General features: G+C 42.2%; 1 protein-coding gene and 1 long non-coding RNA gene across 2 annotated transcripts; one reads left to right on the top strand and one right to left on the bottom strand.

Annotated features, from left to right (window-relative positions):
- Positions 1–17774: 17774 nt before the first annotated feature.
- LOC112257884 (zinc finger protein 664-like) lies at positions 17775–24600 on the bottom strand. The gene is made up of 2 exons (XM_024431807.2): positions 24034–24600; positions 17775–20135 (listed from the first exon to the last, which is right to left on the bottom strand). The coding sequence occupies exons 1-2, from the start codon at positions 24368–24370 to the stop codon at positions 19261–19263; spliced, it is 1212 nt and encodes a 403-aa protein (XP_024287575.2). The 5' UTR covers positions 24371–24600; the 3' UTR covers positions 17775–19260.
- Positions 24601–31980: 7380 nt separating this feature from the next.
- Positions 31981–40071, top strand: LOC112257890. Its single transcript, XR_002954657.2, has 2 exons — positions 31981–32292; positions 38874–40071. It is a non-coding gene; the product is annotated as an uncharacterized LOC112257890 (long non-coding RNA).
- Positions 40072–72089: the final 32018 nt, after the last annotated feature.

The following is a 72089-nucleotide window of genomic DNA, read 5'->3' on the forward strand; positions in this document are numbered from 1 at the left end:
AAGAAATTCGGCTTGTCACCAAAAGCACTCACAAACTTCTACAGATGCACAATCGAGAGCATCCTGGCGGGCTGTATCACCGCCTGGTATGGCAACTGCACCGCCCTCAACCGTAAGGCTCTCCAGAGGGTAGTGAGGTCTGCACAACGCATCACCGGGGCAAACTACCTGCCCTCCAGGACACCTACACCACCCGATGCTACAGGAAGGCCATAAAGATCATCAAGGACATCAACCACCCGAGCCACTGCCTGTTCACCCCGCTGTCATCCAGAAGGCGAGGTCAGTACAGGTGCATCAAAGCTGGGACCGAGAGACTGAAAAACAGCTTCTATCTCAAGGCCATCAGACTGTTAAACAGCCACCACTAACATTGAGTGGCTACTGCCAACACACTGTCAATGACACTGACTCTACTCCAGCCACTTTAATCATGGGAATTGATGGGAAATGATGTAAATATATCACTAGCCACTTTAAACAATGCTACCTTATATAATGTTACTTACCCTACATTGTTCATCTCATATGCATACGTTGATACTGTACTCTATATCATCGACTGCATCCTAATGTAATACATGTATCACTAGCCACTTTAACTATGCCACTTGGTTTACATACTTATCTCATATGTATATACTGTACTCGATATCATCTACTGTATCTTGCCTATGCTGCTCTGTACCATCACTCATTCATATATCCTTATGTACATATTCTTTATCCCCTTAAACTGTGTATAAGACAGTAGTTTTTTTGGAATTGTTAGTTAGATTACTTGCTCGTTATTACTGCATTGTCGGAACTAGAAGCACAAGCATTTCGCTACACTCGCATTAACATCTGCTAACCATGTGTATGTGACAAATAAAATTTGATTTGATTTGATTTGACATTTAGGTGCCAGGTGTAACTGAGACTGTAGATGCTCCATATCCATTACTTTGAGTGTTTCATATAATATGACTAAATGTGTTTCTGTGTTGCAGGGAGAGTCTAGAAATGGAACAGCAAGGCCACAGAACATGACATAAGAAGAGCTGTGGGAGACCACCTCAAGCCCCTGGTAGAGCCGGGGGTGGTGTTTACCACTCCACCACGCCTTCAGCAGGTGGAAAAGTGGGATTGATAATGTTTTTCATACCACGATGGACCAAGAGTCTGTTGATTGGTCAGTCATTGGGTTAATTTGTTTTGCAATATGTTCAAATCAAATCAAGCTTTAATTTATACAGCACATTTCAGACATGGATGCAACACAATGGCAATAAACAGAAATATTTAGTACACAAACATAAGAGGATAAAAAAACAATAACAACTTGAAGACTAATGAGCATCCTAAGGAAATGCCATTGATTAAAATGTTAAAATATTAGCTTATTTTTTAGGAGGGGTTCTGAAAGACACTATTGTGGTGTCCAATGAAAGTTGACTAGTAACAACAACTTGGACCTAAAGGACACCCACCATGAAACCCACTAAATCTGCCCAATAAGAGGCAAACAAGAAAAACCCACACCAAAATTAAAGACAGGAAGCAAACCAAAAAGGTGGTTAAAATAATTTATTACAATCAATACCATTCATACTATTACAAAATCATAATTCTCATTCATTCTTAATTAATTCTATTTACAAAAACATCAAACAAAAACAAACCTCAGGGGAGCATCGTCCCTCCCCGTCATACCTAACCAATACCTAACCCTTTCCCTATCTCCCCTTCCCTAATCTATCCCCTTACCAAACTCACTCTAACACTCCCAGCCCTAAACCCCCTTTCCACCTCTCCCGAGCAGCATGCTGCCCCCACTTCCTCTCCTCCCTCGTCATCCTCCCCCTCAAATCTCCTTCCACCCTCCTCACTATCCCTTCCACCCCCCAATCTCTCCCTGTCTTCACCATGTTCTGCCTGGCTTCCCACAGCCCCCGTTTAAAGAGACTCATGAGAAGCCAGAGCAGAAACCTGCCCCTATCCGTCCCTCTCGCTCTCCCTACACCTCTCTTTAACCTGGCCCACGTCAATACAAAATCCCCCCTTACCAAACCTAACAACACCCGTGCCCTAGCCCATACTACTCCGGCAAAGGCACAGTCCCAAAAGACATGGCGCACAGTCTCCTCCCTGCCACAAGAGGATCTTGGACAGGTGGGGATTGCACCAAACTATACCGGTACATGATGGAACGTACCGGCAAGCACTTATGGAGGCTCAACCAATTCAGGTCCTTGAGCCTGTTGTCCAGACCCCGCGCCTGCACTCCCTCCCAGACCACTTCCGAGATGCCCACTACAGGCGCCAGACTCCCTGCCTGTCTGACCTCCTCGTACAGGTGCCTGTGATCTAAACCTACTCGGGCAACTTCAACCTCAGGGTGCACACGCAGCCACTTGGCCGCATGACCAAAGTGCCACGGCAGCTGTTCCGCCCGAGGACCCGTGTTAGACCACACCATTACGCTTCTCGCCTTATACGAGAAGAACACCCGTAGGAGGTAACCGGACGGGTGTATCACTGGATGAGCAAGCTCCGTTAACAAGAAAGAAACAAAAATTGCGTCCAGCTTGAGGGGGAGATGTGGTACCCCCCTACCTCCCTCCCCGATGGGACAGAGCATGCGTGCCCTGGCGACCCACTCGTACCTGCCACTCCACATGAACTGAAACACAAGCCTCACTAGAGGCCTCCTCAGACAAGCCGGCAATGGGTAGATGTACGCCAAATACAAAAGAGACGGCAACACATCCACCTTTAGGACCAGGACTTTGCCCATAAAAGACAAATACCTAGCCTTCCACATTGCTAGCTTCCTCTGTACCACTGCGATACGCATGTTCCAGTTTAGCGTCGCTGAGCCGGAGGTCTCAAAATGGTCCCCGAGAATCCTCAGGGCCCCCTCACAGAGAGATAACCCCCCGGGCACATCCGTTCTACCGCGCCATCTGCCGAAAAACTTGACGGAAGACTTTGCATGGTTCAGAACCGCTCCCGACGCTTGGGTGAAATCCCCAAAGATGGCAAGGGACCTTGTCAGGCACGAGTCCTTGCACAGCAGCAAGGAAGTGTCGTCGGCGTACTGCGTCATCTTAACACGTAACCCATGTCGTAGATAATTGTTTCAGAAATATAATACTGTCTATAGAAATATAATACTCTCAGAAGAACTTGTGAATTCAATGTAGACTTTAATACAAGTTATTAAAAGCCGTGCTGGTCCGCGGAATAGCCGCCGCTTCTTAACACTGGCTCTGCTTTTATACATACATAGTATTTGTGTACATCACATATGTAGATAAAGTTACTCCCCCTTAGTATCTGCTTTTGGTTACAACGATGGCAGAACTCTTTCCATGTCCTAAAAATAATGTATGTACTGCATGCTTATGTTTTACGTGTTAGTCATCAGTTATCTTGCCTACATCTTTCTTCCTGTATCCTGCTGACCACAGCACGTTCAGCTGTCATGAATGCACGTATGGTCTTGGTTAATGTATTCTTTCAAAAATAGAGTATGGTCTGGGTGTCATATGGCCTGGATATCATCTTCTCTTAATGTGCATGTCCTTGCTACTTCAGCCTAGCAGCCAAACCTATCTACATGCAATGCTGAGCTTTCCTCAATGGTTCGCTCCAACATAATTCCCCCTCTGAGACTGAACAGTCTCACATAAAAACACTTTAAAGAACACCAAGAAGGATGAAGGCAAAATTAACATCAACTATATACATACAAATAGAAGATGAAATGAATATGAATATGTCACACAACCCAACTGGACCAAACATCTCCAATCAATAACACAATAGGAGTAAAAGATACAGTTGGAAACAAAAATAAAACACTTTCAATAAATGAATATACTGTGAAAAAGCAATGAACATGTAGTACATAGCCTTGCCTGAGGTTATCTCAGTTATGTAGAATTGAGAGAAAATAATACAATGAATATGGTTCTGTTAAAATAAACTTCATGCAGTTTGTAAAAATAAAAGCAATATGATATCATTCTAAAATAAAACATCTTAACATGATCCTCCCTTGCAGACACCTCTCTAACAAACTATTATCAAAGATAACCAGACCTGTTAGAAGATTAAGGACATGGTCCGTAGACACTTGTAACCGGAATCCCCTCTATTACCAAACATGTTAACAATGATCCTTATTGTAGAAGGCAAAACTAACTTTTATTAAACGAAAGGATATATATATTAAAAATAAACACAAAACAACACAAAACATTTGGCTTCCTAACAGACAATAGACTCCCCTTTCTGCTACATAGCACAACAAAGGAACAGCGTGATGACTACATGCTCTTTTATTTTTATTTTTCACAACCCATGGCAAGCATAACCACCCCCTGGAGTAACCCCATATAGACAATTAGGATTACCAAAGGAACAGTCTAGAGGTCCTCCGACAGCATTGCAAGGCATTCCATACTTATGGGTATAATGGCCAGGGCTTCCAGGTACAGGATTAATTACCACAGGTGGATTAACTTTTTGTGCCAACATTTGTTTGATTGTTGTCTGAACCACTAAAGATTTTACCAATGGCAAAACACAACAAAACACAATACCCAGGGCCAGTAAGCCCCCTCCCAGCATGATAGCCATCCAAACATAGCACCCCACTTTCCCAAAGTCAGGTCCAACATATCCCAAACATGGGCATCAACCCCAGCATTAGCCTTTACTTCTGCTCTTAATCCTTTAAATTTTGCCATAGCAATAAAGAAAGATCCATTAGGTGCAGTGTTATTGGGAATAAAGGTGCAACATTCATCTCCAAACATGACACAAACACCTCCTTTTTCTGCTAAGAGCCAATTGAGAGCTTGTCTATTCTGCCATGTCATTCTACTGGTTGCCTCTACCTGTTCTCCCAAAGCTGTCAATGCAGAGTCAGTATAATTAATGAATCTTTGTTGGTTATAGTAAATATAATTAATCCACTCTAAGTTCTTATTAGGTGTTATCCACAGGAATATTGATTCAAATCCTGACTTAATCTCATCTCTTGTGATTCAAATCCTGACTTAATCTCATCTCTTGCTTTGTACTCGTTAGGAACTCCTCTAGGTTGTCCTATTGCATCTAAATAGACCTTGGGGTCAGATTTATATTCCCTCCTTACTCTATTTTTTGTATTTTGCTTAGACTCACCAGGATCCCATTCAGTGACACTTATCTGTTGAATCAACCTAACTCTTGCACAAAGGCCTGTCCATCCATTTGGTAATGTTGCCCTTAACCTTTGCCTTCCACATACCCAGAAGAAATCTGCCACTACCAAAGTCTGTTCTTCATACGGTGCAATTAATGGTAGCGCTAGAGTTTGATTTTGACAATTGTCATGAACAAATACTTTTCCCTCCCAACTACCAGCTGCTTGATAAGTAGCCCTTTCTGGAGTGTCTGCATTCCAATTGGTGTCCTTAGTTAAGTGCCATGTGATCCCACATTTACCTTTAAACTTTCCCATCTCATTCTGTCCTTTCGTGCTGTTAAAACATTCATACGGTTGTTGATAATCTATTTGATATTTATATGGGGCCTCTAACTTTGTGGTTCCACCCGTATATCCAATTCTTGACACCATTTTCCCCTGCCAGCTTGCTTGTAATATCTTTGATAGGATGGATTACCCAAATATGACAAACATTCAGCTGGACAATAAGGCCTTTCTGATCTACTCAAATGACAAAAGTTCTTATTAAAGTCAGCACAGTCCCTATAATCATAAGGATTAGGTACCACCACTAATTCTGTCAGCGGAAAGGGTGCACATAATAAGCAATTTGTCAGTTTTAATTTTAATGCTGTATATTGAGCCCATTTATACCATTCATTTTTTACTAATATCTTCAATGATTTGTCCTTGCACAGTTCTAGGGTTAAAGTATCAGTTGGAATCGCAATGTCCTTTTCTCGAGGTAGATTGTTAGAGTTTGCTAGAAAGTTCCAAATGTCAGTAAAAAACCCTCCTGACCCTGATGCTTCAGGTTTCTTTGTGGGTACAGTGGACTGCTTGGTAAGAGCAGTAGACATTAGCCTAGTGGTGACTACCGTAGTCTTTGTAACAGCTGCCACTGTTGTTGTCGTTGTTCTGGTTGTCACATGCTCCTCCTGTTCAGGTATTGGCGTAGGACCAATTCTAATAACAGTTACACTACTTCCTTCAGTTACCATTGTTCTTGATATTTCAACTATAAATTCTTCACCTTTAACATGTTCGGTCTTATTCAAGGTAAGCAACCACTCATCTTCTTTTTTGGTTACCGTCAGGTCACATCCTTTCGGGTCCCAGATGACTTCTCCCTTTGTCTGATGATGTGTCCATCCACAGAATGCAGTCTCAGGCAGAGGTTTGATCCTCTTGATTGAGATTGACTTCTGTTCTCCTGTTTCTGTTATGATTTGAGGTGGAACAGAAATGCTAACCTTGTCAGTCTTCTTAGATTGTTCAGCGGGTTCCTCTCTTCTCTTCCTGTTTACACCATACTGCTTAATTGTGCGTGAGTCTGTTGTTCCTGTACCAGTGTTTACTGTTGCTCTTGTCATGGCAATATCATTATTCTTTCGTTGTTCTAACTTCAATTGTCTGTTACGGGGACCATTCCATAGCTGAAACGTCAATTGTGGGGAAATCCTCCTCTTCTTCAGCCTGCGAGACTTTTCCTTCTCCTCCTTCTTGTGGGGTCTCCCTTTGTCTTCCTTCCCCTGGAGTTCCCTCCTCTGACCGGACTGGGCTTCCATTTGGAAAGGCATTGATTTCAGGGAAGAGTTGTTCCCATTCTGTAGGTGGTATTTTGGGGTCCCACTGTGGAGGGCTTCTGTCAGGGAGGTCTGCCTCAACAGGTATGTCATTAGGAGTAGCATGTTATTTTCCCCCAACCCTGGACTCTCTGGCCCCACAGGAGAGAATATCGATTGTTTGCAGTCTTTTTCTCCAGTGTTGTCTCTCCTTCGTCCTTTTCTGGGTGCATCAGGCAGTGCATTTGTCGTATCCTGGCTTCCACTTGGTCTGCTGGTTTCTTGGCTCCTCCCTGGCGTCTCAATCTCCTCTGCTGCTCCTGCTCCTTCCGGGCTCCCGCCTGGACAGCAGTCAACGTTGTTCTGGCCACCTCGTAGGGTCCTTCTCTCCTCGGTTGATCCCACTTCCTCCGGAACACTCGAACGTAGACTAGATCTCCTGGTATCACTGGGAGAGGTCCTTCTGGTCCCCTTGGATCATCAGACGTGGAACCTCTCGTCCTGGTTCAGGTTCCTAAACATACGACTTGGAAAGCAAAGTACAAAACATAACAGTATTGACAATGTTATGTGTTATTATTAAATATATTCACGAATACCGAAATCTGAGACCATGACAATTCCCACTCTCTCTTCACCTGACTCTATGCCTCCAGGATACTTTTCTGCTGGACTCCACAAAAATAAAAGCTCTAATAAGCTTCCTCATGCTTCTACCCAGTCTTCCTCTTTCGGCCCCAGGTTCTGAGAGGTGTTCCCAAATCATGTCATTTTTTATTTTGTTTCCATCTGCTCCATTTCAACTGATATGCATATGCATATGCATATCCTTAATCAACACTTTCTCTTCTTGAAGTAATTTAACACTGTATATGCTTTCACAACAATGCCTTCAACATGTTGTTTAGAGTACAACTACCATAACATCTATCCTTTTTCACATCATGATGCATTAACAAATAAAACAAGTAGCTCCCAAACCAAACCCAGTATGTCTACAGTGGAATCTAGTCTTTCTCTCTAACTTGGTTCCTCTGTCATGGTGTTTTCAAGCTCACCCATTATTCAGCTGGACCTTACTTTTTGTGAGAATTATTCACCCACCGAAGAGAGCCATAGCGATCTTTACCATTGCAGGTGCTGTATGGTATACCTCCAGCCTGGTGTATCTTTATGTACACTCAGTCTCCAGAATTCAGCCCATGCCCTTCCATCTGGCCTCTTATGTGCTGTTTTTTCCTGAGGACACACACACTAACACATGGGTTATTTCCTGACAACAGACTTTCTTCTTATAGCAAGATCACGGATTTGTAATATTTAAATAACAGTCCTATGTAAACATTCTGTCTCAAATACCTTGCCTCCTGCCATTGATATAGTTATACATAATGATAGCCGAATGATGGTCCCTACAGCAACTGCTGTAAGAATAACATGTAATCAGTCAAGTGTCTTCCAGTTGGAAGAATATCCAATCCTAACAAAACTCAGTCATACGTTTCTTAAACTTTTGCTATAGTGTTCAGAATTCCACCACTTATCACTTTTACCATAATCTGTATAATGTTAAATTTTATTTTTAGAATTGTCTCTATATTTTATATTTCTACATTTTTCACAGCCAGCTGTCCTTCCTTTTCTGTGAGGTATCTTCTCTAATAATATACATAGTTTCTAGAAATAACACCCCTCCACTATCATAACCTTCATTTATGATCCCCCTCAGATCCCCAATGCAGTTCTCATATCATATAAGTCACTAATCCTAATTTCCCAAAACATTCTCAAATCAATTTTAGTCAATTTATATCTATCCCTCCTCAGGAACAATATACACTTATGTTCCTCAAAACAAAAATAAATTGACCAACCAAGAAAAATAAAAAATAGAAAAATAATAAAAAATAAATGATAACTGCATATTTGCAAAAAATTACCACTACTCCTAATGTAAGTAAACCTGGTCTCTTCTCCATCCTTGGGTGTTATCGCAAAACAGACTATAAACCTTTTATTCAATTAATTATATCAATACAATTTAACATTTACAATTCTAATGACATAATAAACAAAACCCTTAATCTAATATTCTGTCAATTCTGTCAACCTCCCTGTCTCAGGATTAGTTTCCAGAGCTTTCCTAGGCCTATTAAATTTAAACAGTTCTATATCCAAATCATAACTAAAAAGTTGTATAAATTGTCCAACCCAAATTCAGAATAACAGTCCCTAGTGCTTACTTTAACTCAAATTCCACCTTCTTAATTCAACACACATCATTCCAGCATGTCTATTTCAGATATGGTTCACAGGCCATCAGACACAGTTATCCCTCACTCTTCAGCCAGTAGGGTGCGTTTGAGCTTCTCACACACTTGTTGTGATAAAAATATCTCTCCCATGCATTAAAGCATTCTGACGTCACCTTCCATGATAACTCCCTTATTCTACTGGCAATCTCTCAGACGAGTTTCAGATTATGTAATTATCAACATAACCCTCGCAGACACCCACACTCCAATATTCCAATGTTGCAAATTTTGTGTTGAAACCCAAAATGAAATTATCCCAGTACTTATATCATAAACCATTTGGAGTAACTGTCATCCCCTGTTAACATATACTTCCCTTCTATATGCAGAATGAACAAAGCACATGTGTGTATTTACCCAAAGACCATAACCCCAGGGAACTGATAATTTTTCCTATGACCACATGTTAAATAAAAATAAACCTATTTGAGTAACTAGTCAATTTAAGATTACATGCCTTCATAATTTTCCTAAGGAAATAATAGAATTTCAAAGTAATTGTACACTTTGAGTAGAGACTGGTGTTTCTTAGTCATTTTATAATGACATCCCACCTGTTCCAACAATTTCCAGTGAAGTTGATCAGTCTTCACGGGAAATTCTTAGGGTTCAGGGTCCATTAAAATGTTTCCACTCCCTTTTCTTAAGAAACATTTAAAAACATTTCCAAAAACATTTAAATCCTTCTGCTTACCCAATTTGAAACTGAATTGAAAAAGACCCCTTTCAAATTAAATATCACTAACACATATTCTTCACGGTATAAGGTGTGCACCTACTAGAGTGAACCATAGGTTAAGAACACACAGGAACTAGCCTTACTTATCCGGAACTCCATTTATAGCCGTATCCAGATACGTTTTCTTTTAAAGCGGCTGACTATTACTAACTGCTTTTCCCAATATTGCAGTCTCCAAGGACATTTTGACCAGAGAAAATGAAACCCCTTTTTCTGGAAAAGAAAGTGTACATTTCGTTAGCATTCACAATGTTACCTTTTAATCAGCAAGCCAACAGTGTTACTTATACATTGATTTAATTCTATAAGCGTATTAGCAGTTTCAGAGAATGACGGTATAGAATGTCTATCAAAACTGAAAACCCCTTACGTTTTTCTGAACATGCGAGATTAGTTTAGCCATGCACAGGACGCATAGTTTCTTCCTGATCCCAGGTTTTTTCCCTTAGAAATTGAAAAACACCAAATATGTTACATTTTTCTTTTCCTCCAACTAATTTGACCAAGGTGGTGATTTTTCATATACGTTTATTTTCCCGTCTTTTGACGCTAATAACAAATCCACCACGTATTTTATCACCACTGAAACTATTGTTTTAATGCAAAATGATTCCAAGTGAGACCATTAGTAAATCCCATCGGTATATTACTTAAAGTTAGGTAAAACGCGATCTAGTACGTATTTCATCACATATAAACTGTAATTTCCATGAACCACTTATTGATCGATCAGAGACTATACACCGCTTGATGAAAATGTAATTCTTACTAACCTCAAAACGATTAGTTGTTGCTTTTTTTTGAAAAAATGCAAACTCCTGTGTAGCTGTATTCTCTGCTACCGCACTAAGTTCCAGGGTCACCTCACACTCATTCTTCCCATACCCATTAGCTCCTCATCTTAAACAGGGAGCTATTTCTTATGCTGAGATATTCTCTATAGCTCTGCTGACCACTCGCACGTCTGCGAGGGCAAGCAGATTCATATCTGTCCCCCATCGTAATGTATTTTCTGATGGTAGAATGTTAACATCAAAACGCTGGTAAATTGAGCTTGTTATTATGGTTTTATGTGATCATTCCAATTCATAATTGCCTCCCTTAATTGTTTATTTTATTTATCCTGTTTACCGGGTAATGTTGCCCCACATTATCCAGTTTGCTCTTTCAAATTCAAGCCGAATTGGTAGAATTAACGTGCGCTTCTTTCAGGGACTCCATGGCTTTATTAAATTTGGCTCTCTATATTCCAGGGAGAAACAGTCCGTTTGTTTTCATGCCACTATTTATTTATTTTTTTGCTCAGGAGGTGCCTGTAACCTGACACCTCTGCCTTTCCTTCAGGCTATTATTATCCCGCAGGCTCTCCTGCTGCAGAGCACTGATTCCTCCTACCGTCCTTCACGGTGCTGTAATGTCTCTAGTATACACCTAGGCTATACCCCGTTACTTTATGTGTTTTTTTCACTATGTCTTCGAGACAGTCTAGGTGAATTTTTACCATATAGTATAATTTGTGCTTACCTGTGTGTTCTTTCTCTCTACTTCACAAACCGTTATACTATATGTGCCTTGTTCAATACTTTTTAACAAGTTCTACGCATTCCAGAATTGTTATTAACACATTTATTATGTCAATGTATATATATATATATATATATATATATATATATATATATATATATATATATATATATATATATATATATATATATATATCTTTACGTAGTTTCTATCTTATTCTTATTTTTTCAATATCCATTGATTCTATCCCCCTCCTCTCAGTCAGAGTTAAATGCACTCTCCTTCTCAAATTACACTCAGTCAACTGTCACAGAGGGGCTTGCACATTCCTTTCCCTGATCAGTTGACACACACACACACACTATTTCACACACCTCCTCCTTACTTCCACAATTCTAGCTTGCTCTGATACTCTTTCTTAACACAGAGAACCATCCATTCAGGCGTTTACTCACATTTGTTCATTCACACACCTCGTTTTACCTAAAACGACCTATGGCCTCTCAAACCGGTTTATATCCTATAGGTTTTTCCAGGGTATGGACAATACTACTGCCAAATCGGGTCAGCTTGTCTTCATACCCTTTTCACCCATCCAACGCAGACCTCTGTTGTTTTTATTTATTTATTTATTTTATTTATATATATATATAGATCATTTTTATTTTAAAATATTTTTTCTTTCTCAGAGCTGTATTATGGCGTGACCTGCTCATTTAGAGACCTCCGTTCAGACAGACGGAGCGTTCTATTCGCAGGATTTGTTTTGCAGAGCTGTATTATGGCGTGACCTGCTCATTTAGAGACCTCCATTCAGACAGACGGAGCGTTCTATTCGCAGGATTTGTTTTGCAGTTTAACCTTGCCAAATCGGGCCGACGTTTTTCTGCACTCTTATCTATTCATCCGAGCAGACCCCCTTTCTATTCTATTGGGGCGGTAACCATGAATGCCACCTAAGCAGACCCCTTTTTTCACCTTAAAGGGCGGTATTCGTGGACTTTTCTACCTACTTATTGATCTATTTTGACCATATGGGTAGACAGCAGCAGCCCCTCACCAGGCCAGGCAGTTCAGTCAGAGACAGCGAACAGCCGCCCCAGTCAGGCCACACAAAGTCCCCACATGAATGGCCCAGCGAGAGGGGCAGTCCCGAATCACACACCCAACCTAAGTCGCCCGCCCAGGTTGACTGGGCTGTGTTTTCGCACATCCCAAATCAGGTCCTGAGACAATCAAACCCGGCCAAGTAGTATCAGACGGAACAACCCACCCCACCAATCCAGACACGCGGGTCCGTCCGACCAGAGCAGGTGCAAGCCCCTCCGCTAAACACCCGACACCGGCAAGGCTCACAGCCCCTACTCACTTAGTTTCTACACATGCACACATTTAACAACCCCCAAAATCACACATGCATGCAGTTCATTGAATTCAACAAGCTCTTGGCATTTACTGGGTTTTTTAGGAAATTTAAATAGAGACCTACGTGACGCCCCTCTTGCTGGGACAGTATTTCTAAAGCAATTTATACAAACGTTCAACTATGTAAGAACAAGCTTACCTTTTTATAGTTGTGTGGCCACCCGTTTGCAAGATTGTCCAAAGAAACTGTCATCAGCCTGGAAGGTCATTTTGCTCGGCCCCTCTGATCTCCTGGCTAGCTCGCCAAATATGTCGTAGATAATTGTTTCAGAAATATAATACTGTCTATAGAAATATAATACTCTCAGAAGAACTTGTGAATTCAATGTAGACTTTAATACAAGTTATTAAAAGCCGTGCTGGTCCGCGGAATAGCCGCCGCTTCTTAACACTGGCTCTGCTTTTATACATACATAGTATTTGTGTACATCACATATGTAAATAAAGTTACTCCCCCTTAGTATCTGCTTTTGGTTACAACGATGGCAGAACTCTTTCCATGTCCTAAAAATAATGTATGTACTGCATGCTTATGTTTTACGTGTTAGTCATCAGTTATCTTGCCTACATCTTTCTTCCTGTATCCTGCTGACCACAGCACGTTCAGCTGTCATGAATGCACGTATGGTCTTGGTTAATGTATTCTTTCAAAAATAGAGTATGGTCTGGGTGTCATATGGCCTGGATATCATCTTCTCTTGGTGTGGTCAACGGCCGCCAGTTGCCAAGGTCTGTTACTTCCCCCTTCTTATATAAAAGTGACAGCACACCAACAGCCATTGATCCCCCCGGGACCCCTGTCTCAAGGATGGCCTTCAAGACTTCGAGGACCACTGGTCCAAGTATACCCCAAAACTTGAGATAAAACTCAGCCGGCAGCCCATCCATCCCAGGCACCTTCCCTTTTCCCATCCTCCTAAGAGCGCTCTCAACCTCTTCTAGTGAGATCTGGTCCTCCATCACTTCTCTAATTTCCTCCGGCAACCGCCTGGACAAGTGTTCTAAAAACACATTTCCCTGCTCTACATCTATTTCCCTTTCCTTAAATAAACCTTGGAAATGATCAGTTGTCACCCTGACCATATCCTCTGGTTCTCCAACTATACTACCATTTTCTTCCCTAACGCCATGCATTACCTTCCTACTCTGTCTGGCCCTAACCGACTTAAAGAACATAGCAGAACAAGTCTCATTGTGTTCTAGAAAGCCACTATGCGCACGCTCCAGGAAAGCTTGAGCCTTCCGCTCCTGCAACTCCCTGAGCTGCGCCTTTAGGGTTGCGGATCTCTCCCAGTCAAATGACCCGCCGAGGTTGCCTGCCTCGTACTCGAGTTCAATTAACCTTTGGATACGATCCACCTCCCTCCTCTCCTCCCTTTTTTTTCCTCTTGCAATACCCTATTATAAAAGCCCTAATCCTCACCTTAACTAATTCCCACCACTCTAACATCCCCTCGCACATGGACCGGAGGCCTTCAAGCCTCCAAAAGAAACCAAAAAACCCGTCAACAAAAGCCTGCTCCTCCAGCACATCCCGATCTAACTTCCAGTACCCCCTACCAAAGAGGCAGACTGGCGACCCCACCTGCAGGAGCACCCCGTCGTGATCCGAAAAGAAACAGGTAACAGCCGCCCAGACAACTTACCCAAAGACCTGGGTACAAAAATATAGTCGAGCCTCCGCGCAACCCCCCTGGAGTTGCGCCATGTAGGACCGGCCATTTTCGGAGTAGTGTGCAGGCCACCATCAACCAGATCATGGCAAGCCATTAGCCCGGTGATGGCGCCTGCACTGCTATCCCCCCCATTCCTAAATCTGTATTAAAATCCCCCCTATCACTAATTTCCTATTTGTGACACACAGGGGCGCCAGACAGTCCACCATCTCCCTCCTGTCTGCCACCACCTGTGGCCCATACACCACCACTAATCTAAATTTACAATCCCTTATCGTGACATCCACCCCTATAACCCTCCCCTGCATCACCACAAAAGAACCCTCCACTTTTACCTCCCTGTGCCCACACAAAATCCCTACCCCCGATGAGTGCATCCCCCCAATACCCCAAACCGACTCCCCCTTGTCCCACTCCCTCTTAAACCTACTAACATCACCTCCATCCCTCAGGTGAACCTCCTGTAAAAAACAAAAATCAAACTCCACACCCTCCAAATACCTAAAAACCACCCTCCTCTTAACAAAATCCCTGAAACCCCTTACATTTAAACTGACAAAAGTTAAATTAGACCCCATGAAAGAATAAAATAAAAACATGTAATACACTCAAATACTAAACCCAGACAGAAAAAAACAAAAACAGGAGACTCCCCTGCTCCATATCTACCTGTGAAAACACCATCCGTACTCCCGACGTCCCCCCCTCTTCCTCCATCTCACCAACCCAGGATGCAGGAATAGTGTTTGGCTCCGGAGTGCCCTGCACCCTGGGTCTACCCCCACACTCCTCCCCCTCCCCAGTGCTGCAGCTGGTTTGGAAAAAGATTGGGGAGGCTGAGTCCCCAAACAAAAAACTCCCCACCTCCTCCAGTACCCAGTCCTGAGTCTTGTTAGGTGTGACCCCACCCAACAGAAGTTGAGGGCCTGGGGAAACCAGCAGCAACCCAGAGGTTTCTCCCACCCCCATCAATCTCTTGACCATCCCCTCCCTCTCACTGTCGGCCAATCGCACCCTCCTCTTCATTCTCTTCTTTGGTGATGGCGGCAGTGGAGAGATACCACCCTCCCCCCCGCCAGCTCCTCCACCATACCCCTCATCTCTTCCACCAGGGCACTTTCCCCCCCACTCCACTTGCTCTTCCACCATCTCCTTCTCCACCACCCCTCCCTCGCTTTCTTCTCTCTCATGCTCCTCCACTTTCTTGCCTTCTTCCGCCGCTTTTCCTGGTTCTCCTACTCCCGTGCCTTCTGTTTCCTTCTCTCTTCCATCCGCCGCTTCTTGCTCCTCCTCCTTCCTTGCGACCCTCCCCTCTGGACCTGTACTCTGGTCATGAGGCATGCTTCCTTCCCCTCCTCTTCTTCCCCCATCCCCCGCTCCCCCCCAGCCACAGACGCGTATGACCTCTGACGAGCCGGGCACCCCCGCCACAGGCATGCTAACGAGCCACACCCGTGGCACGCCTTAGGCTCATCACAATCCTTCGCCTCGTGCTCCCCAGATCCACAAAATCTGCATTTTCTTGCGCTGCACGAGGTGAAGATGTGGCCATAGGCCATACAGCGCCTGCAAAAAGGAGGCTGACGTGCATAAAACAACATCCCCCTGTCAGCCCCCAGGGAGAACATAGCAGGAGGATGGAGGTAGCCACCATGTCCCTTTGGGTCCTCCCTGAGGAGGGCCTGGAAGCCTCTCCTCCCATTCCAAAACCCAAGGGAGTCTTTGAGGTGCCTTGCTGAGGAGACGTTATCCATGTATCTCCCCAGAAAGGCCCTCACCTCTTCGTCCTTAACGTATGGGTTGTAAATGTTGACAGTTACAACCCTAAAGTTGTTCCTCGCCAGGCTTGTTATTTCATAGTGGCTCATCGGCCTCTCACCTCCCACTGCTCTTGCCCTTCTCAGGATAGCATCGTGTTTCTCCTCTGTATGTAGTGCCACGTCGTATGCTCCCTCCAACGAGTTGCCTTGGAAACAAAACACGTCCTTCACCGTCAGCTTTAGAATCCCCATCAATATTGTCCTTCCAAAAGTTTCCCGTCCTAAAGGCTGAGTTTAGGTTGGGGAAACAGTGGAGGAGAGGGCTTTGTACCATATCTCAGTGAGTTTAGGTTGGGGAAACAGTGGAGAGGGCTTTGGACCTCATCTCAGTGAGTTTAGGTTGGGGAAACAGTGGAGGAGAGGGCTTTGGACCTCATCTCAGTGAGTTTAGGTTGGGGAAACCACAGAGGAGAGGGCTTTGGACCTAGTTCATGACATTGAGGAGAGCGCAGCTGTAACACAGTACCTGGTCTAGTTCATGGCATTGAGGAGGAGAGAGCAGCTGTAACACAGAACCTGGTCTAGTTCAAAGGGGCAAGGGGGATACTAAGAGGGACCAAGAGTCTGTTGATTGGTCAGTTATTGGGTTCATTTGTTTTGCAATATGTTGAAGTCAAATCAAGCTTTATTCATAAAGCACATTTCAGACATGGATGCAACACAATGGCTTCACAGGAAAAAAAACAAATACAAATGAAAATAAACAAATATTTAGTAACAACAAACATAGGATAAAAAAACATAAGAATAACAACTGAAAGACTAATGAGCATCCGAAGGAAATGCCATTGATTAAAATATTAATAATTAGATGCAATATCCAACCCAAAATATAAGCTTGTTTTATTGGAGGGGCTCTGAAAGACACTATGGGGGTGTCCATTGAAAGTTGACTAGTAACAACAACTGGGACATAAAAGACATCCACCATGAGACCCACTAAATCTGCCCAAGAAGAGGCAAACAAAAGAAAAACCCACAACAAACTTAAAGACAGGAAGTAAACCAAAAAGGTGGAGCAACTAAAGTTGTTGACTCTCCACATCTATCAAGACAACTGGAGCACTGGGCCAGACACTCTTAAATAGAACGTGGACCAGCTCAGGTGAAACACCTTCCCACTAATGAGATGGACAAGCCAGCACAGGTGTAAAACATACAGACACCAATATGTGCACCTAAGACACATTTCAGTTGAATGCATTCAGTTGTACAATCAACCAATCAATCAAATGTATTTATAAAGCACTTCTTACATCAGCTGATGTCACAGAGTGCTGTACAGAAACCCAGCCTAAAACCCCAAAGAGCAAGCAATGCAGGTGTAGAAGCACAGAGGCCAGGAAAAACTTCCTAGAAAGACCAGAACCTAGGGAGAAACCTAGAGAGGAACCAGGTTATGAGGGGTGGCCAGTCCTCTTCTGGCTGTGCCGGGTGGAGATTATAACAGAACATGGCCAAGATGTTCAAATGTTCATAGATGACCAGCATGGTCAAATAATAATAATCACAGTGGTGTAACAGGTCAGCACCCCAGGAGTAAATGTCAGTTGGCTTTTCATAGTCGATCATTCAGAGTATCTCGACAACTTCCATTTCACATAATCATCTACAATATAAACATGGTGTCTTCACATACATTTAATTCTGTAATTGGTTACATTTTTACAATACTTGTCAAATATTAAATCAACTACAAGGCTTCAACTTCTACAATATAAACATGGTGTCTACTAGCCGTCAACAATTAAAAACACATTTCTAAATAATAATAAAAAATCGTATTATTTTCTTCTCCTTTTTCTTTCTATAGAATCCTAAAACTCACTAGCTTCTAGAACTCTCGTCCCCTTGGAAAGAGCCCAAACAAAACTCCAATATCCAATACGGAAAAGCATGCAGTCAAAATAAATTGTGATCCATGGTAACGCACTGGCTAAACGCAAAACACAAATATTTTTAACTGCCCACCCTTGAGACAATCAGCAACCAAGTTGTCCTCAACACAGACATGTCTGATTTCAAGAGGAAACTCCTCTCTCTCTACTTCTCTCTCTTTTCAGGGTTCACTCGATAGGCATGTTGTTGGATATAAAAGCAGGGTAACAATGTCAATATAATTGTACCCAAAAATGTCAAGTTGATTGCATGAATAACTATGATTACTAAATGTTACTTCATTGTAAATATGAATAAACCAAATGTACGCCCCTTTGTTAATATGTAGTGGCAATAATTAACTTAATGGGGAGGCATGGAATAATAAAACATGTATCTTTTGTCATGCTGGATGTTTGAAATATGAGGTGATTTGAGTCATGCTTCTTCAGTAGTGGAATAAAGACAATTAGCACTTGAATGTTGTCAAGAAATACTGGAGTGATGTTAGATTGTTCATAAAATTGATTATATGTGTATGAACTGCAAGTACGTTGAAATTAAGCTGTTTTCAAGTCATTGAAAAAACGACCCGAAAAGACATCTTTTCAACTTTCACTTTCAACTACAACCAAACATATATTGGACTTTGGTTATAGCCTGATTTTCAACGTCTTTTCAATGACATTTTGCTAAATGGGAATAGTGCAATGTCAAAACACAGTTTTAACGTGTCCAAATCAATAACCAATATGCAGAAACAGTTTGGGATATATTGAAAACCTAAACATTTTGGAGTGTTTCATTGTGATTCCAGTGGGTCACCAACGTGGTAAACTACTAGATACATTTTGAAGTGTTGCATTTTGATTCCAGTGGGTCACAAATGTGGTAAGTGTAACACAACTCTTTGCTGTTAGTCACTTTTTGTTCAATCACATACATACAAATACTCTTTCAATTCAGAGCCTAGATTGTTTCCATGAGGCTAAAATCAATTGAACAGGGGGCAAACATTTAGAGTTCTACATTGACATTCATTAAAATACTCCTACTATAATGTTAAAATAATCTACATTGTGACATTATTTCATTGATATCATGAAACAACTCCTTCATGTATGTATTTTCTGATGTTTGATCAGAGATCTTTTACTAGAGTATCTCTTCCCACATTGACCACAGCTATAAGGTTTCTCTCCTGTGTGTGTTCTCCGGTGTAAAGTCAGACAGCCAGATGTAGGAAAACTTTTCCCACATTGATCACAACTGTAAGATTTCTCTCCTGTGTGTATTCTCTGGTGTACAGTCAGCTGCCCAGATTGACCAAAACTCTTCCCACATTGACCACAACTATAGGGTTTCTCTCCTGTGTGTCTTCTCTGGTGCACTTTCAGATGGCTAGATTGACAAAAACTCTTCCCACACTGACCACAGCCATAAGGTTTCTCTCCTGTGTGTGTTCTCCTGTGTAATATCAACTGGCTAGATTGACCAAAACTCTTCCCACATTGACCACAGCTATAAGGTTTCTCTCCTGTGTGTGTTCTCTGGTGTATAGTCAGCTGGCTAGATGTAGTAAAACTCTTCCCACATTGATCACAGCTATAAGGTTTCTCTCCTGTGTGTCTTCTCTGGTGCATTTTCAGATTGATGGATTGACCAAAACTCTTCCCACATTGATCACAGCTATAAGATTTCTCTCCTGTGTGTATTCTCTGGTGTAAAGTCAGAGAGCCAGATGTGGTAAAACTCTTCCCACATTGATCACAGCTATAAGATTTCTCTCCTTTGTGGGTTCTCTGGTGTATTTGAAGTTCTACTGAAGAGTTTAATATTTTCCCACAGTCAGAGCAGCAGTTAGATTTCTTCCCTGTGGGTCTCTGCTGGTGTTTCTTATGTTCTGATGTGGAGAGACTCTTCTCTGCCTCTTCACCATCATGATGTTGTTGAGGCTCCAAAGAGGATCCACGATTGTCCCGTCTCTCACCTGTGTGAACGACAAAGTCAGACAGATGATTAACCTCTCTGGGATGTGTGGCCCACCTGGCCAAAAGCCAGAGAAAATGCAGAGCGCCAAATACAAATAAATGACTATAAAAATCTAACTTTCATGAAATCACAGATGTAAGATACCAAATTAAAGCTACACGTGTTGTGAACATCAAACATGTCAGATTTCAAAAAGGCTTTTCGGCGAAAGCAAACGATGCTATTATCTGAGGATAGCACCTCCGTAAACAAAGAGAAAGAAGCATATTTCAACCCTGCAAGCGCGACACAAAGCGCAGGAATAAAAATATAAGTCATGCCTTACCTTTGACGAGCTTCTTCTGTTGGCACTCCAATATGTCCCATAAATATCACAAATGGTCCTTTTGTTCGATTAATTCCGTTGATATATATCCAAAATGTCCATTTATTTGGAGCGTTTGATCCAGAAAAACACTGGTTCCTACTTGCGCAACGTGACTACAAAATATGGGTTAACTGCCTGATTCAGGGGCAGAACGACAGATTTTTACCTTGTCAGCTCGGGGATTCAATCTTGCAACCTTACAGTTAACTAGTCCGATGCTCTAACTACCTGCCTCTCATTGCACTCCACGAGGAGACTGCCTGTTACGCGAATGCAATAAGAAGCCAAGGTAAGTTGCTAGCTAGCATTAAACTTATCTTATAAAAAACAAATCAATCAATCAATCATAATCACTAGTTAACTACACATGGTTGATGATATTACTAGTTTATCGAGCATGTCTTGCATTGCATATAAATGATGCGGTGCGCAATCGAGAAAGAGGACTGCCGTTGCTCCAATGTGTACCTAACCATAAACATCAATGCCTTTCTTAAAATCAATACACAAGTACATTTTTAAACCTGCATATCTAGTTAATATTGTCTGCTAACATTAATTTATTTTAACCAGGTAAATTGTGTGACTTCCCTTGCAACAGAGCCAGGGTATATGCAGCCGTTTGGGCCGCCTGGCTCGTTGCGAACTGTGTGAAGACTATTTCTTCCTAACAAAGACAGCCAACTTCGCCAAAGGGGGATGATTTAACAAAAGCGCATTTGCAGAAAAAGCACAATCCTTGCACGACTCTACCTAACCATAAACACCAATGCCTTTCTTAAAATCAATACACAGAAGTATATATTTTTAAACCTGCATATTTAGCTAAAAGAAATCCAGGATAGTAGGCAATATTAACCAGGTGAAATTGTGTCACAACTCTTGCGTTCATTGCAAGCAGAGTCAGGGTATATGCAACAGTTTGGGCCGCCTGGCTAGTTGCAAACTAATTTGCTAGAATTTTACATAATTATGACATAACATTGAAGGTTTTGCAATGTAACAACAATATTTAGACTTATGGATGCCACCCGTTAGATAAAATATGGAACGGTTCCGTATTTCACTGATAGAATAAGCGTTTTGTTTTTGAAATTATAGTTCCCAGATTCGACCATATTACTGACCAAAGGCTCGTATTTCTGTGTGTTATTATGTTAGAATTAAGCTGATAGAGCAGTCTGACTGAGCGATGGTAGGCAGCAGCAGGCTCGTAATCATTCATTCAAACAGCACTTTTGTGCGTTTTGCCAGCAGCTCTTCGCTGTGCTTCGAGCATTGAGCTGTTTATGACTTCAAGCCTATCAACTCCCGAGATTAGGCTGGTGTAACCGATGTGAAATGGCTAGCTAGTTAGCAGGGTGCACGCTAATAGCGTTTCAAACGTCACTCGCTCTGAGACTTGGAGTAGTTGTTCCCCGCTGCTTTCGTGGAGCGATGGGTAACACTGCTTTGAGGGTGGCTGTTGTCGATGTGTTCCTGGTTCGAGGCCAGGTAGGGGCGAGGAGAGGGACGGAAGCCATACTGTTACACTGTCAATACTAAAGTGCCTATAAGAACATCCGGCGTTGAAAAATCATAATCGGTCGACCTCTACTCTGGACATTTCTGACTTAGAATATGTGGACCACTACAAATACCTAGGTGTCTTGTTAGACTGTAAACTCTCCTTCCAGACTCACATCAAACATCTCCAATCCAAAATTAAATCTAGAATCGGCTTCCTATATCGCAACAAAGCATCATTCACTCATGCTGCCAAACATACCCTCATAAAACTGACCATCCTACCGATCCTCGACTTCGGCGATGTCATTTACAAAACAGCCTCCAAAACCCTACTCAATAAATTGGATGCAGTCTATCACAGGGCCAGCCGTTTTGTCACCAAAGCCCCATATACTGCCCACCACTGCGACCTGTACTCTCTCATTAGCTGGCCCTCGCTTCATACTCGTCGCCAAACTCACTGGTTCCAGGTCATCTACAAGACCCTGCTAGGTAAAGTCCCACCTTATGTCAGCTCGCTGGTCACCATAGCAGCACCCACCCGTAGCACGCGCTCCAGCAGGTGTATTTCACTTGTCACCCCCAGGGCCAATTCCTCCTTTGGCCGCCTCTCCTTCCTGTTCTCTGCTGCCAATGACTGGATCGAACTACAAAAATCTCAAACTAGAAACACTTATCTCCCTCACCAGCTGTCAGAGCAGCTCACAGATCACTGCACCTGTACATAGCCCATCTATAAATAGCCCAAACAATTACCTCATCCCCATACTGTATTTATTTATTTAGCTCCCTTGCACCCCAGTATTTCTACTTTGCACATTCACCTACTGTAAATCTACAATTCCTGTGTTTTGAATTGCTATATTGTATTTACTTCACCACCATGGCCTATTTATTGCCTTTACCTCCCTTATCTCACCTCATTTGCACACACTGTATATAGACTTTTTCTACTGTATGTTTGTTTTACTCCATGTGCAGATTGGTAGAAATGGTCAGATGAATTTGCACTCCAAATGTCGGTTGCTGATTGCTTGTGTAGCCTATTACCAGCAACTTCAGAATGTATGAAGGCCAGCAGGAGGTGGTTAAGGAAGAGTTCTCTCTCTTCTGGTTGGGCATATTGATGTAATGGCATGAAAATAAATTGGCTGAATATTATACAATAACAACAGCTCTAACAATTTGACCCACAAAGGAAATCTACACTGGTCATTCTAGAATATACTATATAGCCTAGGAAAATGGTCAAACTATCAATATGACATCATGGATGAATTCTAGAATATACTATATAGCCTAGAAACCTGGTTAAACTATCATTATGACATCATGGATGAATTCTAGAATATACTATATAGCCCAGAAAACTTGTTAAACTATCATTATGACCTCATGCATGGCCAGTCCTTGTACTCACAGTGTAGTGAATTCGGGGGTAGCCCTGAGCTGAACTCAAACCTGGGTCCAGCGACTGTCAAGCCAACACCTTATAACTGTTATGCCGAGATGTCTGAACTTCTTGACGAGGACGCTAGGTGTTGGGTTACGGTTTCTACAATAGTGTTCGCTATGAATGTGAGAGTGGTTACACTTCTCCTTCCTCCATCCCTCAGCTGTTTACCAAACCAAGTCTCTGGGCAGCCATTTTGTTGCTGTTTAAAAAAAAAACACAACCCAGCAATCTGCAGTTCAAACAATAACAAATCTGTCATTCCACCACTATTTTGGTAATAAAATGATTATGGGGTTGGAGAAATGTAACTACAGACAGAAAGACCTATGGATGCAAGGACTGACCATCCATGAAATCAACATTATAGTTTTAACCATGTTGACGCGGTACAGAAGTTTAACTAAGCTCATGAAGCATGTGTTATATTTTATAAGAATCAATGGCTATAAATAAATAATTTAAAAGTCACAATATGGATGTAGCAATTGCAGATTTCCGCTTTAACACCAAACATCAGTTCTACAACTACAGAGTTTGTGCTTCTGTTTTTAAGACAGTACTTACTAGTGTTAATCAGGGAACGGTTTCTCAAAACCATCTTATGGCTAAATTCATTGTTAGAACCATTGGATGCCTTAATAAGATGTGTTTGGGAAACCGGGCCCAGATATCCAGGTTCCTCCTCTTCTCCCTCCTCCTTTTTCGATGTAACAGTAATCTCCTCCTCCTCTTTCACTCCATAAACTGCATCCTCCTCTCCTTTTACTGTAACATCCTCCTCCTCTTTCAATCTGAACGTGTCTTCCTCTTCTTTCACAGTAACGGCCTCGCCCTCTACTTCTTGTTTTACTGTGATATCCACCTCTTCTTTAGCAGAAGTAGAGTAGCTTAGTAACCTCATGGTCGGAGATGTTAGCTAGCTAGGCTAATGCTAACTTAACCAGACCGCTAGCTGACTAATACCAACACCGTAAATATGAAATTAAATCGGATAACTAACTAGACGACAGAAGTGGGTTTAAAACACAGTGGCTAATATACACTAAAGCGTTTAAAGAGCTATATTGGCTCAGCTATTTTGTCTAGCAAGCTACCGAAGTGGCTGACGAACTGTTGCTGCTGATGAAAGAAGCGTTCCGTCCACTAGATTATACGTCACAATAACAGCATCGCCTTAAATTCCCAGACCGCAATCTGCTGACTGGAGTGGGTAACGCAGTTGAGTAAAATGTATATTGTATCTTCAGATAACAAGTTAAAGTGTAGGAAGCATGAGATTTTACTCACCAGTGTAACAATACAGTGTGGTTAAAGACTTAGTAAGCTAGTTGTAGTCACGATACGGTTACCTATAAGTACAAACAGTTATGTTTTTGCGTTATTACATATATATTAACTTATTTTGTGAACTCTTCCAAACTAGTCACAATGCAGTATTTCTCAACGTCATATGGATGATCAACTCTGCACTACTGCGTTTGTATGCCAGTGTAACGGTGTAATGAAGTTACATTTTTAAAATATATTGAACCTTTATTTAAGTCAGTTATGAACAAATTCTTATTTACATTGACGGCCTACCCCTGCCAAACCCTAACCCAGACGATGCTGGGCCAATTGTGCGCTGCCCTATGCGACTCCAAATCACGGCTTGTTATGATACAGCCTGGTTTTGAACAAGGGGCTGTAGTGACACCCCTAGCACTGAGATGCAGTGCCTTAGACCGCTGCGCCGCTCGTGTGTTTACATGACACTCGGTGTAATACACTCAGTGATAAAGATACGGGATTCTGGGTAATCCACAGCAGATTTTTGGAGAACTTGAAAATTGAGTGGTCCTGGGATAATAAATGTATAAAGTTGACATTACATCATAAAATCCACGTTTTAAATCATACATTAGCAATTTATGTTTTAGTAACTACTGTTGTTGGTTTGGCGTCAAATAAGCCTCTCTTTATATGTTATTTGCTGAATCTCAGTTTTCCATGTGGGTTTTATGCTAAAGTTCCCTCTTTCAAATTGGTAGCAAACTGGAAAATGCATCTTCTTTGGGAGTGCTACTTTTACCCTGTTGACTACTGATCATTCATCCACACTGTGTGTCTCATCAATGCAGGTAATTAAATAATTTTTTCCCCTCATCAATGTACACACAATGACATCACAATACCCCATAATGACATCACAATACCCCATAATGACATCACAATACCCCATAATGAAAAAGCAAAAACAGGTTTTTATAAATGATAAATGAAAAAAATATGATTTTCTTTCAAAAACAAGGACATTTCTAAGTGACCCCACATTTTTGAACGGTAGTAAACCTCTACATGATGTATTGTTACACCATGTAGGAGCAGTATAGACCTAGTCTGTTCATTATATACATCTACATGATGTATTGTTACACCATGTAGGAGCCGTTTAGAAATAATCTTTGTCTGAAAATAAAATATGATCCTCATCTGGGTTTCCTCTCCAGTCTGCAGACGGCGATGTGCGTCTTTCAGGCGACGCTGCCAGCGTGATGTATAATCTAGTGGACGGTTCTTCAGAAACAGCTCGTCAACCACCTCGGTAGCTTGCTAGCCAAGATAGCCGAAAGATTCAAGCTATTTATACGCTTCGCTCTATATTAGCTACTGTGTTTTAGACACATTTCTGTCGTATCTACTTGTTAACGTATTTAATTTAATATTACGTTATTTTGTATTAGTCAGCTATAGTAGCTGGCTGGTTAAGTTAGCACTAGCCTAGTCGCTAATGATAGATGGCTAACATCCCCGAACATGAGCTCCCTAAACTTCTCCCCTCCTGTTAAAGAAGAGGCGGTCTGCTGGATGGAGAAAGAAGCTCTGGGGCTGACCTGACCCCTCCTGTCTCAGCCTCCAGTATTTATGCTGAAGTAGTTTATGTGCCGGGGGGCTAGGGTCAGTTTGTTATATCTGGAGTACTTCTCCTGTCCTATTCGGTGTCCTGTGTGAATTTACGTGTGCTCTCTCTAATTCTCTCTTTCTCTCTTTCTTTCTCTCTCTCTCTCTCTCTCTCTCTCGGAGGACCTGAGCCCTAGGACCATGCCTCAGGACTACCTGATGACTCCTTGCTGTCCCCAGTCCACCTGGCCGTGCTGCTGCTCCAGTTGAAACTGTTCTGCCTTATTATTATTTGACCATGCTGGTCATTTATGAACATTTGAACATCTTGGCCATGTTCTGTTATAATCTCCACCCGGCACAGCCAGAAGAGGACTGGCCACCCCACATAGCCTGGTTCCTCTCTAGGTTTCTTCCTAGGTTTTGGCCTTTCTAGGGAGTTTTTCCTAGCCACCGTGCTTCTACACCTGCTTTGCTTGCTGTTTGGGGTTTTAAGCTGGGTTTCTGTACAGCACTTTGAGATATCAGCTGATGTACAAAGGGCTAAATAAATAGATTTGATTTGATTTGAACATTGCCATGAAAGAGGAGAAGGAAGAGGAGGATGTAACAGTAAAACAAGAAGTAGAGTGTGAGGATGTTACAGTGAAAGAAGAAGAGAAAGACGTTTCAGTGAAAGAAGAGGAAGATGCGTTCAGAGTGAAAGAGGAGGAAGATGTTACAGTAAAAGAAGAGGAGGAATATAAAGAGGATGATGCAGTTTTTGGAGTGAAGAAGGAGGGGAAGATGACTGTCACATTGAAAGATGAAGATGAGGAGATAGGATATCTGATTAACACCAGTCAGTACCGCCTTAAATGTGTTTTTAACTTTGGATATTCTGAGATGTTTCGTCAATACGTCTTCAACGGAGGGCCCTGGGATGATGACTGATATGTCTAGAATCAGACGACATAGAGAACAAGCTACCCTTTGTTTTCTCCGTTCCGTTTCCAAAAAGTGACTTAACATATATATTTGAGAAGGGTCTATCTGCTGACAGCAGACTGGGGGGCACGGCATGTAGTGATGTTCATGTAGTGATGATTTACTACACACCGAGCCCCCCAATAGTGCCATGTGAGAGTTGGCTACACCAAAGATTATGGAGTTTGGCTACACCAAAGATTATGGATATACTGACAAGATGTGTCTCTGCCCTAACAAGGGGAGTCGTTGTCCACAAAGCGGCACTGGTTGTCTCGCTCCCGTCTATCCTTTCTTTGGATTGGTGGATACTTCTGATTATTGTAATCTATTTTTATATATTCTATTAGGGTTGTTGACGTCAACCCCCTGTATTCAATGGAGAGAGATGCTAAGCTAATAGCCTCATGGCATGAATATGCATAACCATCTCGAGACAACTCCTATAGTGTTTTTATTAGAAAACAAAATTCTAAGCAGTCCACCCGGTAGAGGTTCATATCTGACAGAGATGAACACACTGTTCTATACAGTCCACCTGGTAGAGGTTCATATCTGACAGAGATGATCACACCGTACTATACAGTCCACCTGGTAGAGGTGGCTAGAGAGAGCTACTAGTAACCAACAGGTAAATAAATTGAAATGAATTTGCCCAAATGATATAATTACCCCAAAAAAGGATTGCCAAATAATTTCCTAATATGAATGAGACCCCCTTCACCAGTAGTCTAGGCCTCACTCCAACGACAACGGAATGAGAAATGTTTTAAGGTTATACCAAGGATAATTTTGCTATTTAATTTTGAATTGTACGACACCTTGAAGTATCAACAAAAAATATTTAAAAATTATTTTGTCAAAAAATCATTTGTCCATACTGCTGTTGGAGAACGTTCACAACATGGAACAACAGTAACCATAGTAACACATTGGATAACATTCACAACACGGAATAACAGTAACCATAGTAACACATTGGATAACATTCACAACATGGAACAACAGTAACCATAGTAACACATTGGATAACATTCACAACATGGAACAACAGTAACCATAGTAACACATTGGGCAACATTCACAACATGGAACAACAGTAACCATAGTAACACATTGGATAACATTCACAACATGGAACAACAGTAACCATAGTAACACATTGGATAACATTCACAACATGGAACAACAGTAACCATAGTAACACATTGGGCAACATTCACAACATGGAACAACAGTAATCATAGTAACACATTGGAAAACATTCACAACATGGAACAACAATAACCATAGTAACAATTTAAAGGAAGTTTGTTCTGAGGTGTCTGTCCTGTATCTGAGAGATATAATAACAAATATATATATATATATATATATAAAAAATTGGGGATGTCTTTAATCCCTTATTTATGTCACAAAAGTCTTTCCACATTTTGTTACGTTACAGCCTTATTCTACAATAAATAAAAATCCTCATCAATCTACACACAATACCCCATAATGAAAAAGCGTAAATAGGTTTTTAGAAAAAATGCTACATTTATTACAAGAAAAATCGTTATTATTATTATTTAATATTATTATGTACATAAGTATTCAAACCTTTTACTATGAGACTCGATATTGAGCTCAGGTGCATACTGTTTCCATTGATCATTGCTGAGATGTTTCTACAACTTGATTGGAGTCCACCTGTGGTCAATTCAATTGATTGGACATGATTTGGAAAGGCACACACCTGTCTGGCTACCACAGCATTCTGAAGCGATACACCATCCCATCTGGTTTGCGCTTAGTGGGACTATCATTTGTTTCTCAGCAGGACAATGTCCCAACACACCTCCAGGCTGTGTAAGGGCTATTTGACCAAGAAGGAGAGTGATGGAGTGCTGCATCAGATGACTTGGCCACCACAATCACCCAACCTCAACCCAATTGAGATGGTTTGGGATGAGTTGGACCGCAGAGTGAAGGAAAAGCAGCTAACAATTGCTCAGCATATGTGGAAACTCCTTCAAGACTGTTGGAAAGCATTCCAGGTGAAGCTGGTTAAGAGAATGCCAAGAGTGTGCAAAGCTGTCATGAAGGCAAAGGGTGGCTACTTTGAAGAATCTAAAATATATTTACATTTGTTTACCACTTTTTTGGTTACTACATGATTCCATATGTGTTTTCATAGTTGTCATGTCTTCACTATTATTCTACAATGTAAAAAAATAGTAAATATAAAGAAAACCCCTGGAATGAGTAGGTGTGTCAACTGTTGACTGGTACTGTGTATATCATGAATGTTTTTACATTCAGTTACAAAATGTCACATTCTTACTACTTCTTCCATAGTCAAACATGTAGGGAAAGCGTTTTGTTTTATCAAAAGGGATGCTGTCAAAAATGTATTGAATTCAAATGGATTTACCCAGCCTACAAAGCACTACAGCCACTCTGTGATGACCAGTTCTGCTCTTTTATTGAGGGATCTAGTCTAGATTAAGCCTCATAGGAAGACAGTTGTATCATGTGGAGGTTTCATTCAGGTCTCTGTTTAACAAGATACTCTGTTTGTCTTTGGCAGGAGAGAGACCAGACTCTCACTCTGACAGTGGGAAGAGTCCTTCAGGGGAACCAGACCCAGAGACGCCCAAACCAGCGAGACAACACCACTGCTCCCACTGTGAAAAGAGTTGTTGCTGGTTAGGGAACCTAAAACTGCATGAGAGGACACACACAGGAGAAAAGCCTTACCAATGCTCCCAGTGTGGAAAGAGTTTTGCTGTGTTAGCTAACCTGAAAAGGCATGAGATAATACACACAGGAGAAAAGCCTTATCACTGTTCCCACTGTGGAATGAGTTTTAATCAGGATGGGGACCTAAAAGCTCATAAGAGGAAACATACAGGAGAAAAGCATTTTCTGCTCCCAGTGTAAAAATAGATTTTCACGAATGGCGGACCTTAAAGCTCATGAGAGGATACAGAGGAGAAAAGCCTTTCCAATGCTCCCAGTCTGGAAATAGTTTTACCTGGTCAAGTAGCCTGAAGGAGCATAAGAGGACACACACGATAAAAGTCCAACCACTGCTCTGTCTCTGAGTGGAAGGACATTCAGAGAACCTGAAATCAAATGAGAGAATAGAAAGGCTGTATTCTGACTTATATTTTTGACTGAGAATTTGTGTTTTTGTTTAGGCCACATGAAATCATATTGTGTATGATTACACCTGTCTATATAAGGTCCCACAGTTGACAATGCATGTCAGATCAAACACCAAGCAATGAGGTTGAATAAATTGTCCTTAGAGCTTCGAGACAGGATTATGTTGAGGCACAGTTCTGGGGAATGGTAGCAAAAAATGTCTCCAAGAACACAGTGGCCACAATTTTTTAATGGAAGACATTTAGTTCCTCTTTCAGTCCATTAGTTCCTGTCAATGCTGCAGACATTTTTTGGTACCATTTCCCAGATCTGTGCCTCGACACAATCCTGTCTCAGAGCTTTATGGACAATTCCTTTGACTACATGGCTTGGTTTTTGCTCTTGACATGCACTGTAAACTGTGAGACTTTATATAGACAGGTGTGTGCCTTTCCAAATCATGTCTAATCAATTTAATTTACCACAAGTGGACTCCAATCAAGTTGTAGAAACATCTCAAGGATGATCAATGGAATCAGGATGCATCTGAGCTCAATTTCGAGTCTCATAGCAAAGCATTTGAATAGTTAAAATACATTTGCAAAAATGAGAAAAAACAACTGTTTTTGGTTTTGTCATTATGGGTTATTGTGTGATTGATGAGGGGGAGAAATTATTCAATTTTAGAATAAGGTTGTAAAGTAACAACATGTGGAAAAGGTGAAGGGGTCTGAATACTTAACAAATGCACGGTATACCGTTGGCAGAGTTTTCTACCATTGGCAGTTTTGTACACAGTAACGTGATATAGAAAAGTCCAATCTTAGGAGAGTACATGGGAGGCACTATACTGTGTGTCTTCAGGTGTCTATCTGGTCAAAAACATTGATACAGGTGCCCCTCCACCCTCTGGTGGGATGGATCATGTCTACAGAGAAACTTAGATTTGTGTGTATTGGGTATATGTAGTGAAACTGTTAGATATTACTTGTTAGATATTTCTGCACTGTCAGAGCTAGAAACACAAGCATTTCACTACACCCGCAATAACATCTGCTAAACACGTGTATGTGACCAATAAAATGTGATTTGATTTTGATTTGAAATAAATGTCCTATTTATCAAAGGTGTTTTTTGGCTGGGGTCAAAATGACTCCAAAGGAAACACTAAACCATATTTAGATTTATTAAGGACAAGTTGATTGAAAAAGTCAAGAAAAATTGGAAGAATTTAATTAACCACATTTTGGCTATGATAAAATATGTGTCTTTGAGGTCTAAATGATCCATGTCAGAAGTATGGTTCAATGCAAATATGTAGTGGTGTGTAAAGTTTGTTTTACATTCTCACTCATTAAAAACTAATCAATCAACACATGCTTCTCTTTGAACGACTTAATATAATATTACACTTTTATGAAATAAATGAAAAATGTACTTTTGGTTCCTCAACTGCGTTTCCCACTCCAATCAGCAGATGGCGATGTGCGTCTTTTAGGTTCCGGAGACCCTACCAGTGTGACGCATAATCTAGTGTACGGGACGCTCCTTCAACAACAACAGCTCGCCAGACACCTCGGTAGCTTTCTAGCAAACATAGCTACAACATTCACGCTCTTTACACTGTTTTGGTGTATATTAGTCGCTGTGTATTAAACACACTTCTGTCGTATGTACGTGTTGGCCCATTTAATTATATATGTACGTTGTTTGTCAGCTAGCTTGTTTGCTAAGTTAGCTTAGCACTAGGCTAGTCGCTAGGCTAGGAAGACTCGTTCAGAGTGAAAGAGGAGATGACTGTCAAATTGGAGGAAGAAGAGGAGGTTGGAGATCTGTTTAACACCAGTAAGTACTGTCTCTGCAGTCGTTGAACCAATATGCAGTAAAGAGGTTCTACAGTTTAATGTTATTCTGTAGGAATGGCTGAAGCTACACTGTAATGTGTAGAACATCAAGAGTGGACCATCAACAAAGCATCCAATGACAATGCCTGAAATACTGTAGTCCTCAATATCTCCTATTAGATTAGCCCAATATGTACTCTTAAAGGGGCATTCAGCAGTTGTTACATCCATTTTGGGACTTATACATTGATGATATGTACCCATTGTTTCTTGAAGAAATCACTTATAAATGCCTTATGAGCTTAGTTCAACTGTCGTACTCCATCAAAACCCCAAAATACAAGCTTTTTTTTACTCCAATGTTTGTCAGTAAATATAAACATATATGAAAACATATATATAAATCGTATATCCTCAAAATATGGTTAAAACTATAATGTTGGTGGATGGTTACAATTCTCCAGCCCCATCCCTCAGCTTTTTACCGAAACGGGCAGGGAGTACGCTTTGTTATTGTTTCTACTGCTGATTGCTGCCCCCGTTACTCCTCAAGGTCCAAGGACTGTATGTTATTTTCAGAGGTAGACTGGCTCTGGCAGCCAAAATAGTCAAATATTCCATCTAAACGTGAATCGGTTCTCAATTGCGATACATTTCTAGAAACATAAATCGCTGTACTTTCATATCACATCAAAATAATTTCACATAATACTTTCATATCGCATCAAAATAATTTCACACTTACTGCACACTGTTTTAACCAGATTCATCACAGTTGCAGCTGACAGGATATTTCAGTGATTATCACAGTTGCAGCTGACAGGATATTTCAGTGATTATCACAGTTGCAGCTGACAGTATGTTTCAGTGATTATCACAGTTGCAGCTGACAGTATGTTTCAGTGATTATCACAGTTGCAGCTGACAGTATGTTTCAGTGATTATCACAGTTGCAGCTGATAGTATGTTTCAGTGTTTTGATACAGTTGCAGCTGACAGTATGTTTCAGTGTTTCATCACAGTTGCAGCTGACAGTATGTTTCAGTGATTATCACAGTTGCAGCTGACAGTATGTTTCAGTGATTATCACAGTTGCAGCTGACAGTATGTTTCAGTTATGACCCATTTCTGGAGGCCTTCTTCCATTCCACGCGGGTGTTCAGAGCATGTTAGAAACCTATTTAGCACAGTTGAACCCCTCTGTGTTCCATGGAACATGGAGATATGAACGAGTGGGAACACAACTTTAACCCTATAAAAAGGTGTGTATCAATTTAACCTTTAGTTAATAAAAAAATTGTTTCTGGCTGATATGAAAGATTAGGTCCTTATGCTTCCAAAACCATACCGCAAGCGATGTGTGTAAATGTTCAGATAGCGCATAGGGGCTCTAACCCCCCCCGTACAGAAGACGCCTTCGTCCAATGACTCTCCTGTGTATTGTAATGGAACTGAGAGTCATGGTCGGGGACTAGTATTAGCCTGATAGGGGTCTGCTCAGCCGTGTGAAAGGGGCATTACATCATACTTCCAGCCAGGGTCCCCTGACCTTTTTGAATTACTTGGTGATTAGTCATCAAATTAGTGAAAACGTGGTCATTTACGATATACAATCAGGTCCAGTATTATTGGCACCCTTGATAAATATAAACACTATATAGTCTTTAAATACTATGTTTTATAGTCAGGTCCAGTATTATTGGCACCCTTGATAAATGTAAACACTATATAGCCTGTAAATATAACAATCAGCCGAGCCTCTGCCTGTTCAGCCTGCTACCATCCAGAAGGCAAGGTCAGTACAGGTGCATCAAAGCAGGGACCCAGAGACTGAAAAACAGCTTCTATCTGAAGGCTGTCAGACTGCTAAACAGCCATCACTAACTCAGAGAGGCTTCTGCCTACATAGAGACTCACTAGTAACTTTAAACAATGCCACTTTAATAATAAGGTTTACATATCTTACATTACTCATCTCATATGTATATACTGTATTCTATCCTATTCTACTGTATCTTAGTCTATACATTACTCATCTCATATGTATACACTGTTTCTTTTACCATCTGTGCACCTTGCCTATGCCGCTCGGCCATTGCTCATCCATATATTTATATGTACATATTCTCATTCACCCCTTTAGATTTGTGTGTATTAGGTAGTTGTTGTGGAATTGTTAGATTACTTGTTAGATATTGCTGCAATCGGAACTAGAAGCACAAGCATTTCGCTACAATAACATCTGCTAACCATATGTATGTGACCAATAATATTTGATTTGATTACCACTTCACAATACCTCACCTTGCGATGATGACAGCACTGAACGTTTTCCTAAAATATTTTATGAGATTGGAGAACACCGTGGGAGGGATCTTAGACCATTCCTCAATACAGAATCTGTCCAGATGTTTGATGAGTTCCAGAACACATAGTGATCTTATACCATTCTCCATACAGAGTCCTTCCAGGTCCTTATGGACTGCCCTCTTCAATTCAAACCACAGGTTTCCAAATGGGGTTAAAGTGTGGGGCCTGACATGGCCCTACGTTCTCATTCTGACACCAAACCCACTACTGGTGGGCGTGGCTAAACACCTCTATTTCCCAGTAATCTGACTACAGCACCGCTTTCAATCTAATTACCAATGTTGTTTAGCCTTTTATTGTCTCCAGTCATTTACATGTGTTGGATGACATGAACATAGAGCTCCTTGGTAACACCAGTGGGTTTAGAGTCTAAATTAAAATGCAGAACAGAACCCCGTACCTACTGTCAAATATGGTGCTGGATCTTTGGGCTTCAACTGGTCCTGGAACACTTCAGGCCTCAGCCTATAAACATGATATATATTATAGAGCTCTGTTCAGCCTATAAACATGATATATATTATGAGCTCTGCTCAGCCTTTAAACATGATATATATTATAGAGCTCTGTTCAGCCTATAAACATGATATATATTATAGAGCTTTGTTCAGCCTATAAACATGATATATATTATGAGCTCTGCTCAGCCTATAAACATTATATATTATAGAGCTCGACTTCCGGCGCCGAGAGAGATGGCCGCCTTGCTTCGCGTTCCTAGGAAACTATGCAGTTTTTTGTTTTTTTACGTGTTATTTCTTACATTGGTACCCCAAGGTCATCTTAGGTTTCATTACATACAGTCGGGAAGAACTACTGAATATAAGAGCAACGTCAACTCACCATCAGTACGACCAGGAATATGACTTTCTCGAAGCGGATCCTTTCCCGAAGTGTTCTGCCTTTCACCCAGGACAACGGATTGGATCCCAGCCTGCGACCCAAAACAAAAACGTTGTAAAAGAGGGAAACGAAGCGGTCTTCTGGTCAGGCTCCGGAGACGGGCACATCGCGCCCCACTCCCTAGCATACTTCTCGCCAATGTCCAGTCTCTTGACAACAAGGTTGATGAAATCCGAGCAAGGGTAGCATTCCAGAGGGACATCAGAGACTGTAACGTTCTTTGCTTCACGGAAACATGGCTCACTCGAGAGACGCTAACGGAATCGGTGCAGCCAGCTGGTTTCTCCACGCATCGCGCCGACAGAAACAAACATCTTTCTGGTAAGAAGAGGGGCGGGGGCATATGACTTATGGTTAACGAGACGTGGTGTGGTCACAACAACATACAGGAACTCAAGTCCTTCTGTTCACCTGATTTAGAATTCCTCACAATCAAATGTCGACGGCATTATCTACCAAGGGAATTCTCTTCGATTATAATCACAGCCGTATATATTCCCCCCACAAGCAGACACATCGATGGCTCTGAACAAACTTTATTTGACTCTTTGCAAATGGGAAAACCACATATCCTGAGGCTGCATTCATTGTAGCTGGGGATTTTAACAAGGCTAATCTGAAAAAGAGACTCCCTAAATTGTATCAGCATATCGATTGCACAACCAGGGCTGGATCATTGCTATTCTAACTTCCGCGACGCATATAAGGCCCTCCCCCGCCCTCCTTTCGGAAAAGCTGACAACGACTCCATTTTGTTGCTCCCTGCCTACAGACAGAAGCTAAAACAAGAAGCTCCCGCGCTGAGGTCTGTTCAACGCTGGTCCGACCAATCTGACTCCACGCTCCAAGACTGCTTCCATCACGTGGACTGGGATATGTTCCGCATTGTGGCGAACGTCAACATTGGCGAATACGCCGATTCGGTGTGCGAGTTCATTAGAACGTGCATTGAATATGTCGTTCCAATAGCAACGATTAAAACATTCCCAAACCAGAAACCGTGGATTGATGGCAGCATTCGCGTGAAACTGAAAGCGGAAACATGACCGAATACAAACAGTGTAACTATTCCCTCCGCAAGGCAATTAAACAAGTTAAGCGTCAGTATAGAGACAAAGTAGAGTCGCAATTCAACGGCTCAGACACGAGGTATGTGGCAGGGTCTACAGTCAATCACGGATTACAAAAAGAAAACCAGCCCTGTCACGGACCAGGATGTCTTGCTCCCAGGCAGACTAAATAACTTTTTTGCTCGCTTTGAGGACAATACAGTGCCACTGACACGGCCAGCAACCAAAACATGCGGACTCTCCTTCACTGCAGCCGACGTGAGTAAAACATTTAAACGTGTTAACCCTCGTAAGGCTGCAGGCCCAGACGGCATCCTCAGCCGTGCCCTCAGAGCATGCGTAGACCAGCTGGCTGGTGTGTTTACGGACATATTCAATCAATCCTTATCCCAGTCTGCTGTTCCCACATGCTTCAAGAGGGCCACCATTGTTCCTGTTCCCAAGAAAGCTAAGGTAACTGAGCTAAACGACTACCGCCGCGTAGCACTCACTTCCGTCATCATGAAGTGCTTTGAGAGATTAGTCAAGAACCATATCACCTCCACCCTACCTGACACCCTAGACCCACTCCAATTTGCTTACCGCCCAAATAGGTCCACAGACGATGCAATCTCAACCACACTGCACACTGCCCTAACCCATCTGGACAAGAGGAATACCTATGTGAGAATGCTGTTCATCGACTACAGCTCAGCATTTAACACCATAGTACCCTCCAAACTCGTCATCAAGCTCGAGACCCTGGGTCTCGACCCCGCCCTGTGCAACTGGGTACTGGACTTCCTGACGGGCCGCCCCCAGGTGGTGAGGGTAGGTAACAACATCTCCACTCCGCTGATCCTCAACACTGGGGCCCCACAAGGGTGCGTTCTGAGCCCTCTCCTGTACTCCCTGTTCACCCACGACTGCGTGGCTAGGCACGCCTCCAACTCAATCATCAAGTTTGCGGACGACACTACAGTGGTAGGCTTGATTACCAACAACGACGAGACGGCCTACAGGGAGGAGGTGAGGGCCCTCGGAGTGTGGTGTCAGGAAAATAACCTCACACTCAACGTCAACAAAACTAAGGAGATGATTGTGGACAGCATCGTGAAGAAGGCGCAGCAGCGCCTCTTCAACCTCAGGAGGCTGAAGAAATTCGGCTTGTCACCAAAAGCACTCACAAACTTCTACAGATGCACAATCGAAAGCATCCTGTTGGGCTGTATCACTGCCTGGTACGGCAACTGCTCCGCCCACAACCGTAAGGCTCTCCAGAGGGTAGTGAGGTCTGCACAACGCATCACCGGGGGCAAACTACCTGCCCTCCAGGACACCTACACCACCCGATGTCACAGGAAGGCCATAAAGATCATCAAGGACAACAACCACCCGAGCCACTGCCTGTTCACCCCGCTATCATCCAGAAGGCGAGGTCAGTACAAAGCATCAAAGCTGGGACCGAGAGCCTGAAAAACAGCTTCTATCTCAAGACCATCAGACTGTTAAACAGCCACCACTAACATTGAGTGGCTGCTGCCAACACACTGACTCAACTCCAGCCACTTTAATAATGGGAATTGATGGAAATTGATGGAAAATATATCACTAGCCACTTTAAACAATGCTACTTAATATAATGTTGACATACCCTACATTATTCATCTCATATGTATATACTGTACTCGATACCATCTACTGCATCTTGCCTATGCCGTTCTGTACCATCACTCATTCATATATCTTTATGTACATATTCTTTATCCCTTTACACTTGTGTGTATAAGGTAGTAGTTGTGGAATTGTTAGGTTAGATTAACCGTTGGTTATTACTGCATTTTCGGAACTAGAAGCACAAGCATTTCGCTATACTCGCATGAACATCTGCTAACCATGTGCATGTGACAAATACATTTGATTTGATTTGAGCTCTGTTCAGCCTACAAACATTATATATTATAAATCTCTGTTCAGCCTATAAACATGACCTTATCTATTATTATAGAGCTCTGTTCAGCCTATACATGACATTATCTAATATTACACTCTTTCCCTATTATAGAGGTCTGCTATAAACATGAGAGCAAGATTAGATTTTATGTTCTACATTATTATTATCGTTTTTATTAAATGATGGTATGTTCTGAAAACTAACTTCAGGTTTTTGAGGAATCTAGCCTCACAGGAAGACAGTTTTATTTTATGGAGGTTTAATTCAGTTTAGTATTTAACCAAATACTCTGTTTGTCTTTGGTAGGAGAGGGACCAGACTCTCACTCTGACAGCGGGGAGACTCCTTCAGGGGAACCAGACCCAGAGACGCCCAAACCAGCAAGACAACACCTCTGTTCCCAGTGTGGAAAGAGTTTTAAGGGGTTAAGGAACCTGGAAGTACATGAGAGAATGCACACAGGAGAAAACCCTTACGATTGCTCCCACTGTTGAAAGAGTTTTACCAAGTTAGGGAACCTAAAAGAGCATGAGAGGACAAACACAAGAGAAAAGCGTTTCCAATGTTCCCAGTGTGGAAAGAGGTTTACCCAGTTACGGTACCTGAAACAACATGAAGAAATACACACAGAAGATAGGAAGACCTACCACTGCTCTCAGTGTGGAAAGATATTTATTGGGGTAGGGTACCTGAAAATACATATGAGAATACACTCCGGAGAGAAGCCTTACCACTGTTCCCACTGTGTAAAGAGTTTTACACAGTTAGGGAGCCTGAAAACACATGAGAGGGACACACTGAAGAGCAGCCTTATCACTGTTCCCACTGTGAAAGGAATATTAGGTGGTATGCGAACCTGAAGGAGCATGAGAGAATACACACAGGAGAAAAGCCGTACCACTGTTCCAATTGTGAAGAGTTTTACCCATCAAGGGAGCCTGAAAGCACATGAGAGAATACACTCAGGAGAAAAACCTTACCAATGTTCCCGGTGTGAAAAGAGTTTTACTCGTTTAGGGAGCTTGAAAAGGCATGAGAGAATACACACGGGAGAAAAGCTTTTCCACTGCTCTCATTGTGAAAAGACATTTTCCCAGTCAGAGGACCTGAAATCACACGAGAGAATAGTGAGGCTGTGTTCTGACTTATGTTTTTGATTGTGAAATTGTGTTTTTTGTTCATGCTACATTAAATCATATTGTATGAATTAAATAATACTGAAAAATAGGTCCTTTTTTTTGTTCAGCTCAAGACATGATCATGTCGAAAATCAGATTAAAATAGTTTTTAAAATATATGATGTTTTGATTATGAATTTAAGATTGATTGAATGCAAGTGTAAACCCCTACATGTTGTTCACTATATAATTGTGATATTTCAAACATGTTCATTATTAAATAGATTGACATTAGTATTTCTTCATTCAGATTGTCATTGTAAATGTAAATTGGTTCTCAGTTGACATATCTGATTAAATAAAGGTGAAATAAAGTAAATGCCATATTATTTTTGGGAAGTCTATTTGATTCTAAATTGGTACTATAAGAATATTTTGAAGATAAATACACAAGGCAAGAGTACGAGAGAGACAGAGGACGAGAGGTCAATACAGTACTAACAATCAATCGCAATAGTGGGGGGGGGTTGGTGTTGAATGCTGAGCAATAGTCAATGAACAGCATTCTTACGTAGGTATTCCTCTTGTCCAGATGGGCAGTGCGATGGTGATTGCATCATCTGTGGATCTATTGGGGCGGTAATCAAATTGAATTGGGTCTAGGGTGACAGGTAAGGTGGAGTTGATATGATCCTTGACTAGTCTCTCAAAGCACTTCATGATGACGGAAGTGAGTGCTACGAGGCGATAGTCATTTAGTTCAGTTACCTTTGCTTTGCCAGCTCCCGAGTGGCGCAATGTTCTAAGGCACTGCATCTCAGTGCAAGAGGTGTCACTACAGTCCCTGGTTTGAATCCAGGCTAAATCACATCTGGCCGTGATTGGGAAGCGCACAATTGGACAGGGTAGGCCGTAATTGTAAATAATGAATTAATAATTTCCAAGAGTGGACCATCAACAAAATGTTAATAATTGATCAAATACATAGCAATGACAATGCCTGAAATACTGTAGTCCTCAATATCTCCTATTAGATTAGCCCAAGATGTACTCTTAGAGGGGCCAACAGCAGTTGTTACATCCATTTTGGGACTTATACACTAATGATATGTACCCATTGTTTCTTGAAGAAATCACTTATAAATGCCTCATGAGCTTAGGCCAACTGTCGTACCCCATCAGAACCCAAAGTATAAGCTTTTTTTACTCCAATGTTCATCAGTAAATTTAAACAAACACTGTATATCCTCAAAACATTATTTGTTTATTTGAGTCTCAAGCATTTCTAAAATATTTAACATTTTCATTTAATTCTTTAAAAAAAATCTAATTTAGAATAAGTAACGTAACAAAATGTGTAAAAAGGGAAGCGGTCTGAACTTAATGAATGCACTAGGGCCCCAACTAAAAAAATCATGGGTCAACCAAGAATAGTCTTTTCTTTCTGCCAACCGATTGGTAGAAATGTTATAACGTGTATTTTTCGATATATAGACACACCCTACGTGTTTTAATTAAATCAACTACATGTACTGAACTGATTAAATAATTAAGACACACAAATGACTCAGGAGCCAGAGATCGAGATAGCCTAACCATCAGAAAAAAACTCTTCCTCCTCCCGCTGCTGCTGGCCTTCGTAAATTTGGATGTTATGCTCCTAAAGTTTCTGGTAATAGACTACACCAGCAGTCGTCAACCTTTTCCATTCCATCCATCCTTTGGGTTCCTTTTGGCAAACTCCAAGCAGGCTGTCATGTGTCTTTTACTGAAGAGTGGCTTCCTTCTGGCCACTCTACCATCAAGGCAGGATTGTTGGAGTGCTGCAGAGATGGTTATCCTTCTGAAAAGTTTTCCCATCTCCACAGAGGAAATCTGGAGCTCTGTCAGACCATCAGGTTTTTGGTCACCTCCCTGACCAAGGCCCTTCTCCCCCATTCGCTCAGTTTGGCCGGGTGACCAGCTCTAGGAAGAGAATTCCATTTAAAAATGATGGAGGTCACTTCTTACGGACCTTCAATGCTGCAGAATGTTTTGGTACCCTTCCCCAGATATGTGCCTCGACATAATCCTGTCTTGGAGCTCTACGGACAATTTCTTCAACCTCATTTCTTGTTTTTTTCTCTGACATGCACTGTCAACTGTGGGACCTTATATTGACAGGCGTGTGCCCAAATCATGTCCAATCAATTGAATTTACCACAGGTGGACTCTGAACAAGTTGTAGATACATCTCAAGGATGATTAATGGAAACAAGATGCACCTGAAAGCAACTTCGAGTCCCATAGCAAAGGGTCTGAATACTTATGTAAATAAGGTATTTCTGTTTATTATCTGTTGTCATTATGGGCTATTGATGACACTCCTCTGAAACAAGATAGTCTAACCATCAGAAAAAAACTTCCTTAGCCTGCTGCTGCTGGCCTTTGAAAAATTTGGATGTTATGCTCCTATAGTTTCTGGTAATAGACTACACCAGCAGTCGTTATGCTCCTATAGTTTCTGGTAATAGGCTACACCAGCAGTCGTTATGCTCCTATAGTTTCTGGTAATAGACTACACCAGCAGTCGTTATGCTCCTATAGTTTCTGGTAATAGGCTACACCAGCAGTCGTTATGCCCTATAGTTTCTATAGTTTCTGGTCTATAGTTTCTGGCTACACCAGCAGTCGTTATGCCCCTATAGTTTCTGGTCATAGGCTACACCAGCAGTCGTTATGCTCCTATAGTTTCTGGTAATAGACTACACCAGCAGTCGTTATGCTCCTATAGTTTCTGGTAATAGGCTACACCAGCAGTCGTTATGCCCCTATAGTTTCTGGTAATAAGCTACACCAGCAGTTGTTATACTCCTATAGTTTCTGATAATAGACTACACCAGTCAGCAGTCAGCAACCTTTTCCATTTGGTGCCAAGTTATCTGACCATTTCTACTGATCTGGTGCCAGTTATGATTTTCATATTCACATTTTATTGGAACAGTTTCATTTAATTTATAATAGTAATAATAATTATTGTAGTCTTTATCTCAACGTCATTATCTGTGTTAATCTACATTCTATTTAAATGAAAATGATAAAGAAACATTTTTATTGCCGTTGCTAAGTTTTTTTTTTAATAAGCTACATAAAGCTCAAAAATGCTAACATTGCAGCCTGCATGTATAAAATATCCTGATAAATAAATATCATATAAATCTCATTGGCTACACATGGCCTGTCTGCAACGAACTGGAAACATTGGATCAACTATCAACTGGGTCGGCCCAAAACTCGAGATAGCAAGCTTGCAACATTGTATAAAATATTCTGGGCCCGCAGTTTCCCACGCCAGTGAGTTCTGGACAGACACAGCTGTATGCTATTTGTGAAAGGGATAAGAAGTAATCAGGTATTTTGACATTTCCACTGGATCAGCGTATTACGTTTTTCCCTTTCGTGTCGAGTGGTTATCGAAAGGGTGAGAGCTGGAAATATTTTTCAATTACTTTGAGGAACTATTCTCATTTGCAATTGATTTTGACCAGACTGTTTATTTGCTGTTTGAGGTGAATAAAGCATTACTTTGAGAAGCTCCAGAACTCATTAGTGGTGGTGCGCTAAGACAATCAGAAATACTACCAGACATCCCCAAATGGGCACATTTATAGGCCTACATTTGCGCTCAGGCCAGGTAGACTAGTCCTACTTCTATATGCATAGTTGGGTGTTTGTCCTTACTCAGCATTGACAGGAAACAAAATACTATTAATAAATGGACAAATCCTTCGAAGTAAGGTCTGGGTGGTCTGCCAGGGGCCGTTTTATTTAGTATCCGTTTGGGTCGGCAAGGGGAATGATTGTATTTTCCCATAGTATGTTTTACCGAAGTTGACAGACTGAAAGGGAGTGTAACTTTATGACTGGATTCGGGCTAAACTTTGAACATTGAGATTTTAAAGACATGATAGATCAGATGCAGAGTTTATAAAGGAGTGAGATCTGTAGAAAGACAGAGTGGCTGTGGAATGTGCCGGGTGGACGGGAGGAGATCAAAGGATTTCTATAGGGGAAGCGGATGGACATCTCTGGATTAGGCGAAGGAGGGGGTTGAGGTCAGGAGATCAGGTCAGATCCCCTGAAGGGAGTATTAAGGGTTTAGTATCCTGTTACCCTCTTCCTGTCGACCCAGAAGGTGTAAGGATTGGAGAGAAGGAAGAGTGTCCAAAGTGGGATATATATATACTTGTGATGGTGAGAACATGTTTTTGTCTGAACTATGGCTGTAACGACCCTTTGGGAAGAATTAAACTTGGTTAAGCTTCTCTAGTGTCTGTGAGTTATTTACTCTGAAAAATTAGAACCTAACACTATAATTACTGTTCTCTGAAGGAGGGAAACAAGGTGCAAAACCTGTTTGGCCCAACTCCTTCCTGGGTCGGTGAAGAGCGGTATTAAATTTAAGGAATAAACCCGAGCCTCATGCTCATCACCTGTGGAAGGTGGGGCTTCCAGCGAGACATGAATTTAATAGTATGTTGTACCTAGTTTCCCTCCTTCAGGGAACAGTAGTTATAGTCATAGTGTTACGCTTGTCATATGATGAACTTCAACTTAAATAAGGGATCTTGCTGTGGGACAGTTTTTTTGTATTCTGAAATCCACTCGAACTACGTATCATTTAGTGGCTCCTTATGTTACGCTGGGAAAACAGTTTTCATGGGCACAGAAATACTACATCATTTCAGAATTTGCTATATCCAATGTTTTTTAACTGAGTCATCTTTTTTCATCATTGTTTGTATATATTGCAAAATATTTCACTCTTTTTACATGTTTATATTAAATATACCTTCCGGCAAACCGCCTCACCCAATGTGATACGGATCTGCTATTTTTAGACCTAATAGCTAGAACCTCCATCAGCAGCTAGCCATCAGAAGCTAACTAGAGATTCAGCTACTAGCTATTTAGTCATTGTTAGCCACTGCTAGTGGCCTTTACCTTTTAGCTCAGACACCAGCCGCTCTTAGCCTGGATAATACCTGCCAGTCTGCACAGCGCAATGTCAACCCTGAGCATATCGGACTGTTTTTCTCCATGACATCACCGTATTCCTGCCATTTTCTCCACTACATCACCGTATTCTTGCCGTATTCCCGCTCTGGACCAATACAGCGGATAATCGCAGCTAGCTAGCTGCCACCGAGTTGCCCAGCCTCGAAGCTAGCCTTGAGCCAGGCCCATCTCCCAGCCTGCTCAGTGGACCCTATGATCACTCGGCTACACAGCTGATGCCTCCCAGACTCTTCACTAAGACGACTTGAAGCCACTACATTACCGGATTCCTGCCGTAAGCTCTGGATCTTTGCACCACAGTGGCTATAGTGGCTAACGCCCTTGTCCCGAAGCTAGCACCAGTTAGCCTCGAGCCAGGTGCATCTCCCGACTAGCAAACAAAATTACTCCAGCTACAATACCTCTTTTGCCAATTGGCCTGCACCCTTTGTCAACACGGAGCCCCGCCGATCCATCACGACTGGTCTGCCGACGTAATTCCGTCCGATGTGCCCTCAACCGGACTTTGCAGGACGTCGGTGACGCCCTTGTCCCGAAGCTAGCACCAGTTAGCCTCGAGCCAGGCGCATCTCCCGGCTAGCGTAGTAATGACTACTTAACGGCTTCCCTGGTTCATATATTCCTGTTCACTGGACCCTATGTTCACTTGGATACATAGCTGATGCCTGCTGGATTGTTCATTAATCACAGGTCTCCATTTAGTTTATTTAGTTTATCTGTCGGCCACAGCCTCGAACTCAGGCCCTGTGTGTAGTTAACTGACCCTCTCTGCCCATTCATTGCCATTTTACCTGTTGTCTTAGCTGATTAACTGCTGTTATCTTACCCGTTGTTGTCTTAGCTTGCTCTCCCAATCAACACCTGTGATTTCTTTATGCCTCGCTTTATGTCTCTCTCTGTCAACATGCCTTGTATACTGTTGTTTAGGGTAGTTATCATTGTTTTATTTTACTGCGGAGCCCCTAGTCCCACTCAACATGGCTCAGACCTCACCTAGCATAACTAGTGCCTCCAGAGATGCAACCTCTCTTATCATCACTCAATGCCTAGGTTTACATCCACTGTACCCGCACCCTATCATACCCGTCTGTACATTATGCATTGAATCTATCCTACCACGGCCAGAAATCTGCTCCTTTTATTCTCTGTTCCCAATGCACGAGACGACCAGTTCTGATAGCCTTTAGCCGTACCCTCATCCTACTCCTCTGTTCCTCGGGTGATGTCGAGGTTAACCCAGGCCCTGTGTGTCCCCAGGCACTCTCATTTGTTGACGTTTGTAATCGAAAAAGCCTTGGTTTCATGCATGTTAGCATCAGAATCCTCCTCCCTAAGTTTGTTTTACTCACTGCTTAAGCACACTCCGCCAACCTTAATGTCCTCGCCGTGTCTGAATCCTTGCTTAGGAGGGCAACCAAACATTCTGAAATGTCCATCCTCAACCACAACATTTTCCGTCAAGATAGAACTGTCAAAAAGTGAGGAGTTGCAATCTACTTCAGAGATACGAGCTTCTAATTTAAAAATTGAATCTCTCCAGAAATAAGTCTCTCACTGTTGCCGCCTGTTATAAACTTCAGCTCCCAGCTGTGCCCTGGACACCATATGTGAATTGATTGCCCCCTATCTATCTTCAGAGTTCGTTCTATTAAGTGACCTAACCTGGGATATGCGTAACACCCCGGCCGTCCTACAATCCAAGCTAGATGCCCTCAATCTCACACAAATTATCAAGGAACCCACAAGGTACAACCCTAAATCCGCAAACATAGATATTATCCTGACCAACCAGCTCTCCAAATACACCTCTGCTGTTTTCAATCAGGATCTCAGCGATCGTTGCCTGCATCCGTTATGGGTCCACGTTCAATCGACCACCCCTCATCACTGTCAAACGCTCCCTAAAACACTTCTGCAAGCAGGTCTTTCTAATCAACCTGGCCCGGGTATCCTGGAAGGATTTTGACCTCATCCCGTCAGTAGAGGATGCCTGTTTGTTCTTTAAAAGTAATTTCCTCAAAATCTTAAATAAGCATGCCCCTTTAAAAAATTGTAGAACTAAGAACAGATATAGCCCTTGGTTCACTCTAGACCTGACTTCCCTCGACCTGCACAAAAACATCCTGTGGTGTACTGCACTAGCATCGAATAGTCCCCGCGATATGCATCTTTTCAGAGAAGTCAGGAACCAATACACACAGTCAGTTACGAAAGCAAAGGCTAGATTTTTCAAACAGAAATTTGCATCCTGTAGCTCTAACTCCAAAACGTTTTGGGACACTGTAAAGTCCATGGAGAATAAGAGCACCTCCTCCCGAGGCTAGGAAACACTGTCACCACCGATAGATAGAATTTCAATAAGCATTTCTCTATGGCTGGCCATGCTTTCCTCCTGGCTACCCCAACCCCGGCCAACGGCTCCCCACCCCCTGCAGCTACTTCCCCAAGCCTCCCCAGCCTCTCGTTCACCCAAATCCAGATAGCTGATGTTCTGAAAGAGCTGCAAAACCTGGACCCATACAAATCAGCTGGGCTAGACAATCTGGACCCTCTCTTTCTAAAATTATCTGCCGCCATTGTGGCAATCCCTATTACTAGTCTGTTCATCCTCTCTTTCGTATCGTCCGAGATTCCTAAAGATTGGAAAGCTGCCGTGGTCATCCCCCTCTTCAAAAGGGGTGACACTCTAGACCCAAATTGTTACGGACCTATATCCATCTTGTCCTGCCTTTCTAAAGTCTTCGAAAGCCAAGTTAACAAACATATCACTGACCACTTCGAATCCCACCGTACCTTATCCGCTGTGCAATCCGGTTTACGAGCTGGCCATGGGTGCACCTCAGCCACGCTCAAGGTACTAAACAATATCATAACCGCCATCGATAAAAGACAGTACTGTGCAGCTGTCTTCATTGACCTGGCTAAGGCTTTCGAATTCTGTCAATCACAGTATTCTTATCGGCAGACTCAACAGCCAATAATAACAACCGATCAATCAACAACCGATCGCTGCCCACACCCGCCTGACTAGCATCACTACTCTGGACGGTTCTGACTTAGAATATGTGGACAACATAAAATACCTAGGTGTCTGGTTAGACTATAAACTCTCCTTCCAGACTAATATTTAGCATCTCCAATCCAAAATTAAATCTAGAACCGGCTTCCTATTTCGCAAAAAGCCTCCTTCACTCATGCTGCCAAACATTCCCTTGTAAAACTGACTATCCTACCGATCCTTAACTTCGGCGATGTCATTTACAAAATGTAATTTACAAAATAGCCTCCAACACTCTACTCGTCAAACTGGATGCAGTCTATCACAGTGCCATCCGTTTTGTCACTAAAGCTTCACTAAAGCCACATATACCACCCACTGCGACCTGTATGCTCTTGTCGGCTGGCCCTCGCTACATATTCATCGCCAAACCCACTGGCTCCAGGTCATCTATATGTCTGCTTGGTAAAGCTCCACCTTAACTCAGCTCATTGGTAACCATAGCAACACCCACCCATAGCACACGCTCCAGGAGGTATATCTCACTGGTCATCCCCAAAGCCAACACCTCCTTTGGCCGCCTTTCCTTCCAGTTCTCTGCTGCCAATGACTGGAACGAATTGCAAAAATCGCTGAAGTTGGAGACGTATATTTCCCTCACTAACTTTAAGCATCAGCTTTCTGAGCAGTTTACCGATCGCTGCAGCTGTACACAGCCCATCTGTAAATAGCCCATCCAACTGCCTACCTCATCCCCATGTTTTTTTATTTTATTTTTTACTCTTTTGCACACCAGTATTTCTACTTGCACATCATCATCTGCACATCTATCTCTCCGGTGTTAATTTTCTAAATTGTAATTACTTCGCTACTATGGACTATTTTTTGCCTTACCTCCGTACTCCATTTGCACACACTAAATAGATTGTGTTATTCTATTGTTATTGTGTTATTTACTGTTCGTTTGTTTATCCCACGTGTAACTCTGTTGTTTTTGTCACACTGCTTTGCTTTATCTTGGCCAGGTCGCATTTGTAAATGAGAACTTGTTCTCAACTTGCCTACCTGGTTAAATAAAGGTGAAAAAACATCCTAACTTTATTTTAGTCACATGTTCAACTATCATCAGCTGAGGAAATCCAGGAAATAATTTTCTGAATGACAGTCACATGATAAACATCACAACATGCAACAACAACCAAAGTGCTTCTTCATTCATAACTCTGGTAAAGACAGCTATGCCATGCTCCACGTTGGATCCAACATCCCTACTTTGGTCATAATGTGTAGAGAACTGTTCCTTGATGGATAGGCTATTGTACAACACACAGAGCTATTTTCCTTTATTTGTTGTTAGGTGAAGTTATGGGCCAATTTGGCAAACCGTGTACAATCCCTCGTTGTCAGGCTGATGGAAAAACTAGCCAAAGCGCATTTTACTGGTTGAAGTGTTTTTTTTTAAAGTACAAAGTGGTTGATTTGCGATGATGACACAAACATTATATTAAGCAGGACATTCAAACGAGCCTTACAATTATAATCCAAAGTAGTGTGAAATGTACTCATTAGCAACCTGGACATGGAGGTTACTCCCCTGAGTTTTCCCCCATTCACATTCAGAATACATTGTGAAAAACTAAAGTCTTTGCTCACCGTTTTTGCTCCAGGCAGATATACTACATCCATAACTATCGGTTTCCTCATTAGCAGGGAGGTGTTTCTGCAATCAAGTGGGAAGTAGTGCACATCCATAACTATCAGGGATTTAAATTGTTTTGAAATTCGACTTCTCACATCCTGTTTGGATTTCTTCTCAGGTTTTTGCTTGCCATATGGGTTCTGTTATAGTCACAGACATCATTCAAAACAGTTTTAGAAACTTTGGTGTTTTCTATCCAATACTAATAATACTATGCATATATTAGCATCTGGGACAGAGTAGGGGGCAGTTCAGTTTGGGCATGCAATTCATCAAAAATTGACAATGCTGCCCCCTAACCTAACAGGTTTAACCATCTGTCTGACTTTGTTGTTCACACAGGAGAGAGACAGAACTACCGTGTGTCTTCTGGGGAGCCTCAACAACAGAATGATGCTGACAGGGCAGAGAAGAGTCTCCCCACATCAGAACACCTCAAGAAACACCTGCGGAGATCCACAAGGAAGAGATCTCACTGCTGTTCTGATTGTGGGAAATGTTTAAAATCTTCATCAGAACTTAAAATACGCCTGAGAAATCACACGGGAGAGAAACCTTACTGCTGCTCTTACTGTGGGAAGAGTTTTACTCTGTCAACCCGCCTGATATCACACCAGAGAACACACACAAGAGAGAAACCTTATAGCTGTGATCAATGTGGGAAGAGTTTTCCTCAGGTAATCAACCTGATATCACACCAGAGAACACACACAGGAAAGAAATCGTATAGCTGTGATGAATGTGGGAAGAGTTTTACATGTTCTAGCTATCTTGTTGTACACCAGAGAACAGACACCGGAGAGAAACCTTATAGCTGTGCTCAATGTGGGAACAGTTTTACTATATCTAGTGTACGGACTAGACACCAAAGAGAAAACACACACACACACACACACACACACACACACACACACACACACACACACACACACACACACACACACACACACACACACACACACACACACACACACGAGAAAAACCTCATAGCTATAATCAATGTGGGAAGAGATACTCTGATAATAGATATCTGATTAAACATCAGAAGATACATGGAGTTGTTTCATGATATCTGAAAGGCACTAAGAGGGTGTCCACTGAAAATCTAGCAACTAAAGGTGTTGACTCTCCACATCTATCAAGACAACTGCAGCACTGGGCCAGACACTCTTAAATAGAACCTGGACCAGCTCAGGTGAAACACCTTCCCACTAACGAGATGGACAATCCAGCACAGGTGTAACACATACTGACTAACAAGGTGACACCAATCAGTGCGTGCTAACCAGTTATACCTGCTAAAGTCCAACCCCAAAACATAAATGGAAAGACCAAAGCCTGTAACACCTTCCCCCTTAAGACAACAAACATATCCTATATTTCTGTAGGACAAGTTTGCTCACCCCCAACAGAAAACAACTTCCATTTCACATAATCAACTACAATGCTTCTACAATATAAACATGGTGTTTACTGGCTGTCAACAATTAAAAACAATAATATATAAATAGTATTATTTTTAAAATCATTTTTCTTTCAATAGAATCCTAAAACCCACAAGCTTCTAGAACTCTCGTCCCCTTGGAACGAGCCCAAACAAAACTTGTCTCCAATCTGGAAAAACGTCCAGTCAAAATAAATTGTGATCCATGGCAATGCACTGGCTAAACCCAAAACGTGTTGACTGCCCACCCTTGAGACAATCAGCAACCAACTCCTGCAATATCCGTAGTAACTTTCCACCTTACTTCTCGCTCTCTTTTCAGGGTTCACTCGATAGGCATGTTGTTGGATCGGGCCCAGTCCCCAATGTCATGCATTTGGGTTAGCACATCTAAGAATGAATCCTGATATTCTAAAAGCAGGGCAACAATGTCAATATAATTGTACCCAAATATGGTCAGCTGGTTGCATAAACAATTATGATTACTAAATGTTACATAAATTGTAAATATGAAAATCAAAACCAAATGTTCACTCCTTTGTTAATATGTATTGGCAATACTTCACTTAATGGTGAGGCATAGAATAATAAAACATGTATATTTTGTCAGGCTGAATGTTTGAAATATGAGTAGGTGATTTGAGTCATGCTTCTTCAGTAGTGGAATAAAGACAATTAGCATTTGAATGTTGTCAAGAAATACTGGAGTGATGTCAGATTGTTAATAAAATTGATTATAGACCAATTTATTATACTGCTTTCATGTGTGTATATACAAACATCTGCAACAATTATCATATTACATGTATTTTTTAAACAAGCAGCTTTTTCAACTTGTAGAAAACAGCTAGCTACATTTTGAAGTGCTGCATTTTGATTAAAGTGGGTCACCAACGCAATAAGTGTAACACAGCTCTTTTTTTGTTACTCACTTTTTGTTAAATAATACTCTTTTAAATCAGAGCCTTGTTTTTCCCCTGAGGCTAATATCCATATCATGCTGCAATCAATTGAACAGGGCAAACGATAAGGTAGAACATCACTAAAATACTCCTACTACAATGTTAAAACATTCTACATTGTGACCTCATTAAAATACTCCTACTACAATGTTAAAACATTTTAATTGTGACATTATTTCATTGATATCATGAAACAACTTCTTCATGTACGTAATTTCTGATGTTTGATCAGAGATCTTTTATCAGGAGTATCTCTTGTCACATTGATCACAGCTATGAGGTTTCTCTCCTGTGTGTGTTCTCTGGTGTGAAGTCATCTGGCCAGATGTAGTAAAACTCCTCCCACATTGACCACAGCTATAAGATTTCTCTCCTGTGTGTGTTCTCTGGTGTACTGTCAGACCGCTAGATGTAGTAAAACTCCTCCCACATTGACCACAGCTAATAAGGCTTCTCTCCTGTGTGTGTTCTCTGGTGTATTTTAAGTTCATCACAAGATTTGCAACCTTTCCCACAGTCAGAGCAGCAATGAGATGTCTTCCCTGTGGGTCTCTGCTGGTGTTTGAGGTGTTTTGACGTGGAGAGACTCTTCTTTGCCTCATCAGCATCATGAGGTTGTTGAGGCCCCCCAGAGGATTCACGATAGTCAGGTCTCTCTCCTGTGTGAACAAAAAGTCAGACAGGTGGTTTAAGGCCCACAACAGCAAAAATACACTGTAAAAAGGTGATGCCAACAGCGTAGCCATTATGTTGTACAAACAATGATGTCTGTAATGAATGTGAATTATTTGACATTTGTCTTAAGACAGTCAAGTGAACAACAATAGTCATATTTTGTCTTGTTTTCCCATTAGTAGTAACATCGATGATTGTATGCAAGAAATACGTTTTTAAAGTTGTTGAAATCCTAAGCAGTGTGCCAGACAACTTTTGGTCTCCAATATAGGCACCTTTCTGTAGGTCTATGTTGTTGTTAGGTGAAGTTATGGGTCTACAGTAGGTCTATGGTATTGGGATAACTAGCGGTTTCCGCATTAGCATGGAGGAGTTTCTGCAACCAAATTGCGTTTTAGCAAACAGAGGGCAGAGAGTGATGCACCTATTTGGGGATGTCTGATAGTATTTACGCACCACCACTAATGATTTGTGGAGCTTCTCAAAGTAATTTTCTCTTCACCTCAAACAGCAAGTAAACAAAGTCTTACAAATACTTTGAGGAACTATTGATTAGAGTAAAATATTTCCAGCTCTCACTCTTGATAACCACTCGACATGAAAGGGAAAAATGTAATGCTCTGATCCAGTGGAAATGTCATACAATACCTGATTACTTCTTATCCCTTTCACAAATAGCCTACAGCTGTGTCTGTCCCAAACTCACTGGTGCGGGAAACTGAGAGCCCAGAATATTTTATACAATGTTGCTATCACGTTTCGGACAGACATAGGTGGTAGTTGATACACTGTTTAAAGTTCTATGGTCGACAGGCCATGCGTAGCCAATGTGATTTATTTTTATCTGGATATTTTCTAGATGTTTTTATTTGTTGGGTTTACGTAGGCTATTTTTACATAGTTGGCAATAAACATTATTTAGATTTATATAATTTTCATTTCTATAGAATGTAGATTAATCACAGACAATGATTTTGAGATTATAAATTAAATTAAACTGTTCCAGTGAAATGTGACTGAAAATCATAACTGGCACCAGATCAGTAGAAATGGTTAAATAAATTTGCACTCCAAATTAAAATGGTTGCCGACTGCTTTTGTAGCCTTTTACAGAAAACTTCAGGAGCATAACGTCAGAATCTATGAAGGCCATTAGCAGCGGTTAGGCCATCTTGATCGCTGGCTCCCTCAAGTCATTTGTGTGTCTCAAATAATTTAATAAAACACGCGATTCCTATGTTGACGATGTAAAGAATACTTGCTGCTCTGTGGTGTGTAATGACAACCAGACGCTGCACGCATTTATGAAATTGCTTATTCCAGTTACTAATAAGCATGCACCCATTAAGAAAATGACTGTAAAAGCTGTTAAATCCCAGTGGAATGATGAGGAATTGAAAAATGGTATGGTTGAGAAGGATGAGGCAAAAGGAATGGCAAATAAGTCTGGCTGTACAACCGATTGGCAAACGTCCTGCAAATTGAGAAATCATGTGACTAAACTGAATAAAAAGAAAAAGACAATGAAACAAAGATAAATGACAAAGAATGATAGTAAAAAGCTTTTGAGAACCTTACATACAATTTTGGGAAAAAAAACTCTGCTCCATCATTAACTGAATCAGATGGCTCATTCATCAAAGCCCACTACTTTCATGATTTTTTTCATTGGCAAGATTAGCAAACTTAGGCATGATATACCAGCAGCAAATGCTGACACTACACTTCCAAGTGTATCTGACCAAATTATGAAAGACAAGACTTTAGAATTCCGTAAAGTCAGTTTGGAAGAGGTGAAAAAATTGTTGTTATTGTCTATCAACAGTGATAAGCCACCAGCAGTCTGACAATCTAGATGGAAAATGAATGAGGATAATAGCGGACGCCAAAAATACAAGTTGCCCCTCCTATTTTCCGTATCTTTAATTTCAAGAAAAACCTACTGGAGAGAGAGTGCCCTCAGGAGCTGAACAATAGAGAAAAGACTAGTCATTCAATATGTCCTATGCTCTGCATAGTTAGCTCCAGGTAAAATGTTGCACTTATTCAGCCATTCTGTGACCAAAAACAAGCTACATATATGGACAGTACCAAAATAAACTGACTCTGGAAATGACAAAGCGCCTCTTAACCTAGCTGGAAATGGTAACAGACTGGGACGATTTGTAATCAAATCTAATTCCCAGGAACGGGGTTCATATGAACCACAGAGACTGTGTGGGATAATAACATGGCCGTGTTCAACCCTGCTTGTTCCTTCGACTCAGCTACCAACCACCAATCTCCAACAGGGCCCTTTACCTGTATCAATAGACACTTCATAGTGAGCTACAGGTAGCAATCAGCAATGAATCCCAATAATGAGCCACCTATGGGAGGGGTATCCCCTTGTGGACAAATATCTCAATGCATTACTGCTACCCTGGGGAGATTGATATACCCCTTGAACATCGGCTCCAACCCTCGTCGGATGTGGCAGGGCTTGCAAATTATTGCAAACTACAAAGGGAAGCACAGCCGATAGCTGCCCAGTGACACGAGCCTACCAGACGAGCAACAGAACTTCTATGCTCGCGTCGAGGAAAGTAACACTGAAACATGCATGACAGCATCAGCTGTTCCAGACGACTTTGTGATCATGCTCTCCGCAGCCAATGTGAGTAAGACCTTTAAACAGGTTAACATTCACAAGGCCACAGGGCCAGACGGATTACCAGGATGTGTACTCCAAGCATGCGCTGACCAACTGGCAAGGGTCTTCACTGACATTTTCATCCCCTGTCTGAGTCTAATACCAATATGTTTCAAGCAGAACACCATAGTCCCTGTGCACAGGGACTAAGGTAATCTGCCTAAATGACTACCGACCCGTAACACTCACGTCTGTAGCCATGAAGTGATTTGAAAGGCTGGTCGTGGCTCATCAACACCATTATCCCTTTATCACCATAAACCCACTCCAATTTGCATACCGCCCCAACAGATCCACAGATGATGCAATCTCTATTGCACTCCACACTGCCCTTTCCCTCCTGGACAAAAGGAACACCTATGTGAGAATGCTGTTCATCACTACAGCTCAGCATTCAACACCATAGTGCCCTCAAAGCTCATCACTAAGCTAAGGACCCTGGGACTAACCACTGAGCATGCCCGCATTCTCAAAGGGGTTGTAGTGGAGCAGGTTGAGAGCTTCAAGTTCCTTGCTATCCACATCCTTGGTGTCCACATTATAGGCTTAGTTAACTGGTGAACTGTTGAAATCATGGAAACATAATGATGATTCCAATTCTAGATTTGGAATAGAATGTGCAGCTCCTTTAATATATATTGTTGTTTGACATGACTACCAATTAATAAACCAGGGAGGAATTGCTGACAGAGTAGGAGCATGGTGGAGACATCCAAGAGAGGAAAATCAGGAAGGGAAATGACAGCAAGTAGTGCAGACGAAAGGGTTAACAAGTTGGTGAAACAACAGATGTGCTGGAATGAAAACAATATAGATGGAATAAGAACAATATAGATGGAATAAGAACAATATAGGTGCTACTTTGAGAACACAAACTCTCACATCTTTCACAGCACAGAGCAAGGGAGTCCAGGGGATGACTGGAGGAACAATGGAGGAAGCATTTTGGGATTCTCTTGGCGTGAGTACAGTTTCGAGACTGCATGGAGAACTGAAGAACAGTCACTTTAACTTTACCTACATATTACCTCCACTAACTGATGCCCCCGCACATGACTCTGTGAAGATACTGAGTGGAATGGTGAAGAACAGTGGAGGGAGGGCTAAAGTTGGTAATGAACAGCAGTTTATGGTCGGAGTGGGAATTATCAGCAAGGATGTTTTTGTGGGTGACCTGTTAACGGTCTCAAAGATGATGAATTGTAAAGTGGAATCGGTTCGAGTGACCAGGAGCGGTATGATGCTGATTGTGTGTCAACAGCGCAAAAGGAGAAAGCTTTTGTGGTTTAGGGATAACATTTCAGGAAGATGCATGTTGATTAAAACAAATGATAGACGGAAGGTTTTACTGTGGTTTGGTGAAGTGGTTCTCCCATCTGATGTAAAACCTGGGTAAGTGAGATATACAGAAGTCGCTGCAGTGTTACCATTGTAAAAAGGTTGGACATGTGGCAAGTGTTTGTTGAAGGAATAAATATGTCGTAGTCAGATGAAGCGTGTTGTAATTGTGATGGGAATCACGTTCCCGAGTTCCCGGAGTGCACTGTACGGATGAAGGATGTCACAGTAGCTAGAATGATCAGGCCCATCCAGCAGGTATCCTATGTGGAGGCAGTGAAAATAGCTGAAGGAGTAGAGAAGGTAGTGGATGTCCCACAGTCTACAGTGAAGCCATGCAGGAGAAGGATCCCAACACACTAATAGTGAACAAGGTGGACTTTGTTGTGTTTATAGCGCAAGTGATAAATTGCATTAATAAATTATTAGCAACCTTCGTCTAAAACTAGCAGTTTCCGCATTAGCTTGGAGGAGTTTCTACAACAAAATTGTGTTTGCATTGCCCTCACTGCCGCACTGATAAATTTCATTAATACTAAACTAATAAAACATCTAAGAAGCTAGACATCATTGTGAAGGCGGCAAATGGATTTCTGGATCTCCAGGACTTCAGACAAAATGTTACAGGGAGAACTGAATGAAGACGTTCCAGCCCTCTCAGGTTCATGAACCTGTGTGGGGATCTGAATAGTACCATTTTTGTTTGAAATTCAGGGTAGTGGAGTGAATTTGGTTCATGTTTATTTTAGGTAATTAGTATGATTTGTTAATCCCATTTTTTTTGCATTTTGGTTACTGTAGGTGGCAGCAATACACCTGATGAGTGTAGGCTGACAAACCTCAGAGAAGAAGACATGGTAGGAACCAAAGTGTTGGTCAGTGTTTCCAGTTGACCCTAATTAGATGTTACATTACATGTTGTTTTCTTACTTCATGTAGCCTGCTAGCTAGCCAACATCTTCATACTTCGCCTACTCCTTTCTGATAAGATACCGCTGCACAAACATGCTTATCTAGGCCTACACCAGCACTGGTACCAGGCAGTATTAGCTAGCTACGTTTGCTCTGACATTTAGCAAGCTAGCTAGCCCGCTAACTAGCGATTAGCAGCTAACATTATTTGAGCAACACCTTGCTAAGAAAAGACAATCTTTCACCTTTAATGTAATGGCATGAAAATAATTGCTAGAATATTATACAATGACTTATCAACAACTCTAATAATTTGACCACAACAGGAAATCTACACTGGCAGTTATAGAAAGACCCATTTACTATATAACCATTGATTCCATTGATTCTTGAAGAATATAACTTATAAATGCCTCAAATGTTTCAACCGTATTACCCCACCAGAAACCAAAACATGACACTCGTATAAGGCCACTATTTGTAAACTAATATTATATGGCTGTTATTAAATCCATCAGTTATTCTGCTCTCTAATCAATTCAATAAACATTGGGTAGTTAGTTAGACACAAATATAGTTACTATAGTTACTATTTTACTTTCCCAAGCAGAGCTGGTTAGGCTGTTTTCATTGCTCAACATTTGTCATAATTATTTAAAGCAGTTCATGTATTTGTCATATTTTTGCAGATGTTTACTGACATCCGGGAACTTTTGGCATACTAACTACATCAGTTACTATGACGAATAAGTCATACTTATAGTCAATTAACATCACAACTATACTGGCACGTTTGATGTATTCTAACACAGCCAGTAACGTTAGGTAGCTAGCTCACATTCTGGTACATACTGCTATAAAGATATGCTATGCGTTTTGTAAGGATAGTGTAGCTAACATAACGTGTAACGTAACTTATTTGAAAAGTCATTACTTTATTACATTTGTCATAACTATTTAAAGCAGTTTATTTGTATCCGCTCTCTCGTTGGACTTCGGCTGCATATTTTCCTCAATTTTCTTGAAATCTGAAACGTTGAAGCCACGCCCATTTCCTGAAGAATTGCATTATGGGCCCGAAAGTACTGCGTGTATACGTCATATTTTGGAAATAGGATGGATGGGGCTGGAGAAATTTGGCATACTAACTCAAATTCATAGACAGACCTATGGATGCAAGGACTGATACAGTTATTTAATCATCACAAAAGTGCGAGGTCAGTATGAAGGTGCATCAAAGCTGGGACTCTGGAGACATTTTGTTTAAAAACAGCTTCTATCTCAAGGCCATCAGACTGTTAAACAGCCACCACTGTTTTGGTAATAAGATGATGGATGGGGCTGGAGAAACTGTCAATGACACTCAAACTCTACTCCAGCCACTTTAATCATTGGAATTGATGGGAAATGATATGATCAATGATATAAGCATTATAGTTTTAACCATGTTGAGGCTATACATTGTTCATTTCAAATGCAACGTTGATACTGAATTTACAGGTTCTATATCATACTGTTGTGTTGATTTGTAATACATGTATCACTAGCCACTTTAACGTTTTGCCACTTGGTTTTACATACTTATCTCATATTTGATATACTGTAGAGATATCATCTACTGTATCTTGCAGAAATGCTTTCTGTACCATCAGTCATTTTATCCTTATGAATACATATTATTTATCCTCTTACACTGTGTATAAGACAGTAGTTTTTTTGGAATTGATTAGTTAGATTACATTGGTTTTTATTACTGCATTGTCGGAACTAGAAGCACAAGCATTTCCCAGTCCCTCCATTGTGCATCTGTTGTAACACGATTCTCAACATATGTGACAAAATATTTTTTTTGATTTGAGTTCTTTGACCATCCATGATATCAACATTATAGTTTTAACCATGTTGAGGCTATACAGTGTTGGTTTACATTGTTTCTAAACATTGGAGTAAAAAAAAGCTTATTTGGGGTTCTGATGTGGTAAACAGTTTAACTAAGCTCATGAGGCATGTGTTATATTCTTCAAGAATCAATGCCTATAAATAAATAAATTATTTAAGAGTCAAAATATGAATGTAGCAATTGCAAATGTCCCCTTTAACACCACACATCAGTTCAACAGAGTTTGTGCTTCTGTTTAAGACAGTACTTACTAGTGTTAATCAGGGCCCCTTCATCGTTAGAACCATCGGACGCCTTAAGATGCGCTTGGGAAACCGGGCCGAGATATCCAGTTTCCTCCTCTTCTTCATTTTCCGATGTGACAGTCACCTCCCCCTCCTCTTCGTTCACTGAAACATCGTCGTCCCCCTCTTTATTAACTCTGAACGAGTCTCCCTCTTCTTTAACTGTGACGTCTTTCTCTTCTTTCACGGTAACAGCCTCAACCTCTACTTGTTTTTGTATTGTAACAGCCTCCTCTTCCTCCACCTCTTTCACGAGAGCTTCTTTCTCCATCCAGATGACCGCCTCTTCTTCAGCAGGAACGGGGTTAAGTTTGAGACTGGAGCTATGAGGCATGTACTGAAGTCGCTAAGGGGTATAATTCAAAGCAGTCTCACTTTATCAGCAGCACGTGATCAATGACGTCTGAAGAATCATTTCGTCGAACACCTGATTGGTTTGGTATTGGGCTCGTTCGACTTTGCAGTCGACAGTGCAGGTGGCTGCTGACTCATTTAAAAATCGCCTTGCATCTTAAATAACTACTCATAAATCAGTCAGCCAGTCACCATTTACCCACAATTCAGCATGGACTTAATGCTCTCGATCAAGGCCCGTGGTTTCGTAGAAGACATGAAGGCTACGCTGCTACGGTGTGGGACGTCATCTTTCAAAATGTGGCTGTTCTAAATTCTGTGTCGCTCAAAGCCTTGAGTAATGAACCTATTTTTTAAAAACAATTGTCTGGAAAGAGCCAATGCTCCAGGAAGCTTTGTTTCCCCATCACTACTTTTCAGCATGTTTTCTGTGAATTAGACTACGGGAGTTTTGTAACTTTTTACACCTTGGCTTACTGTTAGATGGGTTATAATTGGTCTCCGGTAGTTGGTCTCTGCTGACCATAACCGTGCTGGTTGGTTATGCTGCTTAGGATAAATAGCAAACGTTAGCTGGCTGGCTAAGATAACTGCATGTAGCTAACATTCTTTGATTGGTTAGATCGCATTGTGTATTTCCAAAACGTTGGTTTACTTTAATCACTCAAGTCATGAGTGCAAACGATTGGTTTATTGAAGTTTAATTTAAACTGTTGTAGTTTACATTTTAAGTTATTTCTTTGCAATGGGACTTAAAACATTTTTGGGGAAAATATTGTATTTGATCTTTTAAACTTTAACATCATAGGTACTCACTTTACATTTTTTGCATTTGATTTCCAGTTTTTAAGTATGGTATTTAAGATGATTGATGAGAAAAGTATACTCCAACCATCTGGTAACCTGTTTCATGCACATTATAGGTGAGGGTGAATTTCAGATGTTCACTGCTTGTATTGATGAAGGAATGGAATCGATGAAGTTCCTCTGCTGTCCCCTGGAATAGAAAGAACACGTCATCAATGAAGACTTTTTCAGAACCTGATGAGATGCTAGAATGGATTGTTAGGGCTGACAATCACATTCTTCTCAAACAACCCCACATACAGTTACACATAATTAGATGCTATTTTTTAAAACTACAATGACCATAATGACCTGAGCGCCTACTTGTCTTGTCTGTGTTTCTTTTTCACCTGCTACGTAAAAGAGACTGAAGAATGTGTAACAGTATAGCTTCCTTGGGACATCCCTACCCTCGCCCCTACCTGGGCTCATAACCAGGGACTCTGCACACATAAACAACTGCCTCCCAAGAAACATGTACCATCGCTATTAGCGCACACCCCGCTAACTGATTGCTAGTTGCCATTTCACATAAAGGTTACAAATGCACAATGGTCAATGCTATCTGGGATTCTTGGGACATCCCTACCCTAAACCCTAACCTTAATCCATAACTTAACCATTTTAAATGTATTTTCAATGGTGCTTGTTTTATTTCTTTCCCAAGGATGTATCACATACCTTTTTACACAATCTAAGTGATTGATAGTTGGTATTCAGCAGTCATAAAGCCTTGTTTATTTTAATGAACTACTAAAATAGTGATTTTGTCAGACAGCAGCTCTACACTTTATTGAGTGACTGATCCATTCATCCTTCCAACCCTCCTCAGCCTTCCTCTCCTCTGAAGACCCAGTGAGGGTGGAGCTCAGTCAGAGAGCTGTTGAGGGACTGGTTAGGAAGAACACTTCTACAGCCAGAGAGGTGAGAGGTCACACATGGTTTAGATGGTAAATATTTATGTCCCCTTAGTGGTTCATCACATCAGCAAAAGGGAATATGTTCCATCATCCATGTTTATTTAGTGCAAATTGTCCACTGATATTGGTGTAATTTCGCACCCCTTTTGGTTGTATGAAAGTTATTTTCTCCTCAGGCACATGCATTTGTTCTTTGATGTTATGAAGGTCATTTGTGTAAAATGTACTTTTCCCCACTCATTCGCCCCATCTCTTTACATTGCTTATTTATATTCAGTGGCCTGACTGCATCCAGACTGTCAAAGACCATCCTGGTAGATCTGAACCTAATGCAGTTTGGAGTGATCAGATGACAGAAATCACATTTAGGTGCCAGGTGTAACTGAGGCCATGTGCTCCATATTCATTACTTTTAATGTTTTATATAATATGACTAAATGTATTTATTTCTGTGTTGCAGGGGCAGTCAAGAAATGGAACGGCAAGGCCACAGAACATGACATAAGCAGAGCTGTGGGAGACCACCTCAAGCCCCTGGTAGAGCCGGGGTGGTTCCACCACACCTTCAGCAGGCTTGAAAAGTGGGTTTCATACAGTTTCCGAACTAACAGGGACCAAGAGTCTGTTGATTGGTCAGTCACTGGGTTAATTTGTTTTGCAATATGTTCAAATCAAATCAAGCTTTATTTATACAGCACATTTCAGACATCGATGCAACACAATGGCTTCACAGGAAAAAACAATGACCATAAACTGAAATATTTAGTACACAAACATAAGAGGATAAAAAACAATAACTTAAAGACTAATGAGCATTCTAGGGAAATGCCATTGATTAAAATGTCCAAGCCAAAATATTAGCTTGTGTTTTAGGAGGGGCTCTGAAAGACACTATGGGGGTGTCCACTGACAATTGACTAGTAACAACAACTGGGACATAAGACACCCACCATGAGACCTACTAAATCTGCCCAAGAAGAGGCAAACAAAAGAAAAACCCACACCAAACTTAAAGACCGGAAGCAAACCAAAAAGGTGGTGGTTAAAATAATTTATTACAATCAATACCATTCATACTATTACAAAATCATAATTCTCATTCATTCTTAATAAAACTCTATTTACAAAATCATCAAACAAAAACAAACCTCAGGGGAGCATCGTCCCTCCCCGTCATACCTAACCCTAACCCCTAACCCTTTTTTTGGCCATGCTGCTGTTCCAGTTTCAACTGACCTGAGCCCTAGGACCATGCCCCAGGACTACCTGACATGATGACTCCTTGCTGTCCCCAGTCCACCTGGCCATGCTGCTGCTCTAGTTTCAACTTCCACCTGACTGTGCTGCTGCTCCAGTTTCAACTGTTCTGCCTTATTATTATTCGACCATGCTGGTCATTTATGAACATTTGAACATCTTGGCCATGTTCTGTTATAATCTCCACCCGGCACAGCCAGAAGAGGACTGGCCATTTAGCCTGGTTCCTCTCTAGGTTTCTTCCTAAAGTTTTTCCTAGCCACCGTGCTTCTACACCTGCATTGCTTGCTGTTTGGGGTTTTAGGCTGGGTTTCTGTACAGCACTTTGAGATATCAGCTGATGTACGAAGGGCTATATAAATAAATTTGATTTGATTCCCTATCTCCCCTTCCCTAATCTATCCCCTTACCAAACTCACTCTAACACTCCCAGCCCTAAACCCCCTTTCCACCTCTCCCGTGCCGCATGCTTCCCCCACTTCCTCTCCTCCCTCTTCATCCTCCCCCTCAAATCACCTTCCACCCTTCTCTCTATCCCTTCCACCCCCCAATCTCTCCCTGTCTTGACTAAATTCTTCCTGGCTTCCCACAGTCCCTTTTAAAGAGACTCATGAGAAGCCAGAGCAGAAACCTGTCCCTATCCGTTCCCTTTGCTCTCCCTACGCCTCTCTCTAGCCTAGCCCATGTCAAAACAAAATCACTCCTAACCACACCTAGCATCACCCGTGCCCTAGCCCATACTAGTCCGGCAAAGGCACAGTCCCAGAAGGCATGGCGCACAGTCTCCTCCCTGCCACAAGCAGATCTTGGACAGGTGGGGGATCGCACCAAACTATACCGGTACAAGATGGAAAGTACCGGCAAACGCTTATGAAGGCTCAACCAATTCAGGTCCTTGAGCCCGTTGTCCAGGCCCCGCGCCTGCACTCCCTCCCAGACCACTGACGAGATGCCCGCTACGGGCGCAGGACTCCCTGCCTGCCTGACCTCCTCGTACAGGTGCCTGTGGTCTAAACCTACTCGGGCAACTTCAACCTCGGGGTGCGCACGCAGCCACTTGGCCGCATGACCAAAGTGCCACGGCAGCTGTTCCGCCCGAGGACCCGTGTTAGACCACACCATTACGCTTCTCGCCTGATACGAGAAGAACACCCGCAGGAGGTAACCGGACGGGTGTATCACTGGCTGAGCAAGCTCCGCTAACAAGAAAGAAACAAAAATTGAGTCCAGCTTGAGGGGGAAATGTGGTACCCCCCCTACCTCCCTCCCCGATGGGACAGATCATGCGTGCCCTGGCGACCCACTCGCACCTGCCACTCCACATAAACTGAAACACAAGCCTCACTAGAGGCCTCCTCAGACAAGCCGGCAATGGGTAGATATATGCCAAATACAAAAGAGACGGCAACACATCCACCTTTAGGACCAGGACTTTGCCCATAAAAGACAAATACCTAGCCTTCCACATTGCTAGCTTCCTCTGTACCACTGCGATACGCATGTTCCAGTTTAGCGTCGCTGAGCCGGAGGTCTCAAAATGAACCCCGAGAATCCTCAGGGCCCCTTCACAGAGAGATAACCCCCCCAGGCACATCCGTTCTACCGCGCCATCTTCCGAAAAACTTGACGGAAGACTTTGCATGGTTCAGAACTGCTCCCGGCGCTCGGGTGAAATCCCCAAAGATGGCAAGGGACCTTGTCAGGCACGAGTCCTTGCACAACAGCAAGGAAGTGTCGTCGGCGTACTGCGTCATCTTAACACGCAGCCCACCACTTCCAGGGATCAACAAGCCTTCCACCCCTGTGTCTGCCCTAATGGCAGCCCCCAGAGGCTCCATGTACAGAACGAAGAGGAGAGCCGAGAGTGGGCATCCCTGCCTGACCCCAGACGAGAGGTCAAAAACGTCACCTAAGTGACTATTTACACTAACTCGACACCCCGCTCCGACATATAAAGTACGGATCCATCCTATAAACTTCTCCCCAAATCCTAATCTACCTAACACCCTGAATAGAAAAGATCTATTCACGCGATCAAAAGCTTTCGCCTGATCTAGCGCTGCTACCATTAAAGGCAGCCCTCTATCTTCAACCCAAGCGATGGAATCCCTGATCAACTGTAGGTTCCATCTTATAGAGCGGCCCTCTACCCCGCACGTCTGATCCTCGTGGACGACGTAGGGAAGGGCTGTGCGCAACCGGTCTGCTAAAACCTTTGCAAGAATCTTGTAATCTACGCACAGCATGGTCAATGGCCGCCAGTTGCCAAGGTCAGTTGCTTCCCCCTTCTTATAAAGAAGTGACAGCACACCAACAGCCATTGATCCCCCGGGACCCCGTCTCAAGGATGGCCTTCAAGACTTCGAGAACCACTGGTCCAAGTATACCCCAAAACTTGAGGTAAAACTCAGCCGGCAGCCCATCCATCCCAGGCACCTTCCCTTTTCCCATCCTTCTAAGAGCGCTCTCAACCTCTTCTAGTGAGATCTGGGCCTCCATCACGTCTCTAATGTCCTCTGGCAACCGCCGGGACAAGTGTTCTAAAAACAGGTTTCCCTGCTCTACATCTATTTCCCTTTCCTTAAATAAACCTTGGAAATGATCAGTTGTCACCCTGACCATTTCCTCTGGTTTACTTACTATACTACCATTTTCTTCCCTAACTCCATGCATTACCTTCCTACTCTGCCTAGCCCTAACCGACTTAAAGAACATAGCGGAACAAGTCTCATTATGTTCTAGAAAGCCACTATGCGCACGCTCCAGGAAAGCTCGAGCCTTCTGCTCCTGCAGCTCCCTGAGCTGCGCCTTTAGGGCTGCGAATCTCTCCCAGTCAATCGACCCGCCGAGGTTGCCTGCCTCGTACTCGAGTTCAATTAACCTTTGGATACGATCCACCTCCCTCCTTTCCTCCCTTTTTTTCCTTCTACAATATCCTATTATAAAAGCCCTAATCCTCACCTTAACTAAATCCCACCACTCTAACACCCCCTCGCACATGGACCGGAGGCCGTCAAGCCTCCGAAAGAAACAAAAAATGCGTCAACGAAAGCCTGCTCCTCCAGTATATCCCGATCTAACTTCCAGTACCCCCTACCGAAGAGGCAGACTGGCGACCCCACCTGCAGGAACACCCCGTCGTGATCCGTGAAGAAAACAGGCAACAGCCGCCCAGACAACTGACCCAAAGACCTGGATACAAAAATGTAGTCGAGCCTCCGCGCAACCCCCTGGAGTTGCGCCATGTAGGACCGACCATTGCCGGAGTAGTGTGCAGGCCACCATCAACCAGACCATGGCAAGCCATTAGCCCAGAGATGGCACCTGCACTGCTATCACCGCCTACCCCTAAATCTATATTAAAGTCTCCTCCTATCACCAAGTGCCTGTTTGTAACACACAGGGGCGCCAGACAGTCCACCATCTCCCTCCTGTCTGCCGCCACCTGTGGCCCATACACCCCAATTAACCTATATCTAGCTTCTCTAAACTTAACATCTATCCCCAAAACTCTACCCTGCATTATTACAAAAGTGTTCTCTATTTTAACCTCTCTATGCCCACACAAAATCCCTACTCCTGTTGAGTGCACCCCTCCTATGCCCCAAAAAGATTCCCCCTTATCCCACTCCCTCTTAAATCTACGCACATCCCCACCATCCCTCAGGTGAACCTCCTGTAAAAAACAGAAATCAAACCCCACACCCTCTAAATAACAAAAAACCGCCCTCCTTTTAACATTATTCCTTAACCCCCTAACATTTAGACAAAAAAAAGAAACAGAACTATTCATTTAATTATTAACAACAAATAAAACCTCCAAAAACCAAAAAAAAAAAAAAAAAAACAGGAGACTCTCACCCGATGCTCCCCTGGTCCATCTCCACCGGCGGGGACGTCCTCTCCTCTCCTGACGCCCCCCGTCCTCCATCCCAACCCATGACCCAGGCAGTGTGTTGGGTCCTCCCTCCCCACCCACCATCCCCCTCCCTGTTTGCCTCGGGGCTGCATGTAGGGGACCCCGCCTCCTCAAACAGGAGTTGGGATCCCTCTAGCAAACAGCCCACCGACCCCTCACTGGAGTCATCCACTAAAATGCAAGGGGCTGAGGCAAACCGGGAGGACAAATTTACCCCCCCTCCCCCCGCCACTCTCTTAGCCCCCCTCCCCCTCCACCCCCCCTCCCTCTCACTTCCTGCCAAGCTCCCCCTCTTCATCCCTTTCTTCTTTGGTGAAGGAGGTAGCGGGGAGACACAACGTCCCATCCCCGCTAACTCCTCCACCAAATCCCTCATTTCGACCTCGAGGAAGCCTGGCAGGCTGTCCCCCCACTCCTTCCTCCCACCTCCACTCCTCCCTCCTTCTCCGTCACTGTCCCCGTTCCTTCTTCCACTCCTTCTCGTACCACTGTCCCCTTCTCCCTCTTCTCAGCTCCTCCACGTTCTTCCACCTTCTTTTTAATCTCTCCTTCTTTTTCCTTCTTTCCATCTTCTCTCCTCTTTCTTTTCGCCTCTTCCTTCTTCCCTTCTTCGTCCTTCTCCTTCCTTTCCCCTGTGCCATCCGTACAATCCGCATGCGTCCTCTCTTTCCTCCCCCCCCAGCTGCAGACGCGTATGACCTGTGACGAGCCGGGCAATCACGCCACAGGTGTACTTTCGAGCCACACCCGTGGCAAGCCTTGGGCTCGTCACACTCCTTGGCCTCGTGCTCTTCCGACCCACAAAAACGACATTTCTTGGCGCTGCACGAGGCCAGGATATGGCCGTAGGCCATACAACGCCTGCAGAACGGGGGCTGACGTGCATAGTAGAGTGTTCCCCTGTCAGCCCCCAGGGAGAACATCGCCGGAGGATGGAGGTAGCCATCCACACTCTTCGGGGACTCCCTGAGTAACGCCTGGAACCCTCTCCTCCCGTTCCAGAAACCCAGGGAGTCCCTGAGGTACCTCGCTGAGGAGACATTGTCCATGTACCTCCCCAGAAAGGCCCTCACCTCTTCATCTTTCACATGCGGATTGTACATGGTTACGGTGACCACCCTGAAGTTGTTCTTCGCCAGGCTGGTCACCGCATAATGGCACAGGGGTCCCGTTTTCTCCGCTTCCTTTGCCATCTTCAATACATCATCATGTTTCTCCTCTTTGTGAAACGTCACATCGAAAGCCTTCTCATTCGGGTTCCCTTGAAGGCAGAGTACTTCCTTCACCTCTATCCTGAGGCATCCCATCAATATAGTCCTTCCAAAAGTTTCTTTTCGGTGTTCTGATGTGGAGAGACTCTTCTCTGCCTTGTCAGCATCATGAGGTTGTTGAGGCTTCCCAGAGGACCCACGATAGTCCCGTCTCTCTCCTGTGTGAACAACAAAGTCACACAGATGGTTAAAGGCCCACAACAGCAAAAAACACTGTAAAAGGCGATGCCAACTAGGTAGCCATGATGTTGTACAACAATTGACGTCTGTAGTGATTGTTAAAATTATTTGACAATTCACCTAAAATGAGCAAGAATAGTCATTTTGTCTTGTTTTCACATTAGTAGTAACATCGATGATTGTAGGCTAGAAATAAGTTGTTCATGTTCTTGAAACTCTAAGTAGTGTGCCAGACGACTTTTGGTCTCCAATATAGGCCCCTTTCTGTGTTTAATAAAATTGCGGCACAGGGGGATGCCCACACAATTTGATTGCAGAAACACCTCCCTGCTAATGAGGAAACCGATAGTTATGGATGCACTATATCTGCCTGGAGCAAAAATGATGAGCAAAGATTTTAGTTTTTCACAATATATTCTGAATGTGAATGGGGAAAACTCAGGGGAGTAACCTCCATTTACAGGTTGCTTATGAGTGCATTTCACACTACTTTGGATTATAATTGTAAGGCTCGTTTGAATGTCCTGCTTAATATAATGTTTGTGTCACCACAGCAAATCAACCGCTTTGTACTTATTAAAAAAACACTTCAACCAGTAAAATGCTCTTTGGCTTTTCCATCAGCCTGACAATGAGGGGTTGTACACTGTTTGCCAAATTGCCCATACCTTCACCTAACAACAAATATAGCTATGTTGTGATGTTTGTCATTTGACTGGCATTCAGAAAACGATTCCCTGGATCAGCTGATGATAGTTGAACATGTGACTGTGACTAAACAGCTACAGTATTAAGTATTATGTGTAATTATTGAAGAACCAAGTTAATGACAGTATCCATTTGGGTGTTGTCAATAAAGGTATGATTTTTGAAATGTATTTTTAATGACATTTGGTTTTTCACCTTTATTTAACCAGGTGGCCAGTTGAGAACAAGTTCTCATTTACAACTGCGACCTGGCCAAGATGAAGCAAAGCAGTGCGACAAACACAACAGAGTTACATACACGTGGGATAAACAAACATACAGGCAATAACACATTAGAAAATCTATATACAGTGTGTGCAAATGGAGTAAGGAGGAAAGGCAATAAACAGGCCATGCTATGGGTGGGTGTTGCTATGGTGACCAGTGAGCTGAGTTAAGGCGGAGCTTTACCTAGCAAAGAATTATAGATGATCTGGAGCCAATGGGTTTGGCGACGGATATGTAGCGAGGGCCAGCCAACGAGAGTATACAGGTCGCAGTGGTGGGTGGTATATGGGGCTTTGGTGACAAAACGGATGGCACTGTGATAGACTACATCCAGTTTGCTGAGTAGAGTGTTGGAGTCTATTTTGTAAATACATTCGCTGATGTCAAGGATCGGCAGGGTAGTCAGTTTTACAAGGGTATGTTTGGCAGCGTGAGTGAAGGAGGCTTTGTTGCGAAATAGGAAGCAGATTCTAGATTAAAATGTTGGATTGGAGATGTTTAATGTGACTCTGGAAGGAGAGTTTACAGTCTAACCAGACACCTAGGTATTTGTAGTTGTCCACATATTCTAAGTCAGAACCGTAAAGAGTAGTGATGCTAGTCGGGCGGGCGGGTGAGGGCAGCGATTGGTTGAAGAGCATGCATTTAGTTTTACTAGCGTTTAAGAACAGTTGGAGGCCATGGAAGAAGCGTTGTATGGCATTGAAGCTCATCTGGAGGTTTGTTAACCTCTCTACACTACTGTCCCACCTGACCAACATCCAGTGAAAGTGCAGGGCGCCAAATTCAAACTACAGAATTGTAAATATTTAACATTCTTGAAAATACACATGCAATATGTCAAATTAAAGCTTGACATCTTGTTAATCCAGCCAATGTGTCAGATTTTAAAAAGGCTTTACGGCGAAAGCAAACCATGCGATTATCTGAGGTCAGCACCCCATCAAACAAACACAGACAATCATATTTCATCCCGCCAGGAGCAACACAAAACTCAGAAATAACGATATAATTCATGCCTTACCTTTGAAGAGCTTTTTCTGTTGGCACTCCAATATGTCCCATAAACATCACAAATGGTCCTTTTGTTCAATTAATTCTGTCGTTATATCTCCAAAATGCCCGAAAAATACTGGTTCCAACTCGCGCAACATGACTACAAAATATCTAATAAGTTACCTGTAATCTTTGTCCAAACATTTCAAACAACTTTCATAATACAACTAGGTATTTTTGAATGTAAATAATCGATCAAATTTAAGGCGGAATAAACTGTGTTCAATAGGGGATAAAAACAAAGAGTGAGCTTTCAGGTCATGCGCCCCAACCACAACAGTACACTAGACTCGACCCTCGTTCTGAACAGGGCTACTTCTTAATTTCTCAAAGGACAAACATCAACCAATTTCTAAAGACTGTCGACGTCCTGTGGAAGCGATAGGAACTGCAAGCATGTGCCTTAGAAATATAGATCCTCATAGAAAGCCCATTGAAAAGAGAGTGACCTCAAAAAAAGATTTTCCTGGAAGGTTTGCCATCAGGGTTTTGCCTGCCAAATAAGTTATGTTATACTCACAGACATCATTCAAACAGTTTTAGAAACTTCAGAGTGTTTTCTATCCAGATAGAGTTGGGGTAGCCAGGAGGAAAGCATGGCCAGCCATAGAGAAAGGCTTATTGAAATACTTGATTATCGTGGATTTATTGGTGGTGACAGTGTTTCCTAGCCTCAGTGCAGTGGGCAGCTGGGAGGAGGTGCTCTTATTCTCCATAGACTTTACAGTGTCCCAAAAACTTTTTGGAGTTAGAGCTATAGGATGCAAATTTCTGTTTGAAAAAGCTAGTCTTTGCTTTCCTAACTGACTGTGTGTATTGGTTCCTGATTTCTCTGAAAAGTTGCATATCGCGGGGACTATTCGATGCTAGTGCAGTACACCACAGACGTTTTTATGCTGGTCGATGGCAGTCAGGTCTGGAGTTCTACATTTTTTTAAAGGGGCATGCTTATTTATTAACTGTTGTTGTCTTTCCCATTGTTGTCTTAGCTAGCTCTCCCAATCAAGACCTGTGATTGCTTTATGTCTCTCTAATGTCAATATGCCTTGTATACTGTTGTTTAGGGTAGTTATCATTGTTTTATTTTACTGCGGAGCCCCTAGTCCCACTCAACATGCCTCAGAGAACTCTTTTGTCCCAACTCCCACACATGCTTTGACCTCACCTAGCATAACTAATGCCTCCAGAGATGCAACCTCTCTTATCATCACTCAATGCTTAGGTGTACGTCCACTCTACCCGCACCCTACCATACCCGTCTGTACTATGCCTTGAATCTGTCCTACCACGCCCAGAAATCTGCTCCTTTTATTCTCTGTTCACAACCTACTAGACGACCAGTTCTGATAGACTTTAGCCGTACCCTCATCCTACTCCTCTCTTCCTCGTGTGATTTAGAGGGTAACATCTCTAGGGTAGGGGGCAGCATTCGGAATTTTGGGTGAAAAACATGCCCAAATTAAACTGCCCGCTTCTCGGGTTTAGAAGATATGCATATAACTGGTAGATTTGGATAGAAACCACTCCTAAAGCCTGTTACGGAGTTGGTTCCTGGACAGGAACCAAATCAGCGTTAATTTCAGAGCGCCACCTATAGTACTCGATAAAATTCAAACTTGCATTAAAACACACACGCAAGATACTCAATTAAAGCTACACTCGTT

This window comes from Oncorhynchus tshawytscha, linkage group LG32 (assembly GCF_018296145.1).
Source record: "Oncorhynchus tshawytscha isolate Ot180627B linkage group LG32, Otsh_v2.0, whole genome shotgun sequence".
Taxonomy (NCBI): Eukaryota; Metazoa; Chordata; class Actinopteri; order Salmoniformes; family Salmonidae; genus Oncorhynchus; species Oncorhynchus tshawytscha.

What these genes read in the sequence shown, in the direction of transcription:
- LOC112257884 (XM_024431807.2), bottom strand. Translation starts at nt 24,370, where the DNA reads ATGAGGTTACTAAGCTACTCTACTTCTGCTAAAGAAGAGGTGGATATC. An exon ending in CCGTTCCCTGATTAACACTA is followed by an intron (nt 20,136 to 24,033) that starts GTAAGTACTGTC and finishes TCGTTCACACAG; the next exon opens with GTGAGAGACGGGACAATCGT.